General features: G+C 50.2%; 4 protein-coding genes across 5 annotated transcripts in view; 3 read left to right on the forward strand and 1 right to left on the reverse strand.

Moving 5' to 3' along the window:
• LOC142255668 (uncharacterized) overlaps positions 1-3,810 on the forward strand; it is a 3,967-nt gene extending 157 nt beyond the window's left edge. The window contains exons 2-4 of the mRNA XM_075327081.1: positions 1,467-1,532; positions 2,603-2,756; positions 3,006-3,810. Coding sequence (XP_075183196.1) covers positions 1,490-1,532; positions 2,603-2,756; positions 3,006-3,594 — 786 coding nt within the window. The 5' untranslated portion in view covers positions 1,467-1,489 and the 3' untranslated portion in view covers positions 3,595-3,810. The remainder of the gene's footprint in view (positions 1-1,466; positions 1,533-2,602; positions 2,757-3,005) is intronic.
• A 12,218-nt stretch (positions 3,811-16,028) lies between these two features.
• Positions 16,029-22,558, forward strand: LOC142256387 (uncharacterized). Its single transcript, XM_075328044.1, has 3 exons — positions 16,029-16,071; positions 21,443-21,584; positions 21,832-22,558. Exons 1-3 carry the CDS (start codon positions 16,029-16,031, stop codon positions 22,397-22,399), a joined length of 753 nt encoding a protein of 250 aa, XP_075184159.1. The 3' UTR covers positions 22,400-22,558.
• A 9,979-nt stretch (positions 22,559-32,537) lies between these two features.
• Positions 32,538-47,116, forward strand: LOC142256132 (uncharacterized). Of its 2 annotated transcripts, none has more exons than XM_075327671.1 (4): positions 32,538-32,690; positions 44,792-44,857; positions 45,909-46,062; positions 46,323-47,116. In XM_075327671.1, exons 2-4 carry the CDS (start codon positions 44,815-44,817, stop codon positions 46,906-46,908), a joined length of 783 nt encoding a protein of 260 aa, XP_075183786.1. In that variant the 5' UTR covers positions 32,538-32,690; positions 44,792-44,814; the 3' UTR covers positions 46,909-47,116. The 2 variants fall into 2 exon arrangements, with proteins under 2 accessions (XP_075183786.1, XP_075183785.1); XM_075327670.1 differs by having other exon boundaries at positions 32,538-32,675.
• A 2,038-nt stretch (positions 47,117-49,154) lies between these two features.
• The window catches only part of LOC142256629 (uncharacterized), a 26,237-nt gene continuing 3,947 nt past the window's right edge, over positions 49,155-71,444 (reverse strand). Inside the window, exons 3-4 of the mRNA XM_075328417.1 lie at positions 57,444-57,600; positions 49,155-49,781 (exon numbers count right to left, since the gene is read on the reverse strand). Of these exons, the coding sequence (XP_075184532.1) occupies positions 49,241-49,781; positions 57,444-57,600 (698 nt within the window). The 3' untranslated portion in view covers positions 49,155-49,240. The remainder of the gene's footprint in view (positions 49,782-57,443; positions 57,601-71,444) is intronic.

The raw sequence follows: 71,444 nt of genomic DNA on the forward strand, positions 1-71,444 counted from the left end.
ACCCTACTCTATTATGCCTTTTTGATATATTGTATGTCTTTTCTAAGAATAATGTTAGCATCATGCACATCTATAGGATTTTCTATTCGGGAATAGATATATAACGTATATTTTTTTTTGTTAGCCGTAGTAATAGAATAATATAATTTTGTCTTATTTATTAATAATCCTATTGCTATTTGATATTAGAAATTTTATTTAAAAAAAAAGGATTGTACTTTTTTTTTTTTTTTTTTTTCTGCTTTCATTTGGTTTTGCAACATTCTGATATATCATATAATTGATTGGAAACCAGTGACTCTTGAGCCTAAAAGAAGAAAAGTTATTACTTAAAGAGTTACTAAACTTTGAAAAAACGTTTGACCTATTACAGCAACATGACGGAAGTGTTCATCACTGGGAGGTTTGGTTCCTCGGGTCCCAGAACATCTCCCCAGAGTTGAGCATAAACTTTTTTTTTTTTTTTTTTTTTTAGTCGCTATACCATTTTTTTTCTAGGTTCTTTATTGGATTATATTGTATATATTCATTATATAGAAGCAATCCTATGCGCTACAGAATATTATATTGTTAAGTGTATACTAAAGTCTGAAAGCGAAATAGTTAAATCTATCCTAAGTAGCCACAAGTACAAGTCCAATGCTTCAGTATATGACTATTTTCTGTACAATTTTTGCATTTTTTCTTATTTATTTTTTTCCCCCAAAAAATATATGATAACCTTAATATATAAAGTGTTATATACACTGTGTATATACGTGTGTGTGTGTGTGTGTGTGTGTATAGTATATTTTCTTTATTATATATATATATGGTATAGATTTAATTTTGTATATATTTTGTGTATTATATATATTTTTTTATTTTATATAATATATGGTATATATTTTCTTTATTATATATATATTTATATATGTTTTCTATTTTATATATGCTTGTGTGTGTGTGTGTGTGTGTATATATATATATATATATATATGTATATATATATATGTGTATATATATATATATATATATATATATAATGTGTGTGTATATATATATATATATATATATATATATATATATATATATATATATATATAGTACGGTTTCATTTTATATATACTTTTTATACTTTCTTATATATATATATTTTTTATTATATATATATACATATATATAATATATTTATTTATAATATATTTTATTTTTATATATATATATTTATTGAGAATATATATATATATATATTTTGTGTGTGTGTATATATATTTTATATATATAAAAAAAAATTTTATGTATATGTTTTATATATATATATATATTTTACATATATAATAAAATAAAAGAAAAAAAATCTTATCTGCTTCCATATCCAATAAATGTTCTCCAGTGTTTGATAAATATCTCACCTCTAAGTAAAAGAGATAAAATGACAAATAAAAGTAAAAACTTGTAATGTGACTAATTTTTGATACCAATAGGTTGGTGAGGAGAAGCCGCAGCGATGAGAGGTTTCGTGGTAACGCTCGCCCTCCTGTTCCTCACGGGTGAGAAGCCTTAGCTAAATCATAGTTATCCTTTATTTTCTGAGTTCAGTCCGTGATATCTAAGACATTTTGTTATTATTGATGGTTATTTAAAAGCTTGTTCAGAATTAAAAAAAAAAACAAACACAGAACTTTTTGATACAGCATAGCACCACCTCTGTCCACAGGCTGAGTGTAGTATTACAGCTCAGTGTCGTTCACTTTAGTGGACCTGAGCTGCAATACCAGTAGCAACTTATGGACAGGTGTGGCGCTGTGTCTGTAAAAACAACAATCAATACATTTCTTATTCTATACAATCCCATTTAGTTCAAAGTGATATTACTTATATATGTGCTTTACTTGAATGATATTTACCAAATATGCTCAAGGAGACAACTATCTCTCCCACCTCATCCATATCCATTACTACAGCTGTTCCTCCTAACCCCACACCCATACACATGAACACTTGGTTTGGTTGGATGTTCCCTTATTTTCAATGGGGGAGAGTGGAGTAAGTTGTTGCCAGACACCTCTGAGAACAAAATGATTGGAAGCTTAAAAAGAACCCGTCATTTGGCACAATATGTATTTTTAATTATACCAGGTGTAAAAGCCACTGTTCTCCTGAGTCCGGCGCTGTTTTTCTTTTGTTCCTGTGCCTCTCCGTTCCTGAGATATGGCCTCTTCTTCCCTGTGTATAAATCTAGTCTTCTTATACAAGTGGGCGTTGTCCCAACTCTTTTGTGGGCGTTTTCACAACAGTTAAACCCTCTTGGCTAAAAAAAGACTAGATTTATATACAGGGAACAGAGGGCCATATCTCAGAAACGCAGAGGCGCAGGAAAAAAAGAAAAACAATGCCTGACTCGGGAGAACAGCGGTGTTTCCACCAAGTAAAAACAATATATTCATGTTAAGACCTTAAATTCCAAACACCTGATCCATATGTTCTGTAGCATCAACAATCGGAGATTTGCGAGGCCCTTCACACACATTAGATGGTCGTCCACTCTTGCCAAAATTTCTGGATTTCTCTGACCTTAATGTATATGAGGATCCTAACACAACTGTTTTTCTTTTCTCAGGCACACAGGCTCGTTATCCATGGCAACATGACGAACCTCAATCCCCGGCTCAGCACGTCCGGGAAGTTATTGAAAGCTACCTACATAAAGTAAAAGATCTTGGTAGAGAAGCTGTCTCACAGGTGGAGTCTTCAGATCTTGGAAAGCAGCTTGAGTAAGTGGCCTACAGATACGTTACTATGGATATTTCTCGAGAATGGGGTGGCCCGTCTTCAACGTTTTACTTTTTTCGATGGGTGTTTTAGGCACTTGCATGTCTGGAGATGTGGGAATAAGGCAGAATGGATGCTGTAAACCCTGAATATTTCATTTATAGGCCTCAGTTTTATCTTGAGGTTGCCATTATTAGTTTGTTTTTCTTTTATCTTAGTTGGACTCATTTTATATCTTTTTGTTCCTTCAGCTTGAAAATCGCAGAGAGGTTTGACACCCTCAGCACAAACGCATTGGCCCTGAAGAAACAAATCAACCCATACGTGGACAGAGTTAGAGAGCATGTTTCTTCCGAGCTGGAGAAAGACATCCCTCTTATTAGAGAAAAGATCCGTCCCATCGTCGAGAATTTCCAGAAAAATTGGGCAGAAGATGTGAAGTCTTTCAGAGAGAGGGTGGCCCCATTGGGAGAAGAGCTGAAAAAACAAACCAAAGACAACCTGGATGCCTTCTACAAGAAACTTCAACCAGCGGCCGAAGATTTAAGAGAGAAGCTGCGATCTGAGGTTGACTCCCTTCGTGCTAACGTGGCTCCACACACCGATCTTCTGAGGCAGAAGATTATCGAAAAACTGGAAGAAGTCAAAGCTAACGCCGGTCCCAAGGCAGAGGAATACAAGGCTCAGATTGCCCAATATATCGAAACCCTGAAGGAGAAGGTTGGACCCCTGGCTGATGATCTCAAAGAACGTCTGTTTCCCCAAGCTGAAGAAGCCAAAGCCAAGATCGCCAAACTTTGGGAAGCTGTGAGGGCTAGACTCGCCCAAAGCTATGCTTAAAATGTTCCCATGTAGTGACTGTGTGATGACATAGGCGTAATCCATGACTCCTCCATAATCTCTATAGTCAACAGTAGAGGAGGATATAGAACGAGGGGCCAAGTATAATGTGATGGTTAATGCAGTACCTGATACACCCCAATCACCTCCCCCCAAGACCATGTCACTGTCATCTTTTGCATCCGTCTAAAAATAAAATGTATTGGTAGAACATGATTTCTGTTTGCGTTTTCCTACTTTGTGACAAAAAAAATGTACCGTAAGAGAATAAAGAAAGGTATTTGGATGGAACAGTTTGATACCTTGAAATGGGTAGGAGTCGGACACCCGGCACCGCACCAATAAGCTGCGACTGGGTCTCACAGTCACTGGACATCCACAGTGTGCAGAGCAGCAACATTACAGCGCCTCTCACTATGTAGTGGCAGTTCTTAGTATTGCAGCTAAGATCACATTCATTTGAATAGGAGGAGCTGAGCTGCAGTCCCAAGGTTGACCACTACACAATGTACATTGTTTACATCCAAATTAATAGTAGCTGATTTAAGAGGGGGAGTGGGGTGTAAATAATGACCTATCCTAAGAACATAGAAACCCAACTCTCAGGACAGCCTGAGAACTCCCCATATTGGGATTGTTTTTTGTCACCTCGCCCATTTTTCAGCTCAGTTTGCAGGACTGTTGGTAAGAATGTTACGTGTACGAAATTAAATATGCTTTGGCACAATAATGCAAAACAGTGCCATGCCCTGCAGGAATAAAACTACCATGATGCAACACATAGTCCTGATGTTTCATGTTTTATTTACCAAAAACAAGATGTTTAGCCGATGTGCACACATTGAGAATTTGCAGCAGATATTTCTGCACCAAAAACCAGAGAGTTGGCTGGAAACAATAATGTATAGAGTCTGTCTACAGCCAATTATTAAATGCATGCACCCAACACCACCAGTATTTAGGCTGCTGTAATAAGCAAGGAGACATGCACATGTCCATTTTGCACCCCCTAAAACAGTATAATTTTTCCTCCATTTGCATTTTGGCTATTTTTTGCCATCCTTGTGTCATCCGTATTTCACATACGCCAACACAGGGGTACATGATTAAGGCCAAGAGATTGGCAGAAATGCGTTGTCCCCGCTGACCATCTACTCCTACAAGGGGGTAGTCATGACTGCCCTGTATTTTTATATGCAACGAATTTGGATATTTTATATAAACTACTTCAAGCTGGTTCCTTACAAGCGCCGGATCTACATTTTTGCTTGTTCTAACACAGGGGTGGGAACCTCCGGCCTGCTGGCCGTTTTCGGCCCATGATTACTTTGTCTGCGGCCCCTGGGCACATTCCCGGGGACCACAGTGCACGGGCGGCAGCAGCGCTTTTGCCGGCCCTTTAAATTCCACTGCGTGATGTGAGGAAGTGTACGCACTCTTGCCTGTGGGTAGATGCTAGAATGTACGGGCTCCTTCAAGATCCTGATTGCAGCCCGTATATTGTAACCGACTCACTACTGAAGACACTAGAAGGTTCCTTCCGGGACCTGACTGCAGCCCGTACATTCTAGGCTCAACCCTGGCCTGTGCTAGCCTGCTCGGGGCTTACCTTGTGAGCAGGGTATGTAGTGTCCTGCGCTCCAATCACAGAAGAGGTGCAGCAGATTTACCGGTCTCCCTGCTGGCTCCCAGACCTCTGCTGTAACTGCTCCTCCCCCCCCGTACTGTGAGTCCGCAACCTATCGCTGCCCCCTCATCCAGTGCTGTGTACCCCCTACTTGTGTGTACCCCCTCAGTGCTGTGTAAACCCTAGTAATGTGTGTAAACCCTAGTACTGTGTGTAACCCCCAGTACTGTGTACCTCCTCAATGCTATGTAACCCCCACTTCTGTCCGAGCTGCCTCCTAGCGCTGTCCATGCCACCACCTAGTACTGTCTCTGCCGCCGGCAGTGCTGTCTCTGCCGCCGGCAGTGCTGTCTCTGCCGCCGGCAGTGCGGTCTCTGCCGCCGCCAGTGCGGTCTCTGCCGCCGCCAGTGCGGTCTCTGCCGCCGCCAGTGCTGTCCGTGCCCCAGCAGCTCCTGTAATGTATATGGGGCGCCCCTGACCTGGTCAGGCACCACTGAGTACTGCACCCAGGCTGAGTCAGTACAAAATAGGTAATCCCAAAGGCTGACTAGCAGTGGCGTAACTAGAGTTGGATGGGCCCCGGTGCAAAGTTTAGACCTGGGCCCCCCCTCCACATACACAGACACTTGGGGTAGGGGATAATGACACTGACACTCGGGGTACAGGATAATGACGCTGACACTTGGCTCTCACCCACAGCACCCTGAAATCCCTCTATCAGCACCCAGCTTTCCTATGTTCTGATATTTATCTTGTCCTCAGCACCCAGCTTTCCCATATCAGAGCATGAGAAAGCTGGGTGCTGAGAGATGTATAGCAGAACATGGGAAAACTGGGTGCTGAGAGATGTATAGCAGAACATGGGAAAACTGGGTGCTGAGAGATGTATAGCAGAACATGGGAAAGCTGGGTGCTGAGAGATGTATAGCAGAACATGGGAAAACTGGGTGCTGAGAGATGTATAGCAGAGCATGGGAAAGCTGGGTGCTGAGAGATGTATATCAGAACATGGGAAAGCTGGGTGCTGAGAGATGTATATCAGAACATGGGAAAGCTGGGTGCTGAGAGATGTATATCAGAACATGGGAAAGCTGGGTGCTGAGAGATGTACAGCAGAGCATGGGAAAGCTGGGTGCTGAGAGATGTATAGCAGAGCATGGGAAAGCTGGGTGCTGAGAGATGTATAGCAGAGCATGAGAAAGCTGGGTGCTGAGAGAAGATGTATAGCAGAGCATGGGAAAGCTGGGTACTGAGAGATGTATAGCAGAGCATGGGAAAGCTGGGTGCTGAGAGATGTATAGCAGAGCATGGGAAAGCTGGGTGCTGAGAGATGTACAGCAGAGCATGGGAAAGCTGGGTGCTGAGAGATGTACAGCAGAGCATGGGAAAGTTGGCTGCTGAGGGAAAGAGCCTTTTTCCCTCAGCACAAAACATTTCCATCCCATACTTGTATCTTTGTCCCCCCTGTATAAAGTTCTCAAAATACTATAACAGCCCCCACATAGCCTTCCAAATAATTGTATAAAGGGTCCCACATAACCCTTCATATATTATAATGCAGATACATAGCCCTCCATATATTATAATGCACCCCCATAATCCTCCATGTATAAAGTAGCCCTTCAATTATAATGCATTTCCCATAGTTCTCCATGTATTAAAATTCACCCCATAGTTCTCCATATATTATACTGCACCATAGTTCTCCATGTTTTATAATGCACTTCCATAGTCCGTGTATAAGGTAGCCTCCATAGTCCTCCATATATTATAATGTAGCCCCCATAGTCCTATATGTATTATAACACAACCCCATAAAACTTCAGATGGTATTATGCAGCCCCATACTCCTCCATGTATAATTCACCCCTATATTCCATGTATAACGTGTCCCTTCATTTTGTATTATACAGCCCCCCCCGACCTCCATTTTAATGCAGCCCTATAGACCTCCAGTATAATGCAGCCTCATAGACCTCTATGTATATTACACCTCTATATTCAATGTATAAGGTGTCCTTCATGTTTATTATGCAGCCTCACCAGGCCTCCATATATAATAATGCAGCCAACCTCTCCAGGCCTCCATGTATAATATAGCAGCCAGCCTCCCCAGGCCTCCATGTATAATATAGCAGCCAGCCTCCCAGGCCTCCATGTATAATATAGCAGCCAGCCTCCCCAGACCTCCATGTATAATAATGCAGCCAGCCTCCCCAGGCCTCATGTATAATAATGCAGCCAGCCTCCCCAGGCCTCCATGTATAATAATGCAGCCAGGCTCCCCAGGCCTTCATGTATAATAATGCAGCCAGCCTCCCCAGGCCTCCATGTATAATAATGCAGCCAGCCTCCCCAGGCCTCCATGTATAATAATGCTGCCAGCCTCCCCAGGCCTCCATGTATAATAATGCTGCCAGCCTCCCCAGGCCTCATGTATAATAATGCTGCCAGCCTCCCCAGGCCTCATGTATAATAATGCTGCCAGCCTCCCCAGGCCTCCATCTATAATAATGCTGCCAGCCTCCCCAGGCCTCCATGTACAGTATCATGCAGCCTCCCCACCCCAGGCCTCCATGTACAGTATCATGCAGCCTCCCCACCCCAGGCCTCCATGTACAGTATCATGCAGCCTCCCCACCCCAGGCCTCCATGTACAGTATCATGCAGCCTCCCCACCCCAGGCCTCCATCTACAGTATCATGCAGCCTCCCCACCCCAGGCCTCCATGTACAGTATCATGCAGCCTCCCCACCCCAGGCCTCCATGTACAGTATCATGCAGCCTCCCCACCCCAGGCCTCCATGTACAGTATCATGCAGCCTCCCCACCCCAGGCCTCCATGTACAGTATCATGCAGCCTCCCCACCCCAGGCCTCCATGTACAGTATCATGCAGCCTCCCCACCCCAGGCCTCCATGTACAGTATCATGCAGCCTCCCCACCCCAGGCCTCCATGTACAGTATCAGGCAGCCTCCCCACCCCAGGCCTCCATGTACAGTATCAGGCAGCCTCCCCACCCCAGGCCTCCATGTACAGTATCAGGCAGCCTCCCCACCCCAGGCCTCCATGTACAGTATCATGCAGCCTTCCCACCCCAGGCCTCAATGTACAGTATAATGCAGCCTCCCCACTCCAGGCCTCTGACCACCGTGTACTCACTTATATATATATATATATATATATATATATATAAAAAAAAAAACAAGTACTCACCGCTCTCCTCCTTCCACTGCTGCTGTACTCCCTGCTCTCCTCCTTCCACTGCTGCTCGTCCTCCCCTCTCCTCGCTCTCCCGGTGCTGCGGTCGGCGTCCTCCCTCCCTGCGCTCTGTGCACTCAGCACAGCAGTCGCACAGGAGTGACGTCACCGCGCAGGCACAGGGGGAGAATGATGATGCAGAGTGGTGCCGGCCGCTCTATGCTTCATTATTACTGTGCGCGGTGACGGGGGAGGGGGGGCCCCGGTGCCGCCGCTGACATCGGGCAGGAGGGCCCGATGTCGCGGGCGGCAGCGGGTCATATAGTGGGCGCGTGCACTGTGACAGATCAGCGCAGCTTCTCTCTCACTGAGAGGAGCTGGCTGCTGATCTGCCGGGTCCACGCGGGCCCTAAACCGCCCGGGCCCGGTCGCGATGGCGACCGCTGCGACCGCGGTAGTTACGCCACTGCTGACTAGGGTGTGGACACACAGACACGAAGTAACCAGGACACACACACAGCTTAGAGGGGACCCCTGGGCAGACCCAGGGAGGGGGCATGGCCCTCGCATCCCAGCTAGTGGTGGGTAGTGGGACTGGAGACAGGGAGTTGTGCAGTGACAGTCGAAGGAGTAGGAGTGGAGGAGCCGCGTCTGGAGGGTAGAGCAGAGGAGCAGGACCCTGTCAGACCCTGCACCTGTAGTCGCTGCTGGCGGGGGGAGAGAGGCTACCCGGTGGTGCTGCCTGAAAACCACCTAGTGAAGAGGTGGCTGAGTAAGGAGACTACCGGTAGACCAAGCCCGCACGGGGAACAGGTTCCTAGAGCAGAAACCCATTTACTTGGCCTGCTAAACCTGCTGGTGAGGGTACTGAATGTGCCTCACCAACCTACACAGAGTGCGCAGCATCAGCAGCAACGAGGGGGCCTATAAGGAGGATTGAGCCTGGAGCCATCTTAACCTTGGTCCACGCTGCCAGCAAACGGGCCAGAAAGGGGAGAATGGCAGTTGCGACTTCCCTGGGTGATCACTGCAATACTACAAGTAAGGAGTCACCTCAAATAAGAAGGGCTAGGAAGGCGAGTCAGCAGTCACCCATACATCAGCCGAAGGGATACCTGGTTCCACCTGGTTCATCATAGCATCGCCTGGGTTGACTCACAGCTACCATCTGAAAGTGAGTAAAAACCCTGAAAGACATTGCTGCCTGTGTGTGAGTACTTCTGCGACCTGTGGTACTACACACTTACACTGGGCCCTGGGGCCAGCCTCACTCTCGGGAGGCCACAACAACTGACTGCATCTACCATCAGCCCCAGGCGTTCCCTAAACTGCAGTGGCGGTCACCCACTGACAGCAAATACCGAAAGTGGCATCACGATTCCCATAGAAGTCAACCTGACCTACCTGTGGCCAGGAGAATCCCAGCACGTGAAGTCCCTGAAGACCCTGAGGCGACCTGAAGATAATGGGGCTCGACATCTGGCATCACAAACATGATCAGGACTAGACCTGTTAAGACATGTGACCATGTGCCTTGGCGGTCCGTTTGAAATGTTTGAAGCGCCGCCATGTTGCCACTGATGAAAGCGCGCCAAGAAAAAAGCAGCAGCCCGCGCGAGAAGAAGTAACCGCCCACGAAGAGGTGTGGCTACCCAGAGAACCCCTGGAGCGCTCTGACCTCGCGAGCGATGGGGGCGGATCTGACCTTACCCGGTGGAGATGTTCAAGGCTGGTGGAAAAGGAAGGAAAAGTTACGAGTCTGCTGCCAAGAAATGAAACTCAGAGCGTGCAGAGAGGACCCGGTGAGCAGCGACGACGCAGTGAGAATGGCGTCCGCACGTAGTGACCCAGAACCAGGCTCCGCTGCCTGGTGGGACTGGGAGCTCGCCCAGTTCTGTGACCGTCTGCAAGCAAGAATAATGCAGCAAGTAATGGAAGGGCGCTCAGAGCTATGGGAGCTGGCGGCGGCAGTTCGGGCCTATAAGAGGTGGACCACGCGACAAGTGCCACACCAAGTGCCACACCGGGAGGTGACAACCCAGACCCCCATGCTGATGCCTTTGGGTGAGTCCCATGCTGCCCCTGTCCTGTCGGGTACGCTGACCCCGCCGGCGCTGTTACCGGAGTTCCTGCTGAGACCCCTGCTACAACACCACGCCCGGCCAGACCAGACCCGGCCGCAGAGGTGTCCCATCCGGCCAGACCAGACCAGGCCGCAGCCACACCACGCCCGGCCAGCCCAGCCCAGGCCGCAGCAGCGTCCTGTCCGGCCAGACCAGACCAGGCCGCAACGCTGTCTACCCCAGCCTGCAAAGCAGAGGCAGCCACCGCGCCCCAGCCGCCGACCAAAGAACCGGGTTCTGCGTCCCCACCTGGAGAAGACCCAGTATTCCTGCGGCTCAAGGAGGAGCTGAGTGCACGTTTCCCCAAAGACCTGGTGGACAGATACATAATCCCCAGGCGGTCACCTCAACCCGGAGCGGTCCTAGCAACTTCTGCGGCTAGGAAGAGCCCACCACCCTGGCCTTCTGATGAACACCTGTCCCCAGCGCTGCTGCCGGAGTAACCGGAGGTGTGCTCAAGACCACTAAGGGGGAGGAGGAGAGGCCTGGAGGCTGAAGTGCCAATTCCCAAACAGCCGGAGGACGACGCAGCACCCTTAGGAAGTAAGGGAGGCCCGGAGGTCGAGATGTTGCCCTACTCCCGCTGGGAAGAGGTTCCGACACCCCCTGCTGAGGAAGAAACAGTGGACATCTTCATGCCCAGCATGTACGTGACTTGGGAGCCCGCAGACAGCGAGGCCAGCCAGCAGAGTACGGCACCGCGGGAGAGCAAGACCACCCCCTGTGCAGCATTCCCCAGACACGCAGAAAGAAGAGGTGACAGCCCGAGATCTGGAGGAAAAGCAGTAAAGCAGAAAAGCCAAGCACCAGGTCAGAGGTCCTCTCTACCGCGGAGTGGTTGAAGAATTCAGCCTAAGAAGTGGCTATGGCTTCATGGGGGCACCTGGCATCAGGGAGGGCATTTTTGTAAGCCGAAGAGATGTCCGGTCCCACCTGCCCCGAGGACACCCTGGTCGTGACCTAAGAATGGGAGACCTAGTGGAGTTCACCAGGCACAAAGGTGAAAGGGGCTGGTATGCTCTGGACGTAGTGCCATGCCTGAAGAGCTTCAGCTACAGCCCTGCTACTCCCGCTCAGTCCCCAAGGTTATCCCCACCATTAGAGCAAGTTCCAAGTGTACAAACTCCAAGTGTACAAGCTAAAGATACAGCTACAGATACAGCTACAGATCAAGATGAAACATCAGATGACACTACAGTTCCAGATGACAGCGCAAGAGCAGTGCCCAGCGCCAGTGAGAGGGGAAAGTCGGTGTAAAGAAAAGTAAAGTAAAGAAAGTTACAGTTGACCAGTTACAGCAACGTTACCTGTTCAAGATGATGTGCCCACAAGAACTATTGTGAGAACTCTTTGAAAAATTCTTTGCACCTAGTTTTGTGCATTTATACTACGGACCATAAGGCTATGAACTGGCTATAGCCACAAACTCTCGCAGTGTATGATAGTTTACCTCTGTGGTACCAACACCAGAGTACGCCTGTTTATGGGGCCTGGCTCTGCACCACCTGGAAGCACGCCTGTGATGGTGCTAGCTATCCAAAAGCCAAGAGCTCGCCTACGTCAAGGGAGCATGCCTGTTTATGGGGCTTTGCTCTCCACCACAAAGAAGTGGGTACCCAGTCTGAAGTGACCAGGAACGCCGCCTCTACATTCCTGCCAGAAGTGGCCGAAGACGCGGCTCAACTGAGAAGGGGCTTACCCTTTAACCACCAACCTCAAGAAAGAAGATCAGAGGGTTTTGGGTGGGTTAATGGACTTGTGGGTGGTGATGTATGGTACCTGGTTTGAATGTTTTATGATGCTTTATACTGTTTTAAATATTTTACAAGTTTGCACTTTAAATCTTAATTATCTTTACAGCCCGAGGTTGTGCTGTTGGTAACTAAGGGGGAATGTGGCGCCCCTGACCTGGTCAGGCATCACTGAGTACTGCACCCATGCTGGGTCAGTACAAAACAGGTAATACCAAAGGCTGACTAGGGTGTGGACACACAGACACGAAGTAACCATGACACACACACAGCTTAGAGGGGACCCCTGGGCAGACCCAGGGAGGGAGCGTGGCCCTCGCATCCCAGCTAGTGGTGGGTAGTGGGACTGGAGGCAGGGAGTTGTGCAGTGGCAGTCGAAGGAGTAGGGGTGGAGCAGCCGCGTCTGGAGGGTAGAGCAGAGGACTAGGACCCTGTCAGACCCTGCACCTGTAGTGGCTGCTGGCGGGAGAGAGAGGCTACCCGGTGGTGCTGCCTGAAAACCACCTAGGGAAGAGGAGTAAGGAGAGGTACCGGTAGACCAAGCCCGCACGGGGAAACAGGTTCCTAGAGCAGGAACCCATTTACTTCACCTGCTAAACCTGCTGGTGAGGTTACTGAATGTGCCTCACCAACCTACACAGAGTCTGCAGCATCAGCAGCAACGAAAGGGCCCATAAGGAGGATTGAGCCTGGAGCCATCTTAACCTTGGTCCACGCTGCCAGCAAACGGGCCAGAAAGGGGAGAATGGCAGTTGTGACTTCCCTGGGTGATCCCCGCAATACTACAAGTAAGGAGTCACCTCAAACAAGAAGGGCTAGGAAGGCAAGTCAGCAGTCACCCCTACATCAGCCGAAGGGATACCTGGTTCCACCTGGTTCATCATAGCATCGCCTGGGTTGACTCGCAGCTACCATCTGAAAGTGAGTAAAAACCCTGAAAGACATTGCTGCCTGTGTGTGAGTTCTTCTGCGACCTGTGGTACTACACACTTACACTGGGCCCTGGGGCCAGCCTCACTCTCGGGATGCTACAATAACTGACTGCATCTACCATCAGCCCCAGGCATTCCCTAAACTGCAGTGGCGGTCACCCCCTGGCTGCAAATACCGAGAGTGGCGTCACGATTCCCATAGAAGTCAACCTGACCTGCCTGTTGTCAGAAGAATCCCAGCACGTGAAGTCCCTGAAGACCCTGAGGCGACCTGAAGATAATGGGGCTCCACATATACGCCCCAGTCCCTCCTATGATGTATATGCCCCCAGTCCCTCCTGTAATGTATATGCCCCAGCCTCTCTTTTGATGCACATGCCCCAGCCTCTCCTATGATGCACATGCCCCAGCCTCTCCTGTGATGCACATGCCCCCAGCCTCTCCTGTGATGCACATGCCCCCAGCCTCTCCTGTGATGCACATGCCCCCAGCCTCTCCTGTGATGCACATGCCCCCCAGCCTCTCCTGTGATGCACATGCCCCCTGCCTCTCCTGTGATGCACATGCCCCCTGCCTCTCCTGTGATGCACATTCCCCCTGCCTCTCCTGTGATGCACATGCCCCCGCCTCTCCTGTGATGCACATGCCCCCAGCCTCTCCTGTGATGCACATGCCCCCAGCCTCTCCTGTGATGCACATGCCCCCAGCCTCTCCTGTGATGCACATGCCCCCAGGCTCTCCTGTGATGCACATGGCCCCAGGCTCTACTGTGATGTACATGGCCCCAGGCTCTACTGTGATGTACATGGCCCTAGGCTCTACTGTGATGTACATGGCCCCAGGCTCTCCTGTGATGTACATGCCCCCAGGCTCTCCTGTGATGTACATGCCTCCAGCCTCTCCTGTGATGGATATGCCCCAGTCCCTCCTGTGATGTACACCCCTGTGTTTCCTGTAATTTATGCGCCCCAGCCTCTCCTGTGATGTGTATGCCCTAGCCTCTCCTGTAGCAGAGCATAGGGAAGGTGGGTGCTGAGGACAATATGGATATCAAAACATAGGAATGCTGGGTGCTGATAGAGGGATTTCAGATCATGGGAAACCTGGGTGCTGAGGGAAAGAGCCAAGTGTCAGCCACACTATCCTGTACCCAGAGTGTCGGCATCATTATCCCGTACCCAGAGTGTCGGTGTACGGTTGTGGGGGGGCCCAGGTTCAAATTGTGCACCGGGGCCCATCAAACTCTATTTACGCCACTGATCTTGACCTTTAAACCCAAGTTCCATATGTTAAACTGCAGATACAGCTTATCTTTTCTGATAAACTGTAGGCAGTGCGTGTACACGGGAGTATAAAGCTCCAGCGAGAGGTCAGCATAGATCCCATGAGCAACTGACCAGCGAAGAGAAGGTAAGCGCTCCAGAAATCTCCCCGGATAGGACCAGTATAAGGAGAGGGCACCGCCGCCTTCACCCTAGATATATTCCTATACATCCCTGTAAAAGTGCAAAATGTTCATGTCATTGTATCACACTTGGCTCTATTATGTCTTTTTGCTATATTGTATGTATCTTCCATAAACCGTGTCATGCACTTTTATAGGATTTTACATTGGGAAATACATTGATTCATTGCTAGCCATAGTAATGGAATAATATTTTATTTTTTCATAATCCTATTATTTTTTGCTACGTTTGATAGGAGGAATTTTATTTACAAATTGAAATTTGCACTTTTAATATTTTTTTTTCTGCATTCATTTGGGCTTGTAGCTTTCTGACATTATATCATATATTTGATTGGAAACCAGTGACTCCTGAGCCGATAGGGATAAAAGTTATTACTTCGGCTTAAAGAGTTTGATAAAACTTTTCACGTTACAGCAACATGGAAGTTTTCATCACTATGGGGTTCGGATCCTCGGGTCCCAAAAAAGGTCCATAGTGTTCCATTTTTTTCGAGGATCTTTATTGGATTATATGGTATATATTCATTATATTGAAGCAACCCTATCTGCTACAGAATATTAGAATGAATATGTACTAAAGTCTGGGAACGAGATAGTTAAATCTCTCCTAAGTAGCCAAAAATGCAAGTCCAATGTTCAACAAGTATATAACTATTTTTTGCACAATTTGGGCATTTTCTCTTCAATACTTTTGGAATATACTAATAATATAAATTATTATTAATATTATCTCTAATTTTATATATATATATATATATATATATATATATATATTTATATATATATATATATATATATATATACGGTTTCTATATATGCATACATATATTACATATACATATGTATTTTTATATATATATATGTATATATATATATATATATATATATATATAAATAAAATGTGTGTATATATTTTTAATTTTATACATATACTGTATTTTTATATATATATATATATATATATATATATATATATATCTTTTCAAGTAGCCGCAAATGCATGTCCAATGTTCCAGTAGATGACTATTTCTTTTTATTTATATATATATATATATATATATATATATATATATATATATATATATATATATATATATATATATATATATATAAATTTTGTTATAGGTAAATATAATATAATTTGAAAATATATATGTATATATAATAAAATTCAAAAATACTATAAAAAAAAAAGCTACTTACATATCCAACAAATGTTGTAGAAGTGTTTAAGATAAATATCTCACATCTAAGTAACAAATGACAAAAGTAGAAATTTGTAATGTGACTAATGTTTGATACCAATAGGTTGGTGAGGAGAAGCTGCAGCGATGAGAGGTTTCGTGGTAACGCTCGCCCTCCTGTTCTTTACGGGTAAGAAGCTGTAGCTAAATCATAGTTATCCTTTTATTTTCTGAGTTCAGCCTGTGATATCTAAGACATTTTGTTATTTTGATGGTGATTTACAAGCTTGTTCAAAATGAAAAAAAAAAAATTTCAATACAGCATAGCGCCACGTCTGTCCACAGGCTGAGTGTAGTATTACAACTCAGTGTCATTCACTTTTGTGGAACTTAACTGCAATACCGGAAGCAACCTATGGACAGGTGTGGCGCTATTTCTGTAAAAACTACAATAAATTTCTTATCCTATACAATCCCATTTAGTTCATAGTGAAATTACTTGCATATGTGCTTTACTGTAATGATGTTTACCAAATGTGCTCAAGGCCGACAACCATCTCTCCCATCTCATTCATACCCATGACTACAGCTATTCCTCCTGACCCCACACCCATACACATGAACACTTGGTTTGGTTTGACATTTGTTTGTTTTCAGTCGAGAGAGTGGAGTAAGTCTTTGCCAGACGCCTCTGATAACAAAATGATTGAGAGCTTAAAAAGAACATGTCATTTACCAAAATATGTTTTTGGGTATTTTTATACCCGGTGTAAAAGCCACTGTTCTCCTGAGTCCAGCGCTGTTTTTCTTCTGTTCCTGCGCCTCTCCGTTCCTGAGATATGGCCCCTTCTTCCCTGTGTATAAATCTAGTCGTCTTATACAAGTGGGCGTGATTCTCTACTCTTTTGTGGGCGTATCAACAAGAGTTAAGCCCTCTTGGCTAATAAAGACTAGATTTATATGCAGGGAACAGATGGCCGTATCTCAGGAACAGAGAGGCGCAGGAAAAAAAGAAAAACAGCGCCGGATTCAGGAGAACAGCGGCGTTTCCACCAAGTAAAAAAAATATATGTTAAAGCCTTAAAGGGGTGGTTCACCCATTTTTTTTATTTTCTGTATGAGCTCTACTTACCTTTCTAGGCGTCTTCTCCATTGGCTTCTGTTTCCAGTTCTGGCACTGAGCGGCGCTATCCTGCACGCTCAGTGCCGGTCACATGACCCCCTGGAGCTGTGGCCGCCGGCATCCTCTGACGTCCCGGCATTTCCGGGCTCTCAAACAAGACGGGTACGTCACAGGATGCCGGCGCCACTCAGATTGAGTGACAGGGCTGTGGGCGGTGACTACCGCACGTCACAGCTCAGCATCGAGGGGAGGATCCGGAGGACGTTTGTGTGGAGCCGGCTAGCGTCCTGCAGATGGTGAGACACGGGGCGCCAGTGTGCAGTACAGGGGGGGGGGTCTTCAGCTGAATCCCCCCCTGCACGTATGTGATCACACTGTCCACCCGCCCGCTCTGCTGCGATGTCAGGAGAGCGGCCGGTGTCGGGCAGTGTGATCATGTGCTCCTCCCAGCAGCAAGACACTGACAGGCATGTCACCGCTGTGCTCTGCCATCTGTCCCGCTGCATGGGACCAACTGTCTGCACTCTGTCACCTGCACCACAAGTCACAGAGTGGAGACAGTTGGTGACAGAGCACCTCTGCCCCCCCCTGTTCTTTCCCCACTCTCTTCTCTCCCCCCACTCTTCTCCCCCTCCCCTCTTCCCCCTCTTCTCTGCCCCCCTCTTATCCCTCTCTCCTCTCCCCTCTCTTTTCCCTCGCTCTCTTCCCCCTGCGCTCTCTTTTCCTCCCCCCGCGCTCTCTTTTCCTCCCCCCTGCGCTCTCTTTTCCTCCCCCCTGCGCTCTCTTTTCCTCCCCCCTGCGCTCTCTTTTCCTCCCCCCGCGCTCTCTTTTCCTCCCCCCGCGCTCTCTTTTCCTCCCCCCTGCGCTCTCTTTTCCTCCCCCCTGTGCTCTCTTTTCCTCCCCCCTCGCTCTCTTTTCCTCCCCCCTCGCTCTCTTTTCCTCCCCCCTCGCTCTCTTTTCCTGCCCCCCGCGCTGTCTTTTCCTCCCCCCTCGCTCTCTTTTCCTCCCCCCTCGCTTTCTTTTCCTCCCCCTATTCTTCTCCGCCCCCTCGCTCTCTTCTCCCCCCCCTCGCTCTGTTCTCCCCCCCGCTCGCTCTCTTTTCCTCCCCCCTTCGCTTTCTTTTCCTCCCCCCCCCCTCGCTCTCTCTCTTTTCCCTCGCTCTCTCCTGGCATGGTCAGTACAGAAATCTCTCCATCGTGGAGGGGTGAGAGGGAGTAATAAACATGGAGTCCCTACTGTGTCTGTGTATTTATTTCTAATAAAGTATTTTTCTCTGTGTGGTCTTTTTTTTTTAAACCCTTTATTGGAGATTCTTAATGGCCAGGTCAACCTTGGCCTGACATTAAGAATCTCGGGCTTTATACCAGCGGGTAAAACATAGCTGGTATTAACCCCTTATTACCCAGCGTGCCACCTGCCACCAGGGCCACTGGAAGAGTTGGATACAGCGCCAGAAGATGGCGCTTCTATGAAAGCGCCATTTTCTGGGGCGGCTGTGGACTGCAATTCGCAGCGGGGGGCCCAGAAAGTTTGGGCACCCTTCACTGCGGATTCCAATCCCCAGCTGCCTAGTTGTACCTGGCTGGACTCAAAAATTCGGCGAAGCCCATGTCATTTTTTTTTTAATTATTTCATGAAATTCATGAAATAAAAAAAAAAAAAAAAGGGCTTCTCTATATTTTTGGTTCCCAGCTGGGTACAACTAGGCAGCTGGGGGTTGGGGGCAGCCCGTAGCTGCCTGCTGTACCTGGCTAGCATACAAAAATATGGCGAAGCCCACGTCATTTTCTTAAAAACGTTTTCAGGGAAAAACCTTTATAAAAAAAAAATGCTTCCCTGCATTTCTATTGCCAGTGAAAGTAACACCAAGCAGCGGGGGCTAGCAGCCAGTAGCTGCTTTGGTTACCCTTAGCAACAGAAAATGCAGCGGGAGCCCACAAACAATGTGATTTTTTTGTTTTTTTATTTTTAATGAATTTTTTTAAAAAAAAATCGGCATGGGCTTCGCCCATCGAGCACCAGAGCATTTTACTGCTCAATTCATCCCAAGTAATCAGATGACTCCAGTGTCGGCCGATTACTTGTTCTGTGTCCCCCTGCATCCATCGCAGCGTGTACGGGCTGTGAGGTCAGCTGAGTGGAGACAGTGACATGCTCTGCTCTGACACATAGTGTGCTGCATGTCACTATCTTTCTCCACTCTGGCACTTGTAGTGCAGGTGACCGGATGCTACATGTCACTAACTGTCTCCAATATGGGACTTGTTGTGCAGGTGAGAGTGTATACAGTTGGTACTATGCAGCAGAAATCACAGAGTGGGGCAGTTAGTGACATGTATCATCCGGTCACCTGCACAACAAGTCCCAGAGTGGATACAATGACATGCAGCACACTATGTGTCAGAGCAGAGCATGTCACCAACTTGCTCTGCTCTGTCACCTGCGGTGCTGCATGTCACGTTTTTGCCGCGATTTGGTGCCTTTTTTGCTGCGTTTTTGCTCACTGCGTTTTTAATCAGTGCACAATGCCATTAAAGATTGTTGATGAAAAAAATAAAAAAGGTCTGATGTCATTTCCTTATTCAAAATGTTCATTGTATGCAGGAGAGCAGACAGCAGCTGCAGAACTACAAGGCTCAGCATCCTCCATCCAGGACTGTATGCAGTTTTTTACCCAAAAAGAAAAAAAAATGACGTGGGCTTCGTCATATTTTTGTATGCTAGCCGGGTACAGCAGGCAGGTACGGGCTGCCCCCAACCCCCAGCTGCCTAGTTGTACCCGGCTGGGAACCAAAAATATAGAGAAGCCCTTTTTTTTTTTTTAATTATTTCATGAATTTCATGAAATAATTTAAAAAAAAAATGACGTGAGCTTCGCCTAATTTTGGTGTCCAGCCGGGTACAACTAGGCAGCTGGGGATTGGAATCCACAGTGAAGGGTGCCCAAGCTTTCTGGGCACCCCCACTGCGAATTGCAGTCCGCAGTCACCCCAGAAAATGGCGCTTAAATAGAAGCGCCATCTTCTGGCGCTGTATCCAACTCTTCCACCTGCCCTGATGCCGGGTGGCTAGCCGGGTAATAATGGAGTTAGGGCTAGCTGTATATTATCAGCTAGCCCTAAGCCCGAAATTCATGGTGTCACGCCAATATTAGACATGGCCACCATGAATTTCTAGTAATGATAAAAAAAAAAAAAAAAACACAACACACAGAAAAATATTTTTATTAGAAATAAAAAAAAACACAATTAGTGACTCCATCTTTATTGAAATAAACCCCCCTCCGCAGTAATCCTGGGTTAGGGTCCCGCGACGTCCAATCCGGATCCAATATCATCTGATCGGTTTGCTGGAAGGCAAAGCGATCAGATGATGTGTCAGGTTAAACTACGTGAATCCCATCACACATCAGCTGATTGTATAAAAGCAGATTATACAATCAGCTGAAGCATCAGTGCAAAAAAAAAATAAAAATAAATAAATACTCACGTCTGTGCTGATGACCGGCAGCTCCTGCAGCGATCAGATGAGAGTCTGATCCTGTCCCATCACTGCAGGAGCTGCCGGTAATCAGCTGATGAAGTCCCCTGACGGCAGGATCAGCTGATAGCCGGCCGGGCAAGAAAAAGCCGGCGAGACTATGATCAGCTGATGCGTCAGGTGACTGCATCAGGTGATCCACGACCAGGTCCTGCAAGATTCGTGCGTGCCCCGGGGAGACTGCACACAGCCAGAGCGGCGGGACCGAGACAGGGGCTGGAAGCAGGCATGGCACCGGGACCCTGCAGACAGGTGAGTATGACATACACACACACATACACACTCACTCACACACTGTATATATATACACACACACACTGTATATATGCACACACACACACACACTGTATATACGCGCACACACACTTTCTTCCCCTGGCTGTGTAGAGCTGCTGCTGTCTCTGTGTAATTGATCTCAGTGCACATCCACTGGGAAGAGGCAGGGAGGAGGGTTTGGGTGGGAGCAGAGTGGGTGTATTAGACACAATGGGTGTGTTAGATAAGCCAGACACCGCCCTAGAGCCACAAAGAATTCTGGGACTTGTAGGAACTGAACACAGGAAGTCAGAGGAGAGATTAACCCCATCAGAGCTGGATCCAGCAATGAGAATGTGCTGCTAGTGCACAATGAAAGGTAATTTTGCTGAAAAAACATAATAGATGTGTTGAGGGGCACATATTAGCAAGATTTATCAGAAAAAAAAAATCAGTTTTGGTAACTGGACAACTTCTTTAAATTCAAAACACTCGATCCATATGTTTTGTATCATCAACAGTCGGAGATTTGTGAGGTCCTTCACACACATTAGATGGTCGTCCACTCTTGCCAAAGTTTCTGGATTTGTCTGATCTTAATGTAGTTGAGGATCTTAACACACAACTGTTTTTCTTTTCTCAGGCACACAAGCTCACAATCATTTGCAAAATGACGAACCTAAATCCGCGGTTGAACTTGCCCGGGTAGTTATTGAACATTACCTAAATAAAGTAAATGAAGCTGTCTCACAGGTGGACTCTCCAGATTTTGAAAAGCAGCTTGTGTAAGTGGCCCATGGATTTGTCACTATGGGTATTTCTCTAGAATGGTGTGGCCCGTCTTCACCATTTTACTAATTTCTATGGGTGTTTTAGGCACTTGCATGTCTGGTGAAATGGGTGCTGTAACCCGTGAATCATTCATTTAAGGGTCTCACCTTTATCTTGAGGTTACCATTATTAGTTTAATGTTTTTATTGTATCTTCTAACTCCTTTAGTTGAACTCATTTTATATGTTTTTGCTCCTTCAGCTTAAATATCACAGAGAGGCTTCACACCTTCAGCACGAACGTATTGTATCTGAAGAACCTACTCAAAGAGCATGTTTCTTCCGAGCTGAAGAGAAGCGCCCCTATTATCATGGAAAAGATCCAACCCTTCACCGAAACTTTCCAAAAAAATTGGGCTGAAGATGTGAAGTCTTTCAAAGAGAAGGTGGCCCCATTGGGAGAAGAGCTGAGAAAACAAACCAAAGACAACCTGGAAGCCTTCTACAAGAAACTTCAACCAGCGGCCGAAGATTTAAGAGAGAAGCTGCGTTCTGAGGTCGACTCCCTTCGTGCCAACTTGGCTCCATACACCGATGAGCTGAGGCAGAAGATTATCGAAAAACTGGAAGACGTCAAAGCTAACGCCGGTCCCAAGGCAGAGGAATACAAGGCTCAGATTGCCCAACATCTCGAAACCCTGAAGGAGAAGGTTGGCCCTCTGTTTGCTGATCTAAAAGAACGTCTGTTGCCCCATGCCGAAGAAGCCAAAGCCAAGATCGCCAAACTTTGGGAAGCTGTGAGGGCTAAACTTGCCCAAAGCCAATCTTAAAAAGTTCCCATGTAGTGACTGTGTGATGACATAGGCGTAATCCGTGATTCATCCATAATCTAGTAGTCTACAGTAGAGGAGCATATATAATGAGAGGCCAAGTATAATGTGATGGTTAATGCAGTATCTGATACACCCCGATCACCTCTCCCCAAGACCATGTCACTGTCATCTTTTGCATCTGTTTAAAAATAAAATGCATTGGTAGAACATGATTTCTGTTTGCATTTTGCTATTTTGTGGTAAAAAAAAGTACCTTAAGAGAATAAAGAAAGGTCTTTGGATGGAACAGTTTGCTACCTTGAAATAGGTGGGAGTCGTATACCCGGCACCGTATCAATAAGCTTCAACTGGGTCTCACAGTCACTGGACATCCACAGTGTGCAGACAGCAACATCACAGCGCCTCTCACTGTGTAGTGGCCGTTCTCGGTACTGCAGCTCAGATCACATTCACTTGAATAGGAGCTGAGCTGCAGTACCCAAGAACGGCCCTACAGATTTCATGGAGCTGTTCGGCTTCACACGCTGTGTACATACCAATTAATAACAGCTGATTTAAGAGGGGAGAGTGGTGTAAATAATGACCTATCCTAAGAACATAGAAACCCCACTCTCAGAATAACCCAAGAACTCCCCCAGGAACAACTCTGACCAGGAACATACCCAAAACTTCCCACCAGAGTATAGCAGGGATGCAACAATACCCCGAGCGCCCGAAGCGGGTGCCTGGAGCAGGATACTTGATTGACGATTACAATTATGAGAACTTCAATTGCTGCGCGTTCTCTGCGCTGTGTACAATCCTGATGCCTGGAGGCGGCAGTTCATCTTAGGTTATGGCAGACTGATACTCCGCTCCGCTCCACGTGGGTAGACAGACAGGTTTTAGAGGTTCTCCCAGGGCACGGATACACAAGTTATCCTGGGCGTCCTCCAGTTAGATAGGAGTAAGAACCTGGATGAGTCAGGCAGATACGTCCTCACCCCAGGTAATTATGGAATACTTTCTAAGCTTCATCGATGATATTCTTTTTATATGGTCGGGGGACCAAATTTCTGTTCAAAACTTTTTGGAGGACCTTAATGTAAATGAGTTTCACCTGCAGTTTACCTCCACATTCAGCAAAGAAACAAATTTCCTAGACCTGAAGATATTTATTGAAAATGGGAAAAATTGAAACTAGGACATATAATAAACTGACCAACAGTAACAGCTATATTATTTCCCTAGCTACCGTGTTTTTCCAAAAATAAGACCTCCTCCAAAAATATGCCCTAGCAGTTATTTTCAGCATTTTCGGAGCAAGGCTTAACTATAAGCCCTACCTCGAAAATAGGCCCTAGTCACGGTTCAATAATGAAGTGTCCGTGCAGCTAAAAAAGTTAAAGATACTGCAGGACATTTCATTATAGACAGCGGACAACCCGCAATCACACTCACCAGACGCCAAGCGGGAGGCCCTGCAGTGATCGCACTCCCGCACACATCCGATCTCAAACACACAAACATCGGATCACACACACATCAGATCACAAATATTGGATCACACACACAATCAGATCACACACACAAACATCGGATCACACACACAAACATCGGATCACACACACAAACATCAGATCATACACACTCACCACATCCAGTGACACCGATTTCTTCTCGCCGGCTGAATCCTGAGAGGCTGTGCAGTGGAGCGCAATGACCTGCCACAATGCTAGCTTACAGGACCTGCGGACACGTGACTTCCACCCATTGTTCCCTGTGGCTGTACGCATTCTGTAACACTGGATGTGATGAGTGACTGAGTCTCTGTGCGCCGCCCCCGTGCCAGCAGCCGACGCTGCTCGAGTCCGGACCCCGGGCCTTCAGGGGTGGTGGCTCGAGGGTCTCTGGACCCGGGGGTCTCGCGGACACGCCGAATAAATGGGGGGACGTAGATATACGGGCTAGGCCGTAGTAAGCTCGTGACGCCACCCACGGTGCGTGGTGAGTTGGGACACCACCGCTGCAGTTATGGGGCACCCGGGGAAGATGTTGTGCAGCAAGTTGTTAACCCCTCCGTGGGCAGGGATGATGGCCCCGGGACCTAGTGGCTCGGTGCAGGGGATAGCGACCGCAGGGGGTGTTGGTGTACTCACTGTTAGTAAAACACACAAGTCTCTGGCAAACCAAGGTGATTGTGGCCGGGGCCGCAGCCGGTTGCGTTCAGGTCCCCCACACGGCTGGTGGTTCCTATCCTTTTCTTGCACTTCTTTGTGTAAGGTGGACGTTCCTAGTGTGAAACTCAGGAGTCCACTCCCGGCTGGATGTGGCCTAAGGAGCCGTGCCCGCAGACGCTGGCCTGTGGGATCTATGGGCCTTGGCGGTGACCTCCTATCCCGAATCGGTGGGCTGTTGTCTTCTATGAGGGACTTTGGGTGGGACAGGACCTCTAGTCCTGGCCTCAATCGGTTAATTAAACAGTCCGCTTAGTTCCGGTTTCTGGCTTCAGGGTCCGAGTACCCCCCTTTGTACTACGGTTTCCGGGTCGGTTCCCCGTGTCGGTACCGGCTGGCTACAACCCTGTCCCGGTCCACCTCAGTTCCACCGAGCCATCTTCCCGTCTCCTGCTAACCTGATGGAATACATCCCAAATTGGGGTGCATAGCAAGGTGGAGGTCAACCACCGACCAATTCTTTGTTGAATTGGTCGGTGGTTGACCTCCACCTTGCTATGCACCCCAATTTGGGATGTATTCCATCTGTATAGATTTTGGCGTTTGGTGACTGTTCACATTGGGTCATCAGGCTTTGTCCACAGGCTATATATATACTTCATGCAGCATTTGCTTGGACCTGTCCCGCCCACAGCCATGACTAAGTCATGGGTACGGGACTGCAATAGACCAGGTGAGTGCTGCTGAGAGCAGTTCTGCTATTTATATGTGAGGCCGCATGGCACATTTTATAAAAATATTTTAGTGTAGGACTGCTTCAAATGAGATTTGCCGTGACGTGGCGAAGCAGCTCAAGAAATTGCAATTTTTTGCCAAAAATCTCAAAAAAAAATTTTATAATGCAGTTTGGAATATTTGATGCCTTAGTGCACATTGGTGCTGGCTCTTTGTTGTTTCTTTGTTGAATTGGTCGGTGGTTGACCTCCACCTTGCTATGCACCCCAATTTGGGATGTATTCCATCTGTATAGATTTTGGCGTTTGGTGACTGTTCACATTGGGTCATCAGGCTTTGTCCACAGGCTATATATATACTTCATGCAGCATTTGCTTGGACCTGTCCCGCCCACAGCCATGACTCAGTCATGGGTACGGGACTGCAATAGACCAGGTGAGTGCTGCTGAGAGCAGTTCTGCTATTTATATGTGAGGCCGCATGGCACATTTTATAAAAATATTTTAGTGTAGGACTGCTTCAAATGAGATTTGCCGTGACGTGGCGAAGCAGCTCAAGAAATTGCAATTTTTTGCCAAAAATCTCAAAAAAAATTTTTATAATGCAGTTTGGAATATTTGATGCCTTAGTGCACATTGGTGCTGGCTCTTTGTTGTTTCTTTGTTGAATTGGTCGGTGGTTGACCTCCACCTTGCTATGCACCCCAATTTGGGATGTATTCCATCTGTATAGATTTTGGCGTTTGGTGACTGTTCACATTGGGTCATCAGGCTTTGTCCACAGGCTATATATATACTTCATGCAGCATTTGCTTGGACCTGTCCCGCCCACAGCCATGACTCAGTCATGGGTACGGGACTGCAATAGACCAGGTGAGTGCTGCTGAGAGCAGTTCTGCTATTTATATGTGAGGCCGCATGGCACATTTTATAAAAATATTTTAGTGTAGGACTGCTTCAAATGAGATTTGCCGTGACGTGGCGAAGCAGCTCAAGAAATTGCAATTTTTTGCCAAAAATCTCAAAAAAATTTTTTATAATGCAGTTTGGAATATTTGATGCCTTAGTGCACATTGGTGCTGGCTCTTTGTTGTTTCTTTGTTGAATTGGTCGGTGGTTGACCTCCACCTTGCTATGCACCCCAATTTGGGATGTATTCCATCTGTATAGATTTTGGCGTTTGGTGACTGTTCACATTGGGTCATCAGGCTTTGTCCACAGGCTATATATATACTTCATGCAGCATTTGCTTGGACCTGTCCCGCCCACAGCCATGACTCAGTCATGGGTACGGGACTGCAATAGACCAGGTGAGTGCTGCTGAGAGCAGTTCTGCTATTTATATGTGAGGCCGCATGGCACATTTTATAAAAATATTTTAGTGTAGGACTGCTTCAAATGAGATTTGCCGTGACGTGGCGAAGCAGCTCAAGAAATTGCAATTTTTTGCCAAAAATCTCAAAAAAAATTTTTTATAATGCAGTTTGGAATATTTGATGCCTTAGTGCACATTGGTGCTGGCTCTTTGTTGTTTCTTTACCTCTAACCATGTTCCTCCAAGAATATGACCTCCTACAAAAATAAGCCCTAACGCTTTTTTGGGGGGCAAAACTGTATAAGACAGTGTCTTATGTTTGGAAAAACATGGCAGCTGTCACCTTCCTAGTTGGCTTTTGAATGTTCCCAAGAACCAAATATATGAGAGCACATAGGAACTGCAGTAAGCTAGTGTAAAAAGTTAATTTATCAAATAATTTATAATATAATACCTCCATATAATAGATATATAGAGGGCAGAACTTACTGATATGAGTACTCATAGAAATTAATATTCTGAGTCTGTATTGAACATAGATGCTGACATAGCCTTGTATATACTGTATATTTATTCAATCTGGAAACTTCTAGTGGTTATGTGACGCCCTGGCAATACACCATCTATCACAGGGTTACATTCAGCCGATCTGAAACCCTAGCCACCCCCCTCAGGGCAAGACAGGCACACCAGTGGGCGGGACCAGGTGGTTGAGAAACGCCCACCTAGGGGTCTAGACAGCCTGGGGCAGGAAACACAGGAGTAGAGAGTTTCTAGTTGGAGTTCAAGGAGAGAGGAGTGGAAGCTGTGGCTAGGTGTAGCTCCAGCGAAGGCGAAGCTCAAATTGACTGGTGCCGGGGTTAGAGCCCTGGTGCCTTGGCTGGGTGGCAGATGGTGGTCTCCGTCAGCAGGAGACGGGAAGACGGCAGCCGGAGATCCGAGGTGGACCAGGGTAGGGTTGTAGCCTGCCGGTACCGACACCGGAGAACCGACCCGGAAGCCGTGCACAGAGGGGGTACTTGGACCCTGAAGCCAGGACCGGAACCAACGGCATAGCTAATTAACCATTTGAGGGCAGGATTTTAGGTCCTGGTGTACCGCCCCGTGCTCGGCAGCAGCCGAGCCGCTCGGATCCGGCCCTTCTGGGAGGTGGCTCGAGGGTCGCCGAACCCGGGGGCCTCACGGTCACTTCAAATGTAAAGGGGAGGTGATTGGATGGTGGGTGTAGGACGTGGATGTACGGGTTGGGCCGTACTGAGTTCGTGACGCCACCCACGGTGTGTGGTGATATTGGACACCACCGCTGCAGTTACTGGGCACCCGGGGGAGATGTTGTACAGCAAGTTGTTAACCCCTCCGTGGGCAGGGATGGTGGCCCCGGGACCCATTGGGTGCATGGTGTGGTGGTGCAGGGAGATGGGCGACCGGATGGTGCTGATGTACTCACTATTAGTAAACACACGAGTCTCTGGTAAACCACGGTGATGGGGGTCGGTGCCCGCAGCCGGCTGCGCTCTGGTTCCCCCACCCGGCTGGTGGTCTCTGTCTTTCTCCTGCATATTTTAGAACGGTGGACTGCCTGTGCTTGAAACTCCAGGAGTCCGCTCCCGGCTTGTGATCGCCTAAGGAGCCCTTGCCCGCAGACGCTGGCCCGTGGGATCTCTGAGCCGTGGCGGTAGCCTTTTATCCCCCTCGGTGGGCTGTTGTCTTCAGTCGGGACTTTGGGTGGGACAGGACCTCGAGTCCTGGCCTCAATCAGTTAATTAACTAGTCCCCAGTGGCTTCTGGACCTAGCTTCAGGGTCTGAGTACCCCCCTTTGTGCTCCGATTTCCGAGTCGGTTCCTCGGGTTGGTACCGGCGGGCTACAACCCTGTCCCGGTCCACCTCGGTTCCACCGAGCCATCTTTCCGGCTCCTGCAGACGAGACTGCCATCTGCCTCCTAGCCAAAGGCACCAGGGCTCCAACCCTGGCACCTGTCAGTTTTCCTCAGGCCCTGTCACAGGCCTGACCTCCATTCTCCTTGAACTCTAAACTCAACTCCTTACTTTTCCCACCCCAGGCTATCTGAACTCCTAGGTTGGCGTCTTCCAACCGCCTGGTTCCGCCCCCTGGTGTGTCCATCAAGCTCTGAGGGAGGTGACTAGGATTTAAATGCTTGGTTGTGTGTTACCTGTGAGGGAAGGGTGTAATGCGGGGCCCTATCTGTGACTACCTGGCCTGGCCAGGGCGTCACACTGTCCCAACCAAAGTCCCAAAAGCAAACAACCACCCACAGAGAGGGATAGGGCCACCGCCAGGGCCCGGTAGATCCCACGGGTCAGCGTCAGCGGGCACTGCTCCTCAGGTACACAACAAGCCGGGAGCGGACTCCCGTGTTCCATACCGGGAAGTCTAACACGAACATAAACAGTGCAGAGGGAAAAGACGGCGACCACCAGCCCAGGTGGGGGACCGGAGTACAACCGGTCGCGGCGGCCGGCCACCAGGCCCCTGCCAACGCCTTCCCCTGCACGGAGCCACTGGTTCCCAGGGCAACCATCCCTACCCAGGGAGTTGTTAACATCCAGCTGCCATCACATCTCCCCCGGGTGCCCCACAACAGCAGCGGTGATGCCATGCTTCACCACACACCGTGGGTGGCGTCACAAACTGAATATGTGGCGCCCCTGACCTGGTCAGGTGCCACTGAGTACTGCACCCACGTCTGAGTGGGTACAAACAGGTAAATCCGAAGGCTGACGAGGGTGTGGACACACAAACACGAAGTAACCAGGAACACACACACAGCGTCGAGGTGACCCCTGGGCAGACCCACGTGGGGTCTGAGCTCCCGAGTCTCCGCTAGTGGTGGGTGGTGTAACTAGGCAAAGGAGTTGTGCAATGGCAGTCAGAGGAGGAGGAGTGGAGCAGCCGAGTCTGGAGTGTAGGGCTGAAGAGCAGGACACTACCCAGACCCTGCACCTGCAGTGGCTGCTGGCGGGGGAGAATGGCTACCCAGTAGTGCCGCCTGATATCCACCTAAAGAATTGTGAGGAGGTGACTGAGTAAGGGGACTACCGGTAGGCCAGGCCCGCACGGGAAAACAGGTTCCCAGAGCAGGAACCCATCTACTTGGCCTGCTAAACTTGCTGGTGAGGGTGCTGTATGCACCTCATCAAACAACACAGAGTCCGCAGCCATGCAGCAATGAGGGGGCCCATAAGTAACATAAGGCAAGTGACTCGCACACCCCAGGGCTATGGGACACCTGGTGCCGGGCCGGATTAGTCCGGGGGGTCGTCAGTGGTGGCGGGGCCCGACTCCGTGACCCTGGCGGGAGTCAATTAATGTGGCTTCAGTGTTGGGGTGATTAAAGTTTATAATATTCGTGACGCCACCTGTGGTTTGCGGCTATTAGCCGCCGCTGCTGTATGGGCCTCCGGGGCTGGTGGAATGGCAGCTTGGATGGTTCTGCTCCCCACAGGTGGAGCGGTACCCCGGGGCAACAGTTGGTGCTTGTAAGTGTCTATGGTGCGAAGTAAAGGAGGCAACACCAGGGGGTGCAGTTTCAAGATGTTTACTCACGATGGTTGTTCAACACGGCAGCTGTCCGGTTGCCCACTGGTGTGCTGGAACCCCCTGTCAGGGACCTCCGCCGATCCCGGGTAGTTCTTGGGAATAAAAGCCGGTGCACCCCTCTATTGTGTTCCTTTCTTCAGCTGACTTCTAAGCCTTGCCTTTGCTGGATGAACCTGGCTTGGCCTCCACTACAGCCTCAGGGCCAGGGGCTTGCCTAGTGGGTATTCTACCCCCTTTCCAGAGGTTCTGCTGTGGGCTGTGGCCCGGAGCGCTTGCAACTACCCTGGGCCTCGGTTTTTACCTTTGGAATTGACTTCTCTTCCTCCAGTTTCTAGGGACCGTTACCTGTGTGCAGCTTGATCCCTCCACCTGATATTTCAGTGGAACAGGCCACTAGCCTGAAAGCTGTCTGTGGCCCTGGAATCCCCTCTGTTTTGCTTGGTGTCACCTGGGCCTAGCCGGGCCCCAGGGTCTTCACCAGGAAGCGTCACTTTCTCCTTCTTGCTCCTGACTGACTAGAGCACTTCTCTTCTCCCTCCTTTCAGCTCTCCTCCTTATTTCAGACTGAAACTTGACCTTCCTGTCTCTGCTCTACTCTCGGCTGGCTCCTCCCACCCACCCAGTTGCTAAGCTCTACCCTATGGGAGCAGGGATGGGTCTTACGGCCCCTCCCAGCATGCAGCATGGGAGGGTAGCTGCCACTATCCCCGGTCCCTGTGTGTACCTAACAATGGGTGTAGTGCAGATTTGCCTGTGGACCGGCGTTTACTCCTTTCCTTACCCAGAATGGGACATCACACCTCTGGCTGGGGTGCAATGTTCCTGTGGCGACGGAAGCCTCAGGGGCGCCACACTAGCAGCCAGAATTACTTGGTCCACGCTGTAAGCAAATGGGCCAAAAAGGGGAGAAAAGGTAGAAGCAACTTCGCTGGGTGATCCCGGAAGACTCAAAGTTGGGGTCACCTCAAAGCAAGAAGGGCTAGGAAGTCGAGTCAGCAGTCACCCCTATGTCAGCCTGAAGATACCTGGTTCCACCCTGGTTGCTTACAGTATCGCCCGGGTCAACTCACTGTGACATCTGAAAAAGTGAGTAAAAACCCTGAAAGACATTCTTGGACTGTGTGTGAATTACTCTGCGACCTGTGGTGCTACCACCTACACCTGAGCCCTGGGGCCAGCCTCACTCTCGGGAGGCCACACCATCTAACTGCGTCTACCATCAGCACCAGGCGCTCCCCAAATTGCAGTGGCGGTCACCCCCTGACCGCAAAACTGAGAGTGGCGTCACGATTCCCATAGAAGTTAACCCGACTGACCTGTCACCAGAAGATTCCCAACACGTGAAGTCCCTGAAGACCCTGAGGCGACCTGAAGGTAATGGGGCTTCACAAATACGGCCAAGCCCGTACAACTACGTACGTCCCCCTTTTCATTTGGTGTGTCCGCGTGACCCCCGGGTTCGGAGGATCCCTCGAGCCACACAGCGGGTCCGGACCCGAGCAGCCCGGCTGCTACAGGCGTGGGGGCGGCACAGTAACCTCATGTATATAGAAGAACACCTTAAATAACCCTTCTGAACAGCTGCATTGGGCATATATATCATGACACATGCTGGGGAGGGGGTCACTCTTTCTCTGGACAGCCAAGCTGCAATATGTCAGATGCGTACAAAGAGAGTTGAGAAAGGGGGGGTCACTTCATCTGAAGATCTTCACTGCGGAAGCAACACATGCTGGTCTCCAGCGTGTCACCCATTCAGGATCCAAGGAAAGATGAATGAAAGATAAGACTTCTACTGATTTAGTAAAGATATGGACTATTAGTGAACTCCTCATGTCAGCTAACGATGAATACTATTTTTCATTTCTGTAACTGAATTAATGAACTGTTCTATTTTTGTCAATCATTTTTAACACAATATAAAATACATTATTTATTTTCACGTTTTTGAAGTCTATTTCCCATGCATCTTATCACGTATTTAAAGAAAAATATATTTAAGGGATATATTTTTTAACAGCCAAAGGACTTGGAAATAGAGGCAAACAAATGTATGGAGAAAGGGTATGAGGAGGGGTTTCTACAAAAGGTGTACCAAGAGTAGAACAAATTCCAAGGAATAACCTACTCCAACGGATAGAACCACCCGTGCAAAAATCAGAAGATTTTAACATACCCATAATTCTACAATATATGGGACAAACAAAAATTAAAAAAAACATGATATTGGAATTTGTTAAAAGGATTTAGCTTAAAAATTATTCACTTATTTGCAAAGGTGAGGACGCACCTGCCTGACTCATCCAGGTTCTTACTCCTATCCAACTGGAGGACGCCCAGGATAACTTGTGTATCCGTGCCATGGGAGGATTTATAATTCCGGAACCTACCTGTTTACCCACGGGGAGCGGAGTCTCAGTCTTCCATAACCTCAGGTGAACTGGTACCTTCAGGCATCAGGATCGTACACAGCGCAGAGACCACGCAGCAATTGAAGTTCTCGGACAGGTGATCGTCGATCAGGTATCCTGCTCCGGGCACCCACTACGGGCGCTCGGGGTATCCTTGCATCCCTGCTATACTCCGGTGTGACCGCAGCGGCCTGACACGCTACGAGTGCCGGGAGCTTTGACACCAAGAGAACACAGCTCTGGCAGAGTACTAGTTGTAGAGCAAGTGTACGATAGAGATGATGACGGCGAGATACAAATTTACCTGCGCAATAACAAACCCCTATTGACTATTATCATCTTCATCTATCATTTGCTGCTTTATTTATCCAATGGGAGTGTGTTTCTGGAGATTTATAGATCTACCTAACGAAACCATTTTCATCTTTGACTTTTTCAAAATAGTTTTCTTTGCGGAATCCCTAGAGGACAATTAACCCTTTTGTGGTTACGATTGGAATATAGGTGTTAGCCGCTGGCCGGGGCTCCACATATTATTATATTTTTTTAAAGTTTATTAAAGAATAATAGAATAATATAGTTTTTTTGTGTTGTTTTTTTAATAATCCTATTGGGTTTGTTTTTGTTTTTTTTCTTGCTACATTTGATATTATGAATTTTAATTTAAAAAAAAAATGAGGTTTGCATTCTTAATATTTTTTTTCTGCATTAATTTGGTCTTAATCAAAAATCTATGTGTATTGTCACCATAAATCTTAGAAAAATGAAAAAAGACCTCCTAAAAGTGTCAGCATGTAATCACCATAAAGGAGGAAAAAGTGACAAAGAAATGAATTATTAGGCTAAAATATTGTATTTTATTAGAATTTATATTGAAATAACAAAATGTGCATATATAATATAAAATATCAGAGGATTCTCCCAACCACAAGGCAAAAACAGGTATACAGGGAGATCTACATAACAGGTATACAGGGTGATCTACATAACAGGTATACAGGGAGATTTACATAACAGGTTTACAGGGTGATCTACATAACAGGCATACAGGGTGATCTACATAACAGGTATACATGGAGATCTACATAACAGGTATACATGGAGATCTACATAACAGGTATACAGGGTGATCTACATAACAGGTATACAGGGAGATCTACATAACAGGTATACAGGGTGATCTACATAACAGGTATACAGGGAGATCTACATAACAGGTATACATGGAGATCTACATAACAGGTATACATGGAGATCTACATAACAGGTATACATGGAGATCTACATAACAGGTATACAGGGTGATCTACATAACAGGTATACAGGGTGATCTACATAACAGGTATACAGGGAGATCTACATAACAGGTATACAGGGTGATCTACATAACAGGTATACAGGGAGATCTACATAACAGGTATACAGGGTGCTCTACATAACAGGTATACAGGGTGATCTACATAACAGGTATACAGGGAGATCTACATAACAGGTATACAGGGTGATCTACATAACAGGTATACAGGGTGATCTACATAACAGGTATACAGGGAGATCTACATAACAGGTATACAGGGTGCTCTACATAACAGGTATACATGGAGATCTACATAACAGGTATACATGGAGATCTACATAACAGGTATACAGGGTGATCTACATAACAGGTATATATGGAGATCTACATAACAGGTATACAGGGTGATCTACATAACAGGTATACAGGGTGATCTACATAACAGGTATACATGGAGATCTACATAACAGGTATACAGGGTGCTCTACATAACAGGTATACAGGGTGATCTACATAACAGGTATACAGGGTGATCTACATAACAGGTATACAGGGTGATCTACATAACAGGTATACAGGGAGATCTACATAACAGGTATACATGGAGATCTACATAACAGGTATACAGAGTGATCTACATAACAGGTATACAGGGTGATCTACATAACAGGTATACAGGGTGATCTACATAACAGGTATACAGGGAGATCTACATAACAGGTATACATGGAGATCTACATAACAGGTATACAGAGTGATCTACATAACAGGTATACAGGGTGATCTACATAACAGGTATACAGGGTGATCTACATAACAGGTATACATGGAGATCTACATAACAGGTATACAGGGTGATCTACATAACAGGTATACAGGGTGATCTACATAACAGGTATACAGGGTGATCTACATAACAGGTATACAGGGTGATCTACATAACAGGTATACAGGGAGATCTACATAACAGGTATACATGGAGATCTACATAACAGGTATACAGAGTGATCTACATAACAGGTATACAGGGTGATCTACATAACAGGTATACAGGGTGATCTACATAACAGGTATACAGGGAGATCTACATAACAGGTATACAGGGTGATCTACATAACAGGTATACAGGGTGATCTACATAACAGGTATATATGGAGATCTACATAACAGGTATACATGGAGATCTACATAACAGGTATACAGGGTGATCTACATAACAGGCATACAGGGTGATCTACATAACAGGTATACAGGGTGCTCTACATAACAGGTATACAGGGTGATCTACATAACAGGTATACAGGGTGATCTACATAACAGGTATACACGGTGATCTACATAACAGGTATACAGGGTGATCTACATAACAGGTATACAGGGTAATCTACATAACAGGTATACAGGGTGATCTACATAACAGGTATACATGGAGATCTACATAACAGGTATACAGGGTGATCTACATAACAGGTATACAGGGTGATCTACATAACAGGTATACAGGGTGATCTACATAACAGGTATACAGGGTGATCTACATAACAGGTATACAGGGAGATCTACATAACAGGTATACATGGAGATCTACATAACAGGTATACAGAGTGATCTACATAACAGGTATACAGGGTGATCTACATAACAGGTATACAGGGTGATCTACATAACAGGTATACAGGGAGATCTACATAACAGGTATACAGGGTGATCTACATAACAGGTATACAGGGTGATCTACATAACAGGTATACAGGGTGATCTACATAACAGGTATACAGGGAGATCTACATAACAGGTATACAGAGAGATCTACATAACAGGTATACAGGGTGATCTACATAACAGGTATACAGGGTGATCTACATAACAGGTATACAGGGTGATCTACATAACAGGTATACAGGGTGATCTACATAACAGGTATACAGGGTGATCTACATAACAGGTATACAGGGTGATCTACATAACAGGTATACAGGATGATCTACATAACAGGTATATATGGAGATCTACATAACAGGTATACAGGGTGATCTACATAACAGGTATACAGGGTGCACTACATAACAGGTATACAGGGTGATCTACATAACAGGTATACAGGGTGATCTACGTAACAGGTATACAGGGTGATCTACATAACAGGTATACAGGGTGATCTACATAACAGGTATACAGGGTGATCTACATAACAGGTATACAGGGTGATCTACATAACAGGTATACAGGGTAATCTACATAACAGGTATACAGGGTTCTCTACATAACAGGTATACAGGGTGATCTACGTAACAGGTATACAGGGTGATCTACGTAACAGGTATACAGGGTGATCTACATAACAGGTATACAGGGTGATCTACATAACAGGTATACAGGGTGATCTACATAACAGGTATACAGGGTGGTCTACATAACAAGTATACAGGGGGATCTACATAACAGGTATACAGGGTGATCTACATAACAGGTATACAGGGTGATCTACATAACAGGTGTACAGGGTGATCTACATAACAGGTATACAGGGTGGTCTACATAACAGGTATACAGGGTGCTCTACATAACAGGTATACAGGGTGATCTACATAACAGGTATACAGGGAGATCTACATAACAGGTATACAGGGTGCTCTACATAACAGGTATACAGGGTGATCTACATAACAGGTATACAGGGAGATCTACATAACAGGTATACAGGGTGCTCTACATAACAGGTATACAGGGTGATCTACATAACAGGTATACAGGGTGCTCTACATAACAGGTATACAGGGTGCTCTACATAACAGGTATACAGGGTGATCTACATAACAGGTATACAGGGAGATCTACATAACAGGTATACAGGGTGATCTACATAACAGGTATACAGGGTGATCTACATAACAGGTATACAGGGTCCTCTACATAACAGGTATACAGGGTGCTCTACATAACAGGTATACAGGGTGCTCTACATAACAGGTATACAGGGTGATCTACATAACAGGTATACAGGGAGATCTACATAACAGGTATACAGGGTGCTCTACATAACAGGTATACAGGGTGATCTACATAACAGGTATACAGGGAGATCTACATAACAGGTATACAGGGTGCTCTACATAACAGGTATACAGGGAGATCTACATAACAGGTATACAGGGTGATCTACATAACAGGTATACAGGGTGCTCTACATAACAGGTATACAGGGAGATCTACATAACAGGTATACAGGGTGATCTACATAACAGGTATACAGGGTGCTCTACATAACAGGTATACAGGGTGATCTACATAACAGGTATACAGGGTGCTCTACATAACAGGTATACAGGGTGAGCTACATAACAGGTATACAGGGTGATCTACATAACAGGTATACAGGGTGCTCTACATAACAGGTATACAGGGTGCTCTACATAACAGGTATACAGGGAGATCTACATAACAGGTATACAGGGAGATCTACATAACAGGTATACAGGGAGATCTACATAACAGGTATACAGGGTGCTCTACATAACAGGTATACAGGGTGATCTACATAACAGGTATACAGGGTGCTCTACATAACAGGTATACAGGGTGCTGTACATAACAGGTATACAGAGAGATCTACAAAACAGGTATACAGGGTGATCTACATAACAGGTATACAGGGAGATCTACATAACAGGTATACAGGGAGATCTACATAACAGGTATACAGGGTGATCTACATAACAGGTATACAGGGTGCTGTACATAACAGGTATACAGAGAGATCTACATAACAGGTATACAGGGCGATCTACATAACAGGTATACAGAGAGATCTACATAACAGGTATACAGGGAGATCTACATAACAGGTATACAGAGAGATCTACATAACAGGTATACAGGGAGATCTACATAACAGGTATACAGGGTGATCTACATAACAGGTATACAGGGGGATCTACATAACAGGTATACAGGGAGATCTACATAACAGGTATACAGGGAGATCTACATAACAGGTATACATGATGATGCAAAGAAATAAATTTAATTATCTTAGTATAATTGATGCAATAAAAAACCAGGCATATAATAAAAAGCTGATAGTTATAAAGTGTGTTGCGCCTACAAACAAACTCCAAAAATATATACTAGGTAAAAATGCCTATATACATTTTGACCGTGCAAAACAAATAGCAACCTAATGGTAAGCAGATTGGAGGTTGTGGGTGCTGATCAATGCTCATGAAGCTATTCAGAAATGTATACTAAATGGGGAATGATCAATAATAAAAACATTGGAACAAATCCATTGTGCTGCCTGTTATGTAGATCACCAGATCATCGGCCTGGTAGCAGCCATAGCAGCACAAATATTATTATTATTATTTAATATTATAGCGCCATCAATTCCTTGGCGCTTTAAATGTGAAAGGGGTGTACATAATAGGGACAAGTACAATATTCATAAACAATACAAGGCACAGACTGGTACAGAAGGAGAGAGGACCCTGCCCGCGAGGGCTCACAGTCTACAAGGGATAGGTGAGGATACAGTAGGTGAGGGTAGAACTGGTTGTTCGGCGCTATATCAGACTGAGGGTTTCGGCAGGTTGTAGGCTTGTCGGAAGAGGTGGGTCTTCAGGTTCCTTTTGAAGCTTGTCAAAGTAGGCGAGAGTCTGATGTGTTGGGGTAGAGCATTCCAGAGTATGGAGGAGGCACGGGAGAAATCTTGGATGCGATGGTGGGAAGAGGAGATGAGAGAGGAGTAGAGAAGGAGATCTTCTGAGGATCGATGGTTATGTGCAGGTAAGTACCGGGAGACTAGGTCAGAGATGTAGGCAGGAGACATTTTGTGGATGGCTTTGTAGGTCATGGTTAGGGTTTTGAACTGGAGTCGTTGGGCAATGGGAAGCCAGTGTAGGGATTGGCAGAGAGGAGAGGTCGGGGAGTAGCGGGGACAGGTGGATTAGCCGGGCAGCATAGTTTAGAATAGATTATAGGGGTGAGAGACTTTTAGAAGGGAGGCCACAGAGCAGGAGGTTCCAATAATCCAGGTGGGAGATAATAAGGGCATGCACTAGGGTTTTTGCAGCTTCTTGGGAAAGGAATGTACGGTTCCGGGGAAATATTTTTGAGTTGGAGGCGGCAGGAGGTGAAGAGGGCTTGGATATGTGGCTTGAAAGAGAGATTAAAGTCTAGGATTACTCCCAGGCAGCAAGCATGTGGCACTGGGGAAAGTGAGCAGCCATTGACATTGATAGATGTGTCAGGTGGGGGGAGGGTTGAGTGAGGAGGAGGAAAGACAATAAATTCTGTTTTGTCCATGTTCAGTTTTAAGAATCGAGCAGAGAAAAAGGATGAAATAGCAGAGAGACAATGTGGGATTCTGGTTAGTAGGGAGGTGATGTCAGGTCCAGAGAGGTAGATCTGTGTATCATCAGCATAGAGATGATACTGAAAGCCATGGGACTCTATGAGGAGTCCCAGGCCGAAGGTGTAGATGGAGAACAGCAGGGGTCTAAGAACTGAACCTTGGGGGACACCGACAGATAGGGGGCGAGATGAGGAAGTGGTGTGAGAGTGGAATACGCTGAAAGTTCGATTGGTTAAGTATGAGGAGATCCAAGATAGCGCCAAGTCTGTGATGCCCAGAGATGAGAGAATCTGTAGTAGAAGGGAGTGGTCTACTGTGTCAAAAGCAGAGGACAGGTCCAGGAGGAGGAGGACAGAGTAGTGTCGCTTGGATTTTGTGGTTAGTAGGGCGTTAGTGACTTTGGTTAGGGCAGTTTCAGTGAAATGATGGGGTTGGAAGCCAGATTATAACCGGTCAAAGAGACAGCAGGAAGAAAGGTGTGAGGACAGTTCAAGATGGACATGCTGTTCCAGTACTTTTGAGGCATAGGGGAGAAGTGTTATGGGGTGATAGTTTGACACAGAGGAAGGGTCAAGGGAAGGCTTTTTGAGGATGGGTGTGATGGAGGCATGTTTAAAGCATGAAGGGAATACACCAGTTGTTATTGATAGGTTGAAGAGATGGGTTAGGGTCGGGATGACTGTGGTGAGTTTGGGGATGAGATGGGATGGGAGTGGATCAAGCAGGCAGGTTGTGAGATGTGATCTTGAGAGTAGAGTGGAAAGATGATCTTCTGTCATGGTGGAGAAGCTGGATTTGGAAGAAGAAGGCTGAGTAGTTGTGAGGAGTGGCTGTGGTGATTGTGGGCCAAAGCTTGCTCTGATGTTGTCAATCTTCTGCTTGAACAAAGAGGCTAAGGGCGGCTTTGCACACTACGACATCGCAGGTGCGATGTCGGTGGGGTCAAATCGAAAGTGACGCACATCCGGCGTCACTTGCGATGTCGTAGTGTGTAAATCCTCGATGATACGATGAACGAGCGCAAAAGCGTCGTTATCGTATCATCGCTGCAGCCTCCGACATTTCCATAATGCCGGTGCAGCGACAGGTGCGATGTTGTTCTTCGCTCCTGCGGCAGCGCACATCGCTGTGTGTAAAGCCGCAGGAGCGAGGAATATCACCTACCTGCCTCCCGGCTGCAATGAGAAGGACGGAGGTGGGCGGGATGTTTACATCCTGCTCATCTCCGCCCCTCCACTTCAATTGGTCGCCTGCCGTGTGACGTCGCTGTGACGCCGCACGACCCGCCCCCTTAGGAAGGAGGCGGGTCGCCGGTCAGAGGGACGTCGCACGGCAGGTATGTGCGTGTGAAACTGCCGTAGCGATAATAATCGCTACGGCAGCTTTCACTAGATATTGCACGTGCGACGGGGGCGGGACTATCGCTGCAGCATCAGTAACACATTGTTACCGATGTCGCAGCGTGCAAAGCCCGCCAAAGTCTTCAGCTGAGAGGAGAGGAGAGGGAGGTGGTGCTGGAGGACGGACAAGAGAGTTGAAAGTGTTGAATAGCTGTTTAGGGTTGTGGGATAGAGAGGATATGAGGGATGAGAAGTAGGGTTGTTTTGCAGCAGTGAGTGCAGACTTGAAAGTGGTGAGAGCCTGTTTGTATGTAATGAAGTGCTCAGTGGAATGATACCTCTTCCATCTGCGCTCAGCAATTCTGGAAGCCCGTCTCAATTCTTTAGTCTGTCTCGTGTGTCAGGGTTGCCTGTTGATTGTGCAGGTTTTGGTGTGTGTGAGGGGGACAGCTGATTCGAGAGCTGCAGAGATTGTAGTGTTGTATAAAGTGGCAGCAGCATCTGCATTGTTTGAAGAAGCAATGTCTGCAAGAGGGAAAAGAGACTGAGAAAGTGAGTGTAAGTCAAGGTGATTGAGATTTCTGCGGGGGTGTGAAAGTTTGTGGAGTGGAGAGTTGTGTACTTAGAGAAGAGAGGGAAGAGAATGTGAGCAGATTGTGGTCAGACAGGGGGAGAGGCACGTTAGAGAGGTTAGATAGGGAACAGAGGCGAATGAAGATGAGATCCAGCGTGTGGCCATCTTTGTGAGTAGCTGCAGAGGACCATTGGGTGAGGCCGAAGGAGGAAGCGAGTGTTAGAAGTTTAGAGACAGATGAGTGAGAAGTGTCAATGGGGATGTTAAAGTCATCCATGAGAAAGGTGGGGATGTCGGTGGAAAGGAAATGTAGTAGCCAGGTGGTGAAATGGTCAAAAAGGCAGTGGCTAGCCCTGGGGGGCGATAAATGACAGCCATTTGGAGGTTGGAAGGGGCGTAGATGCGTACGGAGTGCACCTCAAAAGATGGGAGAGTAACCGAGGGTGGCAGTGGAATTGGTGTAAGGGAGCATTGGTAGGACAGGAGCAAACCAACTCCTCCACCATGCTTGTTACTGGGGCGGGGTGTGTGAGAGAGTTGGAGACCACCATAAGAAAGTGCAGCAGGAGAAGCTGTGTCAGAGGGGTGAGCCAGGAGAGGCAGTGTCAGAGGGGGTGAGCCAGGAGAGGCTGTGTCAGAGGGGGTGACCCAGGAGAGGCTGTGTCAGAGGGGGTGACCCAGGAGAGGCTGTATCAGAGGGGGTGAGCCAGGAGAGGCTGTATCAGAGGGGGTGAGCCAGGAGAGGCGGTGTCAGAGGGGGTGAGCCAGGAGAGGCAGTGTCAGAGGGGGTGAGCCAGGAGAGGCAGTGTCAGAGGGGGTGAGCCAGGAGAGGCAGTGTCAGAGGGGGTGAGCCAGGGGAGGCAGTGTCAGAGGGGGTGAGCCAGGAGAGGCAGTGTCAGAGGGGGTGAGCCAGGAGAGGCTGTGTCAGAGGGGGTGAGCCAGGAGAGGCTGTGTCAGAGGGGGGGGAGCCAGGAGAGGCTGTGTCAGAGGGGGTGAGCCAGGAGAGGCTGTGTCAGAGGGGGTGAGCCAGGAGAGGCAGTGTCAGAGGGGGTGAGCCAGGAGAGGCAGTGTCAGAGGGGGTGAGCTAGGAGAGGCAGTGTCAGAGGGGGTGAGCCAGGAGAGGCAGTCTCAGAGGGGAGGAGCCAGGAGAGGCAGTGTCAGAGGGGGTGAGCCAGGAGAGGCAGTGTCAGAGGGGGTGAGCCAGGAGAGGCGGTGTCAGAGGGGGTGAGCCAGGAGAGGCGGTGTCAGAGGGGGTGAGCCAGGAGAGGCAGTGTCAGAGGGGAGGAGCCAGGAGAGGCAGTGTCAGAGGGGGTGAGCCAGGAGAGGCAGTGTCAGAGGGGGTGAGCCAGGTTTCTGTGATGCCAAAGAAGGAAAGTTTATTAGTGATGAAAAGATCATGGATGTAGGAAAGTTTATTGCAGACAGAGCGAGCGTTCCATAGTGCTCCTGTTAGTGGGACTGGGGAAGCGGGGGCTGGGTGGATGGGTATGAGGTTAGAAGGGTTGCGAAGATTTGTGTTAGATTGTGGATGGCAGTTAGATGTGATAATGGGGATGTGGTGAGGAGGGCCAGGATTTGGAGAGATGTCCCCTGCAGTGAGGAGAAGCAGAGAGAGGGTTAGTAGGTGGGAGCAGGAGAGGCCATGATGTGGAGACACAGGGTGTAAAGTGGAGGAACAGATCTGAGGAGAGGGTGAGATGAGTGGGGAGGATGGAGGGAGAGATGAATAGCTCATTACTGGGTGTAGGGACCAGAGGGGAAATTAGAAATTGAAGTATGATTGGGGTGAAAGTAAAAAGATACAAACATTGTTTACTGTGACTATGTATCCAGTTACCTTCTGGTCCCTTCCGGCCCAATTCGGGCTAATTCATTTTCTGCACACTTATAGATCCACATTTAAAGGATACACTTGCCGACAATTGTCAGTGCCTGCCACAGACTAAGAGGAGCCTGATATATCATGGACTTCTATACCCCACCCTGGAGGATTCACCATCCCCCACCCTGGAGGAGGCTCTAAACCCCACCCTCAGTGATCCTTTATACCTAAACCCCGGACAAGTCCTTATCCCCATCCCCACATTTGCCACTTGCTTTGGCAATGCCAACAGGTCCTGTCAATAAAGCCATTTCGAATTCAATTGACAGAGAAACAGAGACCGACAGAGAAACAGAGAGAGAGACAAGACCGACAGAGAGACAGACAGAGAAACAGAGAGACAGAGAGAGAAACAGAGAGGGAGACAGAGACAGACAGAGAGAGAGACTAGACAGAGAGACAGACAAGACAGAGAGACAGACCGAGAAACCAAGAGACAGACAGAGAGAGAGACAGACAGAGAGAGACAAGACAGAGAGACAGACCGAGAAACAGAGAGATAGACAGAGACAGACAGAAAGAGAGAGACAAGACAGACAGGCAAGACAGAGATAGACAAGACAGAGACAGACAAGACAGAGACAGACAAGACAGAGACAGACAAGACAGAGAGACAGACCTACAGAGAGATAGACCGAGAAACAGAGAGACAGAGAGAAACAGAGAGGGAGACAGACAGACAGAGAGAGAGAGACAAGACAGAGAGACAGACAAGATAGAGACAGACAAGACAGAGAGACAGACCGAGAAACAGAGAGATAGACAGAGACAGACAGAAAGAGAGAGACAAGACAGACAGGCAAGACAGAGACAGACAAGACAGAGACAGACAAGACAGAGAGACAGACCTACAGAGAGATAGACCGAGAAACAGAGAGACAGAGAGAAACGGAGAGGGAGACAGAGACAGACAGAGAGAGAAAGACAAGACAGACAGAGAGACAGACAAGACAGAGACAGACAAGACAGAGAGACAGACAGAGAGGGAGAGACAGAGACAGACAGAGAGACAGAGAGATACTTAGCTACTATCCTGGGCAACGCCGGGTATTACATCTAGTTATATCATATATTTGATTGGAAATCAGTGACTCCTGAGCCTATAGGGGTAAAGAGTTACTAAACTTTGAAAAAACATTTGACCTATTACAGCAACATGTCAGAAGTTTTCATCACTGGGGGGTTCAGTTCCTCGGGTCCCAGAAGATCTTCGCAGAGTGGAGCATAAACTTTGTTTGTATGGGTCCCTATACTATTTATTTTCTAGAATCGTTATTGGAGTATATTGTATATATTCATTAAATTGAAGCCATCATATCCACTATAGAATATTTGATTATTGAGTATGTACTAAAGTCTGAGAAAGAGATAGTTAAATCTTTCTTAAGTAACCACAAATGCAAGTCCAATGTTCTAGTATATGACTATTTTCTGCACAATTTGGGCATTTTTTTCTTCAATATTTTTGGAACATATAATAATTATTATAATACGTGTGTGTGTGTGTGTGTGTGTATATATATATATATATATATATATATATATATATATATATATATATATATATATATATATACACGAGTATATATCTATCTATCTATCTATCTATCTATATATATATATATATATATATATATATATATCTATATATTTATATGTTTATTTATATATATTACAAAAAAATCCTGTAACTTTGCTTCCATCTAAGTAAAAAAAAAGAACATAGAAGAAAAAGCTTGTAATGTGACTAATGTTTGATTCCGATAGGTTGGTGAGGAGAAGTCGCAGCGATGAGAGGTTTCGTGGTAACGCTCGCCCTCCTGTTCCTCACAGGTAAGCTGCCGTAACTAAAGATAGCTATATCCAATAATTTTCATTCTGTCATATCTAAGACATTTTATTATTTTGATGGCTATTTAAAAGCTTGTTCAGAAATTTAAAAAAACTTTTTTTGATACAACATAGCGCCACCCCTGTCCACAGGCTGAGTGTAGTATTACATCCCAGTGTCATTCACTTTAGTGGAGCTGAGCTGCAATACCGGAAGCAACCTATGGACAGGTGTGGCGCTGTTTCTGTAAAATTTGTTAATTTATACAATCCCATTTAGATCATAGTGAAATTACTTGCATATGTGCTTTACTGTAATGATGTTTACCAAATGTGCTGAAGGCCGACAACCATCTCTCCCATCTCATCCATACCCATGACTACAGCTGTTCCTCCTGACCCCACACCCATACACATGAACACTTGGTTTGGTTGGACATTTGTTTATTTTCAGTGGAGAGAGTTGAGTAAGTTGTTGCCAGACGCCTCTGATAACAAAATGATTGAGAGCTTAAAAAGAACATGTCATTTGCCAAAATATGTTTTTGGATATTTTTATACCCGGTGTAAAAGCCACTGTTCTCCTGAATCCGGCATTATTTTTCTTTTGTTTCTGCCCCTCCCCGTTCCTGAGATATGGCTCCTTCTTCCCTGTGTATAAATCTAGTCTTCTTATACAAGTGGGCGTTGTCCTCTACTCTTTTGTGGGCGTCTTGACAAGAGTTAAACCCTCTTGGCTAAAAAAGACTAGATTTATATACAGGGAACAGAGGGCCATATCTCAGAAACGGAGAGGCGCAGGAAAAAAAGAAAAACAGTGCCGGACTGAGGAGGAGAGCGGCATTTCCATCAAGTAAAAAAAAACGAATCATGTTAAGACCTTAAATTTAAAATAAATACACGATCCATATGTTCTGTAGCATCACCAGTTGTGGGAGATTTGTGAGGCCCATCACACACATTAGATGGTCGTCCACTCTTGCCAAAATTTCTGGATTTCTCTGACCTTAATGTATATGAGGATCTTAACACACAACTGTTTTTCTTTTCTCAGGCACACAAGCTCGTTATCTATTGCAACATGACGAACTTCAATCCCCGGCTCAGCATGTCCGGGAAGTTATTGAAAGCTACCTACATAAAGTAAAAGATCTTGGTAGAGAAGCTGTCTCACAGGTGGAGTCTTCAGATCTTGGAAAGCAGCTTGAGTAAGTGGCCTACAGATACGTTACTATGGATATTTCTCGAGAATGGGGTGGCCCGTCTTCAACATTTTACTTTTTTCAATGGGTGTTTTAGGCACTTGCATGTCTGGAGATGCGGGAATAAGTCAGAAGGGGTGCTGTAACCCAATATTTCATTTATGGGCCTCAGTTTTATCTTGAGGTTACCATTATTAGTTTAATGTTTTTATTTTATCTTCTAACTCCTTTAGTTAGACTCATTTTAGATCTTTTTGTTCCTTCAGATTGAAAATCGCAGAGATGTTTGACACCCCTAGCCCAAACGCATTGGCCCTGAATAAGCAACTCAACCCATACGTGGACAGAGTTAGAGAGCATGTTTCTTCCGAGCTGGAGAAAGACATCCCTCTTATCAGAGAAAAGATCCGTCCCATGATCGAGAACTTTCAGAAAAATTGGGCTGAAAATGTGAACTCTTTCAGAGGGAAGGTGGCCCCATTGGTAGAAGAGCTGAGAAAAGAAACCAAAGACAACTTGGAAGTCTTCAACAAGAAACTCCAACTAGCTGCTAAAGTTTTAAGACAGGAGCTGCGTTCTGAGGTCCACTCCCTTCGTACCAACTTGGCTCCACACGCCGATCAGCTGAGGAAGAAGATGATCGAAAATCTGGAAGTCAAAGCTAACGCCGGTCCCAAGACAGAGGAATACAAGTCTCAGATTGCCCAACAAATCGAAACCCTGAAGGAGAATGTTGGCCCTCTGGTTGATGATCTCAAAGAACTTCTGTTGCCCCATGCCGAAGAAGCCAAAGCCAAGATCGACAAACTTTGGGAAGCTGTGAGGGCTAGACTCGCCCAAAACCAAGCTTAAAATGTTCCCATGTAGTGACTGTGTGATGACATGGGTGTAATCCATGACTCGTCAATAATCTTTATAGTCAACAGTAGAGGAGCATATATAATGAGGGGCCAAGTATAATGTGATGGTTAATGCAGTACCTGATACACCCCGATCACCTCTCCCCAAGACCATGTCACTGTCATCTTTTGCCTCAGTCTAAAAATAAAATGCATATGTAGAACATGATTTCTGCTTGTGTTTTGCTACTTTGTTGGGAAAAAAAGAGAATAAAGAAAGGTGTTTGGATGGAACAGTCTGCTACTTTGAAATAGGTTGGACTCAGCCCCCCGCACCCCACAAATAAGCTGTGATTGGCTCTCACTGTCACTGGAAGTCCACAGTGTGCTAAGCAGCAATATCACAGCGCCTCTCATTGTGTAGTGGCCGTTCTTGGTACTGCAGCTCAGATCACATTCACTCGAATAAGAGCTGAACTGCAGTACCCAAGAACGGCCACTTCAACATGTACAGAACGGTTTGGCTTCATACACTGCACATAAGGTCCTATCCTAAGAACATAGAAACCCCACTCCCAGGAAAGCCTGACAACTCCCCAGAATGAGAACGTGCAGCAGATTTTTCTGCACCAGAAACCAGAGAGTTGGATGGAAAAACACTGAATAAAATATGCACTTTATGTGTTTTTACCTGTGTTTTTACCCCAGTCATTTTAAATTAGAAAAGGTTAGAGGTCTATATCCACAGTTTAGCTATGGAATGACATGGGAGTGGCTTACATCTTACTGCGTACTGCTGAAATAGTGAAAGAAGTAGAAAAATAGTATGCGTTTTGCACAGAAGCTCCCCCTAGTGGTGACAAACATCAATAGGAATATTTAATCCTCTATGTAGGAGATTAGGTATTAAATATGGAGATGACTTATGAGCCACAAATTTGGAAAGACTAGTTGTCACATTCCTTTTTCCAGTTCTGCTTGGCTAGTATTATATACCATCCAACTTTGAAAGACAAAAAGGGACATTTGTTGAGGTGTTGCAATTTTTTTTACCTCTCCAAGTAGTATGATGCCCCTACAGTTCCTCCCCAAAGAAAGTATTATGGCCCTACAGTGCCCTATGCACAGTATGATTCTCCAAGGTGCCCCCCATCTAACAGTGTAATCCCAGCACAGTATGATGCCCCTACAGTGCCCCCAAAAGATAGTATGAAGCCTCTATGATGCCCTACACACAGTATGATTCCCCAAGGTGACCCCCCCATCTATCACAGTGTAATCCCCCCCCACAGTGGACCATTCATCCCAGCACAGTATGATGGCACCACAGTCCCCTCCCCCCCCCCAAAGATAGTATGAAGCTTCTAGAGTGCCCTACACACAGTATGATTTTTCAATGTGACCCCCATCTAACACAGCGTAATCCTCCCACAGTGGACCAGTCATCCCAGCACAGTATGATGCCCCTATAGTTTCCCCCCCAAAGATAGTATGACGCTTCTACAGTTCCCTACATGCAGTATGATTCCTCAAGATGACCCCATCTAACACCGTGTAATCCCTCCACAGTGCTTCATCCAACCCAACACAGTATGATGCCCTACAGTTCTCCTAAAGATAGTATGAAGCCCCTACAGTGCCCTACACACAGCATGATTCCCCAAAGTGACCCCCATCTAACAGTGTAATCCCCCCACAGTGCCCCATCCATCCCAGCACAGTATGATGCCCAAACAGTAACCAGACAGTATAATGTCCCAATGTGTCACTCCGATCGGTATTGTGCACCCATCAACCTAACACCGTATAATGTCCCCACAATGCCCCACCCATTCCCCCACAGTGCCACCCCATCCCCACACAGTATAATGTCCCAAGCTGCTACTCCGATTGGTATTGTGCACCGGCCAACCCAACACTGTATAATGACCCCACCCCATACACACTATGGTGCATGGTGTCCCCTAAACAGCATGGTGCTCCCCTCCCCATTCCATTTACAAAAGTGCAGTGGCTAATAAATGAAAAAAAGATGGCCCAGAGTGAACAGGTTTAATGGTGAAGCACGGACCTGAGGTCTCTCTGCTCCATCATGGTAGTCAGCTATGGATGCACTCGCTTCCTGATCCAGGAGGCCGAGGGACACTGAGCACCGGAGGAAACGTTTGCCAGAGTTATGAATTCTGCTGTCTTTGGCCTGACATGTAAAATTCCGAATACGAGGTATTTAGTAAAAGTATTTTTATTACAAATGTGACATTAGAATCCTTCTTATTGCCTCACTGCCATTATCAATTAGGACAATGGCGGCTCTCTACACGTCTCCGTGGCTTTGCCACGCTGATCTAAGAGTTGGCGTTGAAAATCTCCATTTGAGACAACAGCTTCTTCCACTCGTCTTTGTCAAACAAGAACACTTTTTGTACACGCTCTGCGATGTTATAATACTCGTCCATGTTTCGGATCAAAGCGTCCTGTTCGGGTGACCCTTTTCTATCGTCTTTGCCCTCCTTTGCATTCTGCACTTCTTTGCGGACCTCTTCGATGTAGGGCTTCAGACTGGAGTTGAGAGCATCAATCACCGGTTTGGTTTTTTTCTTTACAATGGGGAGAACTGTTTCCCAAAAGGCATTCTGATGGACTTTCATCTGCTCCTCAAACTTCTCAAAAGTAGGCTTGATTTCCTCTACAAGTTGCTTAACATCGTTGACAGCATGAAGTGCAACTGCTGCCAAAAGGGGAGCTACTTTATTATTGTAGACTGGGTAGGTCGCATTGAATTCCGTGTACACCTCCTTAACGATCTCCACCATGTGCAAAGAGCTGCTATAAGCTAAGTTAATATAATCTTTCTTTAGTAAGTCCATTCGATTGCTCAGTGCAGCCCTGCGGAAGAACGGGAGAAAAATACATTGTGAAAAAGTTATTCCAATAAAGAGAAATTATCCTACTCTACTCCACTCTTATCTCCTCTTCCCACCATTGCATCAAAGACTTCTCCTGTGCCTCCCCCAGACTCTGGAATGCTCTGCCACAACATATCAGACTCTCATCCACCTTGACAAGCTTCAAAAGGAACCTGAAGACCCACCACTTCCGACAAGCCTGCCGTAACCCTCAGTCTGATATAGCGCCGCACAACCAGCTCTACCCTAACCTACTGTATCCTCACCTATCCCTTGTAGACTGTGAGCCCTCGCGGGCAGGGTCCTCTATCCTCCTGTACCAGTCTGTGCCTTGTATTGTGTACGGTTATTGTACTTGTCCCTATTATGTATACCCCTTTCACATGTAAAGAGCCATGGAATTGATGGCGCTATAATAAATAATAATAATAATTATGCCCTGTCCATAAGAGAACATTGCTGCGGATTCGACTGCTGGAGCCACCAATGATCGCAACATTGGATTGCTGGATCCTGGGAATGGGGATCTGCAGGAGTGGAGGCTTCAGCTCCATTAATTGTCAATGGGACTACCAGAAATGGAGAAGCACCTTGCTTGACTTTCTTTGGTTGTCCCATAGATCATGAATGGTGGAAGGTTGGGGCATGATCCAATTAAGACTGGACAGCAGAGTCCCGTTCTCAGGGATTCAGATTGGTGGAAGTCTCCCAGTCATCACCAAGTTATCCATTATCCTGTGAGTATCTGAAAACCCTTGACTTTGACCGATGGTGATGCCCAGATGTTATCATGTACTACTAGTACAAAAGGGTCATTTTATTGGGTGGCTGTTGCTTTTTGCTCTCGAGAAGAAGTCACATCTGGCCAGTGGCCTCTTCAGAGAATCTATAAGATACGAATGGCGGACCACATAATGCAAGGACATGGCAGGTCCGATGGAGATATCAGCCCACTGTTCTGGTTCAAAAATTGAGGATTTGTATGTGGCATATCCTGATGCAGGGGTCCCCAACCTGTAGTTTGGGAGCCACATGTGGCTCTCGGCTCTGTGATGTGTGGCACGCGGCTGTCTAATAGACTTGGTGCTAATGCACCAAGTGGCAAACATCTGTCGCGGGCGGGGAGGAGGGTGTCAGCACACCGCGCTCAGCCCTTCTGCTCGGGTCCGGCAGCTGCTCAGTGGTGGCTCGAGCGGTGGGCCGGATCCCGGGGTTTCTCGAGCGACACTCCTCGCCCGTGAGTGAAAGGGGGTTTTGGGATGTTGGGATAATGTCCGTGACGCCACCCACGGTTGTGGTGATGTGTAGCACCACCGCTGCTTAATGCGGGGATCCCGGGGATGGTGATGGGGAGCAGCCAGGTGTTGTGTTGCCCCTCCGTGGGTAGGGGTTGGTGATCCCGGGGCCCGGTGATGGCTTGGGAGGTGCAGGGCTTGGTGGGCGCAGGGACGCGGGGACAGCGCTGTGCCTTGCGGCACTGTGGTACTCACTCAGCCTGAGACGTGGACACAGTTTGTACGGTAAACCAAACGGCTGGTAGGACGGTCTCACAGACGGCTGCTTTGCTTTCCCGGTAGGTGACGGTGATGTCCGTCTTCCTTGCACCTGTATGTACGGTTGGTTGCGATGGGTCCCCACCGGTAACCCGCTCCCCGGCTTCAAGCTGGGCCGGAGGAGCACTACACTTTGCCCGCAGGCGCTGGCCCTCAGAGACTGGTGCCCTGGCGGTGCCTCTGTTGTACGGGTTGGGCTGTTGCCTTCTATCGGGACTTGGTTGTTGGGGGAATCTACGTCCCCTTCACTGACGGATTCGGCAAATTTGGCGACTCCTAGCCTTGCCGGGGTCCGAGAGGCCCCTGCCCTGGTGCTGACTGTCTTTCGGAACACTGCTCCAGACCACCGGGCACACAGCCAACGGGGTCCTTCCAGGAACTTCCAAACGGTCCCCCCTCCAGACAGTCACCGCCGTCGCTGACCTTGCTGTTCTGGCCCTACACAAAGCTGGGCTCTCAGGCTTGCACACTCTCTGCTCTGTCACCACTTCTTGCTTTCCTCCTTTTCCACTTTTCTTTCCTTCACTTTCACTTCTCTGTTGTTTACTCTAGCCCTACCCGGGCTACTCTGCTGTTGACACAGGCTCACCCTGGGCTCATCTGCCTGACACTTCCTGCCTCCAGAGCTGTGAGCTCCTTGGTGAGCGGAGCCAACCGCCTGGCCCACCCCCTGGTGTGCATCATCAGACTCCTGGAGGAAGGCAACAAGGATTTTTGGTTCAGCTTAGGTGTGCCTACCTGGGATGTGGGGTGTGGTGGTGTGTGACCTGTGTCCCCTGGCTTGCCCAGGGCGACACATTCCCCCTTAGCAAAATGCAGACCGTCCGCGGGCTGCCGTCCTACACCGGTTTTATTTTTCTGTAAAAGGGATAACAGGGTTAAACAAAACATAAGCATTTTTAATAAATCTTCCCAAGACGGGAGGCACATTTTACTTTTAACGTTTCAACGGTATACGGTTACGGTTTCCGCTCTCTCCCACCCAAGTAACCTGGCCCTGATGCTGCCCCTAAAACCCAGGCAGCACCCCTTGACCCACAGTCCAGCACACGGTACCCGAGCGGGATCTGTCCTTCCCTCCAGAGGGTAGCCACCGGTTCCTTTGGTGGCTGGGCCCTGGCCTGCTCTGCTCAGGGCCCTCCCTCCAACCTGCCTCTCCAGAGGCGGCCTGCGGAAACGGTAACGGTACCCAACATATTTACAAGCCACTAACGTTTGTGGTTGCCCTGCAAGTTCACGGGCTTGTCCATGGATAGTTCCCATGCATAACTTTTTAAACGGTCCCCACGGGGACAACGGTGCCGGCTCCAGCCGGTTGCTAATCACAGCAGACAATCAGGTGAAAACTCGGATAATCATCTTTCTTATCATTGCAGAACTTTCAAAACTTTTCAAACAACAAACAAGCAGGTTGTCCCAACGGGGACGGTGCTACGGGCATTCATTGCCCTACTCCGGTTCCTCTACTAAGGCGGACCCATCCTCTGCCACCAGCACATCAAACATGCACTGACATGCCTGCTGTGACAGGGGTACCCGGTACCCATTTCCACCGGTACGCGGGGTATGATAAACCACAGGGTCCCCCACATAGCAGGAACGCTCAATTGCTCCTTCAGCCGCAACAGCGGGCCCGAAGCTGGGGCAGGAGTCGTCATCTCTTGTTCCTGCGTCAGGCGGGTTGCCGCCAGCTGCCGCAGCCTCCTGGTCTCCAGCCTCCAACACTTCATCCCCTTCTGCGGTAGCATGGAGCAGCAGAGTAGGCGAGCTTATATTGAGGCGCCCCATAAGTAACGGCAAGGGCGATGCATAGGCCGAGACTAGGCCGGGCCCCTCAGCCGCAGCGGCCGGTCCAGGTAGGACATAGGGACGTGGGTCACCAGTCGGTTCTGCTACATCTATTCCCCTTTCGCACATCGGGGCAGTTGTAATCAGCTCCTCCACCTCGTTGGTCCACTGCTCCAGCATCCGGAAGATCTGATCCTGCTGACGTTGGTGGAATTGTATCACCCGGGCCTTCATCCAGGCCACGGTTCCGGGCTCAGGGTCTGGCACAGTCTCTACTGGGACTTCAGGCACCACGCTGTTAAGGGGCCGTGGTTCTAGCGGTTCCCCTTGGTGCATTTCAGGGCCGTCCTGGACGTCTGCAGCCGGCTGGTCCGCCGAAGCGGCTGGGCAGGGTATCGCTACCGATGGGACAGGTAGCGGGCCTAATGGCGGGGCGGCAGCAGCTATTACGGATAGCGGGGAGAGAGGCAGGGTGAGCGGAAGCCGGCCGGGCCCCTCAGCCGCAGCGGCCGATCCTTCAGGAATACAGGGGCGTGGGTCGCTTACCCGCTCCTCCAAATCCTCTTCTGCCTCGCGTCTCCACATAGCAGCCACTACGTCCGCCATGTCGGTCTCCCACTCCTCCAGGAGGAGTCGCATATGGGCCTGCAGACGGTTGCTCAGCGGGACGGTCCGGTCCCTCAACCACGTCGCCGTGCCGGGCGCGGGGGCTTCCTCGTTGCGGGTTGGATCTTGCATCTTGGTAACGAGGTTTTTCCAGGAACCCAATATCGCTGCAGAGTCCTGGCGTCTCTGCTTGTATAGCCGCAGCTACATGCGGCCAGCCGCCATCGCGTCCCCCCTAGCTCTTTTCGGCCCCTCCTCTCTCGGGGCGGGGTTTTGGCCTTCGCGCCTCCACTGCTCGAGAAGACGCTCGAGCGGGAACTTTTCGCGCCAAAGATGGCGGCTTCTGAAATTTTTCTGCCGGATACCTCCGGCGGTAACAAGGCACACCTCTACCAGACGGCAGAGCGGTAAGATCCTGTTCGTGACGCCAAGTTGTCGCGGGCGGGGAGGAGGGTGTCAGCACACCGCGCTCACCCCTTCTGCTCGGGTCCGGCTGCTGCTCAGTGGTGGCTCGAGCGGTGGGCCGGATCCCGGGGTTTCTCGAGCGACACTCCTCGCCCGTGAGTGAAAGGGGGTTTTGGGATGTTGGGATAACGTCCGTGACGCCACCCACGGTTGTGGTGATGTGTAGCACCACCGCTGCTTAATGCGGGGATCCCGGGGATGGTGATGGGGAGCAGCCAGGTGTTGTGTTGCCCCTCCGTGGGTAGGGGTTGGTGATCCCGGGGCCCGGTGATGGCTTGGGAGGTGCAGGGCTTGGTGGGCGCAGGGACGCGGGGACAGCGCTGTGCCTTACGGCACTGTGGTACTCACTCAGCCTGAGACGTGGACACAGTTTGTACGGTAAACCAAACGGCTGGTAGGACGGTCCCACAGACGGCTGCTTTGCTTTCCCGGTAGGTGACGGTGATGTCCCTCTTCCTTGCACCTGTATGTACGGTTGGTTGCGATGGGTCCCCACCGGTAACCCGCTCCCCGGCTTCAAGCTGGGCCGGAGGAGCACTACACTTTGCCCGCAGGCGCTGGCCCTCAGAGACTGGTGCCCTGGCGGTGGCGGTGCCTCTGTTGTACGGGTTGGGCTGTTGCCTTCTATCGGGACTTGGTTGTTGGGGGAATCTACGTCCCCTTCACTGACGGATTCGGCAAATTTGGCGACTCCTAGCCTTGCCGGGGTCCGAGAGGCCCCTGCCCTGGTGCTGTCTTTCGGAACACTGCTCCAGACCACCGGGCACACAGCCAACGGGGTCCTTCCAGGAACTTCCAAACGGTCCCCCTCCAGACAGTCACCGCCGTCGCTGACCTTGCTGTTCTGGCCCTACACAAAGCTGGGCTCTCAGGCTTGCACACTCTCTGCTCTGTCACCACTTCTTGCTTTCCTCCTTTTCCACTTTTCTTTCCTTCACTTTCACTTCTCTGTTGTTTACTCTAGCCCTACCCGGGCTACTCTGCTGTTGACACAGGCTCACCCTGGGCTCATCTGCCTGACACTTCCTGCCTCCAGAGCTGTGAGCTCCTTGGTGGGCGGAGCCAACCGCCTGGCCCACCCCCTGGTGTGCATCATCAGACTCCTGGAGGAAGGCAACAAGGATTTTTGGTTCAGCTTAGGTGTGCCTACCTGGGATGTGGGGTGTGGTGGTGTTGTGACCTGTGTCCCCTGGCTTGCCCAGGGCGACACACATCTTTAAAGAACAGATCTCCAGATGGGGACTTTTGTGAGAAGCCTCCACATAAAAGAGCATATCTGGATTGGCATAGGCTAGAAACTCCTGGATCTTGGTATACTGCCTCAGTGTGTTTACTGTAATTTTGGCTTTGGCTGTCATTTATACCGTTAATGGGGTCTCTGGGTGACACTACTGCGAGGGGAGAATTAGAAACAAGGCACTCTCAAATGGTGATAGAAATAAAGAATTTATTCCATACGTCTTAAAGCAACATGTGACGTTTCGGCCAGGTGGCCTTCATCAGACTGTCAGGGTAGGTAGTGGTAAAGGCAGAGGTATCCACCGCTATGCTGCATGGTGGATACTGCTGCCTTTACTACTACCCTGACAGTCTTAATAACAAGTTGTCTGATAAAGGCCACCTGGCCGAAACGTCACATGTTGCTTTAAGACTTATGGAATAAATTTGAGAAATTTTAAATTTGAGATTGCCTTGTTTCTAATTGTCTGGACATATGGTGTGGAAACCTACAAGTGCACCTCAACATCTCTTAAGCCCGCTTTACACGCTACAAGATATCTTACGATGTGTCGACGGGGTCACGTCGTAAGTGACGCATCGTAGGGTATGTTGTAGCATGTGACAGCGACGTGCAATTGCGATTGAACGAAAAACCGTTCACCACATGCACGTCGATCATTCCTGACGAATTGAACGTTAGGTTGTTCATCGTACCGGGGTAGCACACATCGCAGTGTGTGACACCCCGGGAACGATGAACTGCAGTTTACCTGCGTCCTGTAGCTCCCGGCTGGCAATGCGGAAGGAAGGAGGTGGGCGGGATGTTTACGTCCCGCTCATCTCCGCCCCTCCGCTTCTATTGGCCGGCTGCCGCATGACGTCGATGTGACGCCGAACGTCCCTCCCACTCCAGGAAGTGGACGTTCGCCGCCCACATCGAGGTTGTATGGACGGTTAAGTATGTGTGACGGGGGTTAATCGTTTGTGCGGCACGGTCAACAAATTGAACGTGCCACACATACAATAGGGGCGTTGCAAATCGCATACGATATCGTATGTGAAATTGCAACGTGTAAAGCAGGCTTAACACTGTGGATGTGCCTTATCCTGCTATAACTACTGTGAGGGAGGCAGGGGCTGGAGGTGTCTCACGACCCTCCTCAGAGAAGAACGTGGCTGTTAAGGCCAAAAACGTTAAGGACCAGTGTCCTAATATGTCCAAGTAGAGTATATACACAAAGTTAGTCCTCATGAGATAACCGTTTACACCATACTGCCAACTTTACACGGTTGGCATCTTGGCGTTCTACCGTTGAGCGTTAGTGTTTTGACGAAACCATGTCTCATCCATTTCCATTCCTCTCCCATTTTCCACCCCCTTCAAGCCTCGCTTGGTTTCCTGTTTCCATTCATGCAAGTTTCAGTGAGACCCGAGATATTTGCTGACTTTTCTGTAAGATTCGGAAGGACTCCCCTTGTTTGAAGGAGTCTTCCAGGAGAAGGTAGGGTCTGGAGTGTGATCCATTAGAGTCCAGGATGCTACTAAACATTATAAATTTCTTATGGCATATTGTGCTACTTATTTCCCCATGTATAAGGTAATATATGAATGTGTGCTCTATTTTGTCTGATGGATAACATACTGTAAATGGTGTACAAATATGTTGGTTTATTGCCAATTTATCCTGAGACTGGGGTAGCATGGTGGCTCAGTGGTTAGCACTAGCAATGCTTTGGTCCTGGGTTACAATCCCACCAAGGACGACATCTGCAAGGAGTTTGTATGTTCTCCCCATGTTTGCGTGGGTTTCCTCTGGGTTCTCCGATTTTCTCCCACACCCCAAAGACATACTGATAGGGAATGTAGATTGTGAGCCCCAATGGGGACAGTGATGGAAAGTGTTCTGGAAATTAATCGTGCCAAATAAGTGACTAAAAAATGTGCAATTGTGTAGAAGTTTTAACTCTGGCAACTAAATTGTGTATGTAACATAACTTTATCATCTTACATTCTGTCGTCCTCTGAGGAATCCCAATTGGTCACCAGGTCCACACCGAACATCAGTCCATCGTGCAACAGAGTTTTTAGAGCGTCCCTTAATGTAGGTTTTGCAGGAGGAGGAGATTGTTCTTCATTCTCCTTGCCAATGGCAGCACCGTATGTTCCTACAAGAAGTGCAATAAAAGCATCACGTGCTCATTATTCGAGGTCTCCATGCAGGGCTGTATTTTGCCTTCGTGCTGCCCTAGGCACTTTAAGTGGTCGCGCCCCTTAGTGACAACGTAACACTGAGTTTTCGCACACGACATCTGTTTAAGGCAGATCTACTCTGTAAAACACTTTAAAAAGTATCAATGAGAAACGAAGGGCACTAACCCCCCCCCCAATGGGGATCACCACAGGCACATCAAAACATAGCATGGGTATAAAATATTCCCACCGTCCCCACTTATATACTGTGACTGTGACACTGCCCCTAATAAACTACACACTGCCCTCCCTTATAAATTATACCCACCACACCTTCCTCAATTATGAAATATGATCTGCACATTGACCTCACATCATGCTGCCCCCTCCTCACAGTGTCCCATGCATGCTGCCCCCTCCTCACAATGTCCCATGCATGCTGCCCCCTCCTCACAATGTCCCATGCATGATGCCCCCTCCTCACAATGTCCCATGCATGATGCCCCCTCCTCACAATGTCCCATGCATGATGCCCCCTCCTCACAATGTCCCATACATGCTGCCCCCTACTCACAATGTCCCATGCATGCTGCCCCCTCCTCACAGTGTCCCATGCATGCTGCCCCCTCCTCACAATGTCCCATGCATGCTGCCCCCTCCTCACAATGTCCCATGCATGATGCCCCCTCCTCACAATGTCCCATGCATGCTGCCCCCTCCTCACAATGTCCCATGCATGCTGCCCCCTCCTCACAATGTCCCATGCATGCTGCCCCCTCCTCACAATGTCCCATGCATGCTGCCCCCTCCTCACAATGTCCCATGCATGCTGCCCCCTCCTCACAGTGTCCCATGCATGCTGCCCCCTCCTCACAATGTCCCATGCATGCTGCCCCCTCCTCACAGTGTCCCATGCATGCTGTCCCCTCCTCACAATGTCCCATGCATGCTGTCCCCTCCTCACAGTGTCCCATGCATGCTGTCCCCTCCTCACAGTGTCCCATGCATGCTGCTCCCTCCTCACAGTGTCCCATGCATGCTGCCCCCTCCTCACAGTGTCCCATGCATGCTGCCCCCTCCTCACAATGTCCCATGCATGCTGCCCCCTCCTCACAATGTCTCATGCATGCTGTCCCCTCCTCACAATGTCCCATGCATGATGCCCCCTCCTCACAATGTCCCATGCATGATGCCCCCTCCTCACAATGTCCCATGCATGCTGCCCCCTCCTCACAATGTCCCATGCATGATGCCCCCTCCTCACAATGTCCCATGCATGATGCCCCCTCCTCACAATGTCCCATGCATGATGCCCCCTCCTCACAATGTCCCATACATGCTGCCCCCTACTCACAATGTCCCATGCATGCTGCCCCCTCCTCACAGTGTCCCATGCATGCTGCCCCCTCCTCACAATGTCCCATGCATGCTGCCCCCTCCTCACAATGTCCCATGCATGATGCCCCCTCCTCACAATGTCCCATGCATGCTGCCCCCTCCTCACAATGTCCCATGCATGCTGCCCCCTCCTCACAATGTCCCATGCATGCTGCCCCCTCCTCACAATGTCCCATGCATGCTGCCCCCTCCTCACAATGTCCCATGCATGCTGCCCCCTCCTCACAGTGTCCCATGCATGCTGCCCCCTCCTCACAATGTCCCATGCATGCTGCCCCCTCCTCACAGTGTCCCATGCATGCTGTCCCCTCCTCACAATGTCCCATGCATGCTGTCCCCTCCTCACAGTGTCCCATGCATGCTGTCCCCTCCTCACAGTGTCCCATGCATGCTGCTCCCTCCTCACAGTGTCCCATGCATGCTGCCCCCTCCTCACAGTGTCCCATGCATGCTGCCCCCTCCTCACAATGTCGCATGCATGCTGCCCCCTCCTCACAATGTCCCATGCATGCTGTCCCCTCCTCACAATGTCCCATGCATGCTGCCCCCTCCTCACAATGTCCCATGCATGATGCCCCCTCCTCACAATGTCCCATGCATGATGCCCCCTCCTCACAATGTCCCATGCATGATGCCCCCTCCTCACAATGTCCCATACATGCTGCCCCCTACTCACAATGTCCCATGCATGCTGCCCCCTCCTCACAGTGTCCCATGCATGCTGCCCCCTCCTCACAATGTCCCATGCATGCTGCCCCCTCCTCACAATGTCCCATGCATGATGCCCCCTCCTCACAATGTCCCATGCATGCTGCCCCCTCCTCACAATGTCCCATGCATGCTGCCCCCTCCTCACAATGTCCCATGCATGCTGCCCCCTCCTCACAATGTCCCATGCATGCTGCCCCCTTCTCACAATGTCCCATGCATGCTGCCCCCTCCTCACAGTGTCCCATGCATGCTGCCCCCTCCTCACAATATCCCATGCATGCTGCCCCCTCCTCACAGTGTCCCATGCATGCTGTCCCCTCCTCACAATGTCCCATGCATGCTGTCCCCTCCTCACAGTGTCCCATGCATGCTGTCCCCTCCTCACAGTGTCCCATGCATGCTGCTCCCTCCTCACAGTGTCCCATGCATGCTGCCCCCTCCTCACAGTGTCCCATGCATGCTGCCCCCTCCTCACAATGTCCCATGCATGCTGCCCCCTCCTCACAATGTCCCATGCATGCTGTCCCCTCCTCACAGTGTCCCATGCATGCTGCTCCCTCCTCACAGTGTCCCATGCATGCTGCCCCCTCCTCACAGTGTCCCATGCATGCTGCCCCCTCCTCACAGTGTCCCATGCATGCTGCTCCCTCCTCACAGTGTCCCATGCATGCTGTCCCCTCCTCACAGTGTCCCATGCATGCTGTCCCCTCCTCACAGTGTCCCATGCATGCTGCCCCCTCCTCACAATGTCCCATGCATACTGTCCCCTCCTCACAGTGTCCCATGCATGCTGTCCCCTCCTCACAGTGTCCCATGCATGCTGCTCCCTCCTCACAGTGTCCCATGCATGCTGCCCCCTCCTCACAGTGTCCCATGCATGCTGCCCCCTCCTCAGTGTCCCATGCATGCTGCTCCATCCTCAGTGTCCCATGCATGCTGCCCCCTCCTCACAGTGTCCCGTGCATGCTGCCCCCTCCTCACAATGTCCCATGCATGCTGCCCCCTCCTCACAGTGTCCCATGCATGCTGCCCCCTCCTCACAATGTCCCATGCATGCTGCCCCCTCCTCACAGTGTCCCATGCATGCTGCCCCCTCCTCACAGTGTCCCATGCATGCTGCCCCCTCCTCACAGTGTCCCATGCATGCTGCCCCCTCCTCACAATGTCCCATGCATGCTGCCCCCTCCTCACAATGTCCCATGCATGATGCCCCCTCCTCACAATGTCCCATGCATGATGCCCCCTCCTCACAATGTCCCATGCATGATGCCCCCTCCTCACAATGTCCCATACATGCTGCCCCCTACTCACAATGTCCCATGCATGCTGCCCCCTCCTCACAGTGTCCCATGCATGCTGCCCCCTCCTCACAATGTCCCATGCATGCTGCCCCCTCCTCACAATGTCCCATGCATGATGCCCCCTCCTCACAATGTCCCATGCATGCTGCCCCCTCCTCACAATGTCCCATGCATGCTGCCCCCTCCTCACAATGTCCCATGCATGCTGCCCCCTCCTCACAATGTCCCATGCATGCTGCCCCCTCCTCACAATGTCCCATGCATGCTGCCCCCTCCTCACAGTGTCCCATGCATGCTGCCCCCTCCTCACAATGTCCCATGCATGCTGCCCCCTCCTCACAGTGTCCCATGCATGCTGTCCCCTCCTCACAATGTCCCATGCATGCTGTCCCCTCCTCACAGTGTCCCATGCATGCTGTCCCCTCCTCACAGTGTCCCATGCATGCTGCTCCCTCCTCACAGTGTCCCATGCATGCTGCCCCCTCCTCACAGTGTCCCATGCATGCTGCCCCCTCCTCACAATGTCCCATGCATGCTGCCCCCTCCTCACAATGTCCCATGCATGCTGTCCCCTCCTCACAGTGTCCCATGCATGCTGCTCCCTCCTCACAGTGTCCCATGCATGCTGCCCCCTCCTCACAGTGTCCCATGCATGCTGCCCCCTCCTCACAGTGTCCCATGCATGCTGCTCCCTCCTCACAGTGTCCCATGCATGCTGTCCCCTCCTCACAGTGTCCCATGCATGCTGTCCCCTCCTCACAGTGTCCCATGCATGCTGCCCCCTCCTCACAATGTCCCATGCATACTGTCCCCTCCTCACAGTGTCCCATGCATGCTGTCCCCTCCTCACAGTGTCCCATGCATGCTGCTCCCTCCTCACAGTGTCCCATGCATGCTGCCCCCTCCTCACAGTGTCCCATGCATGCTGCCCCCTCCTCAGTGTCCCATGCATGCTGCTCCATCCTCAGTGTCCCATGCATGCTGCCCCCTCCTCACAGTGTCCCGTGCATGCTGCCCCCTCCTCACAATGTCCCATGCATGCTGCCCCCTCCTCACAGTGTCCCATGCATGCTGCCCCCTCCTCACAATGTCCCATGCATGCTGCCCCCTCCTCACAGTGTCCCATGCATGCTGCCCCCTCCTCACAATGTCCCATGCATGCTGCCCCCTCCTCACAATGTCCCATGCATGCTGTCCCCTCCTCACAATGTCCCATGCATGATGCCCCCTCCTCACAATGTCCCATGCATGATGCCCCCTCCTCACAATGTCCCATGCATGCTGCCCCCTCCTCACAATGTCCCATGCATGATGCCCCCTCCTCACAATGTCCCATGCATGATGCCCCCTCCTCACAATGTCCCATGCATGATGCCCCCTCCTCACAATGTCCCATACATGCTGCCCCCTACTCACAATGTCCCATGCATGCTGCCCCCTCCTCACAGTGTCCCATGCATGCTGCCCCCTCCTCACAATGTCCCATGCATGCTGCCCCCTCCTCACAATGTCCCATGCATGATGCCCCCTCCTCACAATGTCCCATGCATGCTGCCCCCTCCTCACAATGTCCCATGCATGCTGCCCCCTCCTCACAATGTCCCATGCATGCTGCCCCCTCCTCACAATGTCCCATGCATGCTGCCCCCTCCTCACAATGTCCCATGCATGCTGCCCCCTCCTCACAGTGTCCCATGCATGCTGCCCCCTCCTCACAATGTCCCATGCATGCTGCCCCCTCCTCACAGTGTCCCATGCATGCTGTCCCCTCCTCACAATGTCCCATGCATGCTGTCCCCTCCTCACAGTGTCCCATGCATGCTGTCCCCTCCTCACAGTGTCCCATGCATGCTGCTCCCTCCTCACAGTGTCCCATGCATGCTGCCCCCTCCTCACAGTGTCCCATGCATGCTGCCCCCTCCTCACAATGTCGCATGCATGCTGCCCCCTCCTCACAATGTCCCATGCATGCTGTCCCCTCCTCACAATGTCCCATGCATGCTGCCCCCTCCTCACAATGTCCCATGCATGATGCCCCCTCCTCACAATGTCCCATGCATGATGCCCCCTCCTCACAATGTCCCATGCATGATGCCCCCTCCTCACAATGTCCCATACATGCTGCCCCCTACTCACAATGTCCCATGCATGCTGCCCCCTCCTCACAGTGTCCCATGCATGCTGCCCCCTCCTCACAATGTCCCATGCATGCTGCCCCCTCCTCACAATGTCCCATGCATGATGCCCCCTCCTCACAATGTCCCATGCATGCTGCCCCCTCCTCACAATGTCCCATGCATGCTGCCCCCTCCTCACAATGTCCCATGCATGCTGCCCCCTCCTCACAATGTCCCATGCATGCTGCCCCCTCCTCACAATGTCCCATGCATGCTGCCCCCTCCTCACAGTGTCCCATGCATGCTGCCCCCTCCTCACAATGTCCCATGCATGCTGCCCCCTCCTCACAGTGTCCCATGCATGCTGTCCCCTCCTCACAATGTCCCATGCATGCTGTCCCCTCCTCACAGTGTCCCATGCATGCTGTCCCCTCCTCACAGTGTCCCATGCATGCTGCTCCCTCCTCACAGTGTCCCATGCATGCTGCCCCCTCCTCACAGTGTCCCATGCATGCTGCCCCCTCCTCACAATGTCCCATGCATGCTGCCCCCTCCTCACAATGTCCCATGCATGCTGTCCCCTCCTCACAGTGTCCCATGCATGCTGCTCCCTCCTCACAGTGTCCCATGCATGCTGCCCCCTCCTCACAGTGTCCCATGCATGCTGCCCCCTCCTCACAGTGTCCCATGCATGCTGCTCCCTCCTCACAGTGTCCCATGCATGCTGTCCCCTCCTCACAGTGTCCCATGCATGCTGTCCCCTCCTCACAGTGTCCCATGCATGCTGCCCCCTCCTCACAATGTCCCATGCATACTGTCCCCTCCTCACAGTGTCCCATGCATGCTGTCCCCTCCTCACAGTGTCCCATGCATGCTGCTCCCTCCTCACAGTGTCCCATGCATGCTGCCCCCTCCTCACAGTGTCCCATGCATGCTGCCCCCTCCTCAGTGTCCCATGCATGCTGCTCCATCCTCAGTGTCCCATGCATGCTGCCCCCTCCTCACAGTGTCCCGTGCATGCTGCCCCCTCCTCACAATGTCCCATGCATGCTGCCCCCTCCTCACAGTGTCCCATGCATGCTGCCCCCTCCTCACAATGTCCCATGCATGCTGCCCCCTCCTCACAGTGTCCCATGCATGCTGCCCCCTCCTCACAGTGTCCCATGCATGCTGCCCCCTCCTCACAGTGTCCCATGCATGCTGCCCCCTCCTCACAATGTCCCATGCATGCTGCCCCCTCCTCACAATGTCCCATGCATGATGCCCCCTCCTCACAATGTCCCATGCATGATGCCCCCTCCTCACAATGTCCCATGCATGATGCCCCCTCCTCACAATGTCCCATACATGCTGCCCCCTACTCACAATGTCCCATGCATGCTGCCCCCTCCTCACAGTGTCCCATGCATGCTGCCCCCTCCTCACAATGTCCCATGCATGCTGCCCCCTCCTCACAATGTCCCATGCATGATGCCCCCTCCTCACAATGTCCCATGCATGCTGCCCCCTCCTCACAATGTCCCATGCATGCTGCCCCCTCCTCACAATGTCCCATGCATGCTGCCCCCTCCTCACAATGTCCCATGCATGCTGCCCCCTCCTCACAGTGTCCCATGCATGCTGCCCCCTCCTCACAATGTCCCATGCATGCTGCCCCCTCCTCACAGTGTCCCATGCATGCTGTCCCCTCCTCACAATGTCCCATGCATGCTGTCCCCTCCTCACAGTGTCCCATGCATGCTGTCCCCTCCTCACAGTGTCCCATGCATGCTGCTCCCTCCTCACAGTGTCCCATGCATGCTGCCCCCTCCTCACAGTGTCCCATGCATGCTGCCCCCTCCTCACAATGTCCCATGCATGCTGCCCCCTCCTCACAATGTCCCATGCATGCTGTCCCCTCCTCACAGTGTCCCATGCATGCTGCTCCCTCCTCACAGTGTCCCATGCATGCTGCCCCCTCCTCACAGTGTCCCATGCATGCTGCCCCCTCCTCACAGTGTCCCATGCATGCTGCTCCCTCCTCACAGTGTCCCATGCATGCTGTCCCCTCCTCACAGTGTCCCATGCATGCTGTCCCCTCCTCACAGTGTCCCATGCATGCTGCCCCCTCCTCACAATGTCCCATGCATACTGTCCCCTCCTCACAGTGTCCCATGCATGCTGTCCCCTCCTCACAGTGTCCCATGCATGCTGCTCCCTCCTCACAGTGTCCCATGCATGCTGCCCCCTCCTCACAGTGTCCCATGCATGCTGCCCCCTCCTCAGTGTCCCATGCATGCTGCTCCATCCTCAGTGTCCCATGCATGCTGCCCCCTCCTCACAGTGTCCCGTGCATGCTGCCCCCTCCTCACAATGTCCCATGCATGCTGCCCCCTCCTCACAGTGTCCCATGCATGCTGCCCCCTCCTCACAATGTCCCATGCATGCTGCCCCCTCCTCACAGTGTCCCATGCATGCTGCCCCCTCCTCAGTGTCCCATGCATGCTGCTCCATCCTCAGTGTCCCATGCATGCTGCTCCATCCTCAGTGTCCCATGCATGCTGCCCCCTCCTCACAGTGTCCCATGCATGCTGCCCCCTCCTCACAGTGTCCCATGCATGCTGCCCCCTCCTCAGTGTCCCATGCATGCTGCTCCATCCTCAGTGTCCCATGCATGCTGCCCCCTCCTCACAGTGTCCCATGCATGCTGCCCCCTCCTCAGTGTCCCATGCATGCTGCTCCATCCTCAGTGTCCCATGCATGCTGCCCCCTCCTCACAGTGTCCCGTGCATGCTGCCCCCTCCTCACAATGTCCCATGCATGCTGCCCCCTCCTCACAGTGTCCCATGCATGCTGCCCCCTCCTCACAATGTCCCATGCATGCTGCCCCCTCCTCACAGTGTCCCATGCATGCTGCCCCCTCCTCAGTGTTCCATGCATGCTGCTCCATCCTCACAGTGTCCCATGCATGCTGCCCCCTCCTCACAGTGTCCCGTGCATGCTGTCCCCTCCTCACAATGTCCCATGCATGCTGTCCCCTCCTCACAGTGTCCCATGCATGCTGCTCCCTCCTCACAGTGTCCCATGCATGCTGTCCCCTCCTCACAGTGTCCCATGCATGCTGCTCCCTCCTCACAGTGTCCCATGCATGCTGCCCCCTCCTCACAGTGTCCCATGCATGCTGCCCCCTCCTCAGTGTCCCATGCATGCTGCTCCATCCTCACAGTGTCCCATGCATGCTGCCCCCTCCTCACAGTGTCCCGTGCATGCTGCCCCCTCCTCACAATGTCCCATGCATGCTGCCCCCTCCTCACAGTGTCCCATGCATGCTGCCCCCTCCTCACAGTGTCCCATGCATGCTGCTCCATCCTCACAGTGTCCCATGCATGCTGCCCCCTCCTCACAGTGTCCCGTGCATGCTGTCCCCTCCTCACAATGTCCCATGCATGTTGTCCCCTCCTCACAGTGTCCCATGCATGCTGCTCCCTCCTCACAGTGTCCCATGCATGCTGTCCCCTCCTCACAGTGTCCCATGCATGCTGCTCCCTCCTCACAGTGTCCCATGCATGCTGCCCCCTCCTCACAGTGTCCCATGCATGCTGCCCCCTCCTCAGTGTCCCATGCATGCTGCCCCCTCCTCAGTGTCCCATGCATGCTGCTCCATCCTCACAGTGTCCCATGCATGCTGCCCCCTCCTCACAGTGTCCCGTGCATGCTGCCCCCTCCTCACAATGTCCCATGCATGCTGCCCCCTCCTCACAGTGTCCCATGCATGCTGCCCCCTCCTCACAGTGTCCCGTGCATGCTGCCCCCTCCTCACAGTGTCCCGTGCATGCTGCCCCCTCCTCACAGTGTCCCGTGCATGCTGCCCCCTCCTCACAGTTTCCCATGCATGCTGCCCCTCTCCATGAGCTCCTAATGCTGCCTTACTCTTTTCCATAATGAGACCTTCATGTTGCCCCACTCATGCTAAGACCACCACACTAACGCTTATGCTGAGACCCCCCCCCCCACACACACTACCCCACTCTTGATATTGACTCCCCTACATTGCTCCACTCCATACTGAGCCCACACATGCTGCCCCTTCTCCATAATGAGCTCCCAATGCTGCCCCCCTCTTATTCTGAGTCCTTACACTCCTCCCCCCACCCAATCGATTTTGTCATTGCACTATCCCTCAACCCTTGTCCTCTGTCTCTAGCATTAGCCCCTCTCTCCCACTCCCCCCCAGCATCTGCCTCTCTCCCCCAGCATCAGCCTCTATCTTCCCTCAGCATCAGCCTCTCTCCCCCAGTCTCAGCCTTTGCCTCCCCCCAGCCTCAGCCTGCCCCAGTCTCCGCCTCAGCCTCCCCCCAGCCTCAGCCTGCCCCAGTCTCCACCTCAGCCTCCCTCCAGTCTCCCCCCAGTCTCCACCTCAGCCTCCCTCCAGCCTCCCCCAGTCTCCGCCTCAGCCTCCCTCCAGTCTCAGCCTCCCTCCAGCCTCCCCCCAGTCCCAGCCTCTGCCTCCCTCCAGCCTCCCCCCAGTCTCAGCCTCCCTCCAGCCTCCCCCCAGTCTCAGCCTCCCCCCAGTCTCAGCCTCCCTCCAGCCTCCCCCCAGTCTCAACCTCCCTCCAGCCTCCCCCCAGTCCCAGCCTCCCCCCAGTCTCAGCCTCCCTCCAGTCCCAGCCTCTGCCTCCTCCCAGCCTCCCTCAGTCTCAGCCTCTGCCTCCCTCCAGCCTCCCCCAAGTCTCAGCCTCCCTCCAGCCTCGCCCCAGTCTCAGCTTCCCTCCAGCCTCCCCCGTCTCAGCCTCCCTCCAGTCTCAGCCTCCCTCCAGCCTCCCCCCAGTCCCAGCCTCTGCCTCCTCCCAGCCTCCCTCAGTCTCAGCCTCTGCCTCCTTCCAGCCTCCCCCAAGTCTCAGCCTCCCTCCAGCCTCCCCCCAGTCTCAGCCTCCCTCCAGCCTCCCCCGTCTCAGCCTCCCTCCAGCCTCACCCCAGTCTCAGCCTCCCTCCAGCCTCACCCCAGTCTCAGCCTCCCTCCAGCCTCACCACAGTCCCAGCCTCTGCCTCCTCCCAGCCTCCCTCAGTCTCAGCCTCTGCCTCCCTCCAGCCTCCCCCAAGTCTCAGCCTCCCTCCAGCCTCCCCCAGTCTCAGCCTCCCTCCAGCCTCCCCCGTCTCAGCCTCCCTCCAACCTCACCCCAGTCTCAGCCTCCCTCCAGCCTCACCCCAGTCTCAGCGTCCCTCCAGCCTCACCCCAGTCTCAGCCTCCCTCCAGCCTCACCCCAGTCTCAGCCTCCCTCCAGTCCCAGCCTCTGCCTCCCTCCAGCCTCAGCCTCTGCCTCCCTCCAGCCTCCCCCCAGTCTCAGCCTCCCCCCAGCCTCCCCCGTCTCAGCCTCCCTCCAGCCTCCTCCCAGTCTCAGCCTCAGCCTCCCTCCAGCCTCCCCCCAGTCCCAGCCTCTGCCTCCTCCCAGCCTTCCTCAGTCTCAGCCTCTGCCTCCCTCCAGCCTCCCCCAAGTCTCAGCCTCCCTCCAGCCTCCCCCCAGTCTCAGCCTCCCTCCAGCCTCTGCCTCCCTCCTGTCTCAGCCTCTGCCTCCCTCCAGCCTCCCCCCAGTCTCAGCCTCTGCCTCCTCCCAGTCTCAGCCTCTGCCTCCCTCCAGCCTCCCCCCAGTCTCAGCCTCTGCCTCCCCCCAGTCTCAGCCTCTGCCTCCCTCCAGCCTCCCCCCAGTCTCAGCCTCTGCCTCCCTCCAGTCTCAGCCTCTGCCTCCCCCAGCCTCAGCCTCCCTCCTCCCAGCCTCCCCCAGCATCAGCCTCCCTCCTCCCAACAACCCTCAGCATCAGCCTCCCTCCTCCCAACCTCCCCCAGCATCAGCCTCCCTCCTCCCAACCTCCCCCAGCATCAGCCTCCCTTCTCCCACCCTCCCCCAGCATCAGCCTCCCTTCTCTTAGCCTCCCCCAGCATCAGCCTCCCTCCTCCTAGCCTCCCCCAGCATCAGCCTCCCTCCTCCTAGCCTCCCCCAGCATCAGCCTCCCTCCTCCTAGCCTCCCCCAGCATCAGCCTCCCTCCTCCTAGCCTCCCCCAGCATCAGTCTCCCTCCTCCTAGCCTCCCCAGGCATCAGCCTCCCTCCTCCCAGCCTCCCCCAGCATCAGCCTCCCTCAGCATCAGCCTCACTCCTCCCTCAGCCTCCCTCAGCATCAGCTTCCCTGCTCCAAGCCTCCCCCTCCCCCTCCCAGCCTCCCCCAGCATCAGCCTCCCTCAGCATCAGCCTCCCCCAGAATCAGCCTCTCTCCTCCCAGCCTCAGCCTCTCTCTCCCCCCAGCCTCCCTCTCCCCCCAGCATCAGCCTCTCTCCTCTCAGCCTCTCTCTCCCCCCAGCCTCTCTCTCTCTCCCCACCCTCCCCCCCAACCTCAGCCTCTCTCTCCCCCCAACCTCCCCCCCAGCCTCTCTCTTCCCAGCCTCCCCCCAGCTTCAGCCTCTCTCTTCCCAGCCTCCCCCCAGCCTCAGCCTCCCTCTTCCCAGCCTCCCCCCAGCCTCTCTCTTCCCAGCCTCCCCCCAGCCTCTCTCTTCCCAGCCTCCCCCCAGCCTCTCTTCCCAGCCTCCCTGCAGCCTCTCTCTTCCCAGCCTCCCCCCAGCCTCTCTCTTCCCAGCCTCCCCCCAGCCTCTCTCTTCCCAGCCTCCCCCCAGCCTCAGCCTCTCTCTCTTCCCAGCCTCCCCCCAGCCTCTCTCTCTCTTCCCAGCCTCCTTCTCTTCCCAGCCTCCCCCAGCCTCAGCCTCTCTCCCCCCAGCCTCCCCTTGCATGATTATAGTGGACAAAAAGAGGCATCGCAACCATCATCAACTAACCTGTAAGGTGCCCATACATTCTAGGCTCTGCCTTATCTGCTCAGCTGCCGGCTGCCCTGCTCTGGTGATTATCCTCTTCTGCCGGCTGGCTCCAGCTGCAGACGCGTCCTCCTCCGCGGCCTGTGTTGTCTGCAGCATTGGACGCTGCAGCACGGGGCAGTCAGCTGATTGTCGCGCCCGCGCGCCTCTGACCCCGGAAGTGCAGGCGATGGAACTTCCGGGGTTAATCTATGCCTGGCGCCCGCCGTGTATTTAAACAGACAGAACTGCGCCTCTCCTCCCTCCCAGAGCACCCCCAAACCCCCCCCCCCGAACACAGCCGAGTGTAACGGAGGGAGGGACGGGGGGCGGAGATGTAAAAAAAATGTATATATTTTTTTTTTTTTTTTTTTTGCTGCCAGAAAGTGCCGCCCCCCGCAACGTGCCGCCCTAGGTACGGGACCACGGGTGCCTAGTGGCAAATACGGCCCTGTCTCCATGCACCAATACAAGAAATACGTCATTACATAGGAGTTTACAACATGCACGGCACTAGTATATTTCTATGAAGACTCTGCCAACTTGTGAAATGTTCACAATCAGTTCACTGACAAAGCTGAGGCTCATCAGACCTGGCTGAAATCCACACTTTGTGTACTACAGTTCCCTCCATCCGTATTTTTAAGAGTTATTTTTTCATTTTCTCCCAATCTGGAAGCAACAACATATGTGTAACTCAGTGGCGGATGTACCGTATGTGTAATCCAGGGGCGGATGTACTGTATGTGTAATCCAGGGGCGGACGTTTTGTATGTGTAACCCAGAGACGTACGTACCGTATGTTTAACCCAGGAGCGCATGTACCGTATGTGTAACCCAGAGGCGGACGTACCGTAAGGGTAACCCAGGGGCGCATGTACCATATGTGTAACCCAGGGGCGCATGTACCATATGTGTAACCCAGAGAAGGACGTATCGTAAGGGTAACCAAGGGGCGCATGTATCGCATGTGTAACCCAGGGGCGCATGTACCGTATGTGTAACCCAGAGAAGGACGTATCGTAAGGGTAACACAGGGGCGCATGTACCGCATGTGTAACCCAGGGGCGCATGTACCGCATGTGTAACCCAGGGGCAGACATACCATATGTGTAACTCAGAGGCAGACGTACCGTATGTGTAACCCAGGGGCGCATGTACCGCATGTGTAACCCAGGGGCAGACATACCATATGTGTAACTCAGAGGCAGACGTACCGTATGTGTAACCCAGGGGCGGATGTACCGTATGTGTAACCCAGGGGCGGATGTATTGTATGTGTAACCCAGGGGCGGATGTATTGTATGTGTAACCCAGGGGCAGGCATACCGTATGTGTAACCCAGGGGCGGATGTACCATATGTGTAACCCAGGGGCGGATGTACCGTATGTGTAACCCAGGGGCGGACGTACCGTATGTGTAACCCAGGGGCGGACGTACCGTATGTGTAACCCAGGGGCGGACGTACCGTAT

The sequence above is a fragment of the Anomaloglossus baeobatrachus genome, chromosome 11, assembly GCF_048569485.1.
Source record: "Anomaloglossus baeobatrachus isolate aAnoBae1 chromosome 11, aAnoBae1.hap1, whole genome shotgun sequence".
Taxonomy (NCBI): domain Eukaryota; kingdom Metazoa; phylum Chordata; class Amphibia; order Anura; family Aromobatidae; genus Anomaloglossus; species Anomaloglossus baeobatrachus.

Excerpts from the sequence above, each read along its gene's own strand:
- LOC142256132 (XM_075327671.1), top strand. The coding sequence starts at position 44,815 with ATGAGAGGTTTCGTGGTAACGCTCGCCCTCCTGTTCCTCACAG. Across the intron at positions 44,858-45,908 it reads CGCCCTCCTGTTCCTCACAG|GCACACAAGCTCGTTATCTA; the intron begins GTAAGCTGCCGT and ends TTCTTTTCTCAG. Across the intron at positions 46,063-46,322 it reads GATCTTGGAAAGCAGCTTGA|ATTGAAAATCGCAGAGATGT; the intron begins GTAAGTGGCCTA and ends TTGTTCCTTCAG.
- LOC142256387 (XM_075328044.1), top strand. The coding sequence starts at position 16,029 with ATGAGAGGTTTCGTGGTAACGCTCGCCCTCCTGTTCTTTACGG. Across the intron at positions 16,072-21,442 it reads CGCCCTCCTGTTCTTTACGG|GCACACAAGCTCACAATCAT; the intron begins GTAAGAAGCTGT and ends TTCTTTTCTCAG. Across the intron at positions 21,585-21,831 it reads GATTTTGAAAAGCAGCTTGT|CTTAAATATCACAGAGAGGC; the intron begins GTAAGTGGCCCA and ends TTGCTCCTTCAG.